This window comes from Tripterygium wilfordii, chromosome 23 (genome assembly GCF_013401445.1).
Source record: "Tripterygium wilfordii isolate XIE 37 chromosome 23, ASM1340144v1, whole genome shotgun sequence".
Taxonomy (NCBI): Eukaryota; Viridiplantae; Streptophyta; class Magnoliopsida; order Celastrales; family Celastraceae; genus Tripterygium; species Tripterygium wilfordii.
This window is the reverse complement of record NC_052254.1, coordinates 9,937,048-9,999,406: the sequence shown is the minus strand read 5'-3', so window position 1 is coordinate 9,999,406 and position 62,359 is coordinate 9,937,048. Positions and strand designations below refer to the sequence as shown.

At 36.4% G+C, this 62,359-nt stretch overlaps 5 protein-coding genes across 10 annotated transcripts; 3 read left to right on the top strand and 2 right to left on the bottom strand.

Annotated features, from left to right (window-relative positions):
* The first annotated feature begins 3,881 nt into the window (after positions 1–3,881).
* On the top strand, positions 3,882–4,989 carry LOC119992783. Its single transcript, XM_038839575.1, has 3 exons — positions 3,882–3,951; positions 4,154–4,196; positions 4,362–4,989. Exons 1-3 carry the CDS (start codon positions 3,882–3,884, stop codon positions 4,987–4,989), a joined length of 741 nt encoding a protein of 246 aa, XP_038695503.1.
* Positions 4,990–12,397: 7,408 nt separating this feature from the next.
* LOC119992781 (pectinesterase inhibitor-like) lies at positions 12,398–12,955 on the top strand. Its single transcript, XM_038839574.1, has one exon. The coding sequence runs from the start codon at positions 12,398–12,400 to the stop codon at positions 12,953–12,955; it is 558 nt and encodes a 185-aa protein (XP_038695502.1).
* A 17,661-nt stretch (positions 12,956–30,616) lies between these two features.
* Positions 30,617–35,454, bottom strand: LOC119993550 (replication protein A 70 kDa DNA-binding subunit-like). 4 transcript variants are annotated; one of them, XM_038840724.1, is made up of 13 exons: positions 35,203–35,452; positions 34,967–35,044; positions 33,849–33,997; positions 33,472–33,745; positions 33,292–33,388; positions 33,077–33,207; positions 32,905–32,986; positions 32,674–32,803; positions 32,429–32,586; positions 31,703–32,077; positions 31,478–31,563; positions 31,056–31,164; positions 30,617–30,952 (listed from the first exon to the last, which is right to left on the bottom strand). In XM_038840724.1, exons 3-13 carry the CDS (start codon positions 33,990–33,992, stop codon positions 30,862–30,864), a joined length of 1,677 nt encoding a protein of 558 aa, XP_038696652.1. In that variant the 5' UTR covers positions 33,993–33,997; positions 34,967–35,044; positions 35,203–35,452; the 3' UTR covers positions 30,617–30,861. The 4 variants fall into 4 exon arrangements, with proteins under 4 accessions (XP_038696652.1, XP_038696654.1, XP_038696651.1 ...); XM_038840726.1 differs by lacking the exon at positions 34,967–35,044 and having other exon boundaries at positions 31,056–31,131; positions 35,203–35,454; XM_038840723.1 differs by lacking the exon at positions 34,967–35,044.
* A 7,430-nt stretch (positions 35,455–42,884) lies between these two features.
* LOC119993565 (protein SENSITIVITY TO RED LIGHT REDUCED 1) lies at positions 42,885–46,085 on the top strand. Of its 3 annotated transcripts, none has more exons than XM_038840750.1 (3): positions 42,885–43,398; positions 43,759–43,832; positions 44,892–46,085. In XM_038840750.1, the coding sequence occupies exon 3, from the start codon at positions 45,006–45,008 to the stop codon at positions 45,834–45,836; it is 831 nt and encodes a 276-aa protein (XP_038696678.1). In that variant the 5' UTR covers positions 42,885–43,398; positions 43,759–43,832; positions 44,892–45,005; the 3' UTR covers positions 45,837–46,085. The 3 variants fall into 3 exon arrangements, with proteins under 3 accessions (XP_038696678.1, XP_038696676.1, XP_038696677.1); XM_038840748.1 differs by having other exon boundaries at positions 42,886–43,398; positions 43,759–43,936; XM_038840749.1 differs by lacking the exon at positions 43,759–43,832 and having other exon boundaries at positions 42,886–43,398.
* Positions 46,086–60,515: 14,430 nt separating this feature from the next.
* Positions 60,516–61,639, bottom strand: LOC119993680 (ethylene-responsive transcription factor TINY-like). Its single transcript, XM_038840887.1, has one exon. The coding sequence runs from the start codon at positions 61,380–61,382 to the stop codon at positions 60,606–60,608; it is 777 nt and encodes a 258-aa protein (XP_038696815.1). The 5' UTR covers positions 61,383–61,639; the 3' UTR covers positions 60,516–60,605.
* Positions 61,640–62,359: the final 720 nt, after the last annotated feature.

Sequence of the window (62,359 nt, the reverse complement as noted above, 5' to 3'; positions counted from 1 at the left end):
TCCAAGTCAAATCTCAAATTCAAGTCCAGCAAATCAAGTCCCAAATTCAAGTCCAGCAATCAAATCCCAAATTCAAGTCCAGTAAATAAATCCAACTGGAGTTTATTACAAATTCGTAGAATTTGTTTGAAGCACTCAACTAAAAATCAGAGGATTCCGTATTCGTGTGGAATACGTCAAAAGAAGAGATCAAGTCCACTTTGATTTAAATATTTGTAATTTGTACCAAGTTCTAAGTGTATTTCAATTTACACTGAGAAATTTGTTGTGTACAAATTTCTGGCACACCCGCTAGGACCCTCTTCTCCTCTCATCTTTCAGTTGAATTTATTAAATTCAGTCTAAATCAAAACTATGGAATCCATGATTCCTTCGAAGGAGATTGATGTCACTGATGACGTCTCTCACCCAACTCGTACTCGAGTTAAAGCTGGAGAATCACAATTGATTTCTCCTCTTAAGAAATTCTCAAAAAAGGGTCAAAAGAAGTCCCATGTGAGTAAATCCAAATCCAAATCCCATAAATCAAAAGAGGCGGAATATGTACATTCTAGCTTCTCGGGTGATGAATCCGAGTCTAAATCCCTTCAAATCAAAGATGAAACAAAACAGGCGGAATATGTATATTCCAGCTCCTCGGGTGATGAATCCGAGTCCAAATCTCATTCCGTGAAGTTGGCATCACGGAAGTGGGGTGATTACACCTCTCCTTCGGAGTCTGAATCCGAATCCGAATCCAAATCTTCCAAGTCAAAAGGAATGGAATATGTACATTCCAACCCCTCATATGAGGAATCCACATCACGGAAGTGGGATAATTACATTCCAACGTCAGAATCAGATATTCCTGTACTGGTTATGATGACCGAGGCAACAAGTTCCGAAGATCAGGTGAAACAAATGAATGTCACCATTGATCAATTGACAAAGTCCTTAGAAGAGAAGGACAAACAAATTGCTGCACCCATAAATCGATTGGATTCCCTAGGACCAATCACGAAACTGAGCCATGAAACCTTTATTTCACGAGAAGGTAAAACTCCAGAAGTTCAAATTCTCTTAAAGCTCAACAAAAGCAAGAAGAGCAAGATCGCTTGACAGCACAAAATGCTTTCCGCGATTCCACCAACTTATCTGTTACTTCACTCTCTGTTAATCAACTCCAAAACATGATTGCTGACACCATCCGAGCTCAGTATGGTGGAGCCCCACAATAATCTCTAGTGTACGCAAAACCATATAGTCGTCAAATTGATGAAATCCGCATGCCATGGGGTTATCAACCCCCTAAGTTTCAACAATTTGATGGGAAGGGCAACCCAAAGCAACATGTTGCTCATTTCATTGAAACTTGCCATAATGCAAGTACATTTGGTGATTCCATGGTGAAACAATTCGTGTGCTCTCTAAAAGGAGCCGCATTTGAATGGTATACTGACCTTCCTGCTGGCTTCATTGAAAGTTGGGATCAACTCGAGCGCGAGTTTCTAACTCGCTTTTATAGCACCCGACGAACAATTAGCCTCCTGGAACTCGCAAGAATGAGGCAGAATAAAGAAGAAGCTGTGGTCGAGTATATTGAACGCTGGAGGAACCTTGTCCTAAATTGCAAGGAACGTATAAGTGAAAGTTCCTCCATCGATATGTGTGTTCAAGGAATGCATTGGGGGTTACTATACAATCTTCAAGCTAATATGCCTCATTCCTTCGGGGAACTTGCAACCCAAGCTCATGACTTGGAAATCCAAATAGCAAGGCATGGAAGCCATTTGCCAAGTGACCCTCATGAAAAAAGAGAATTAAAAAAGAGGTGAAAAAGGATTCAAAGCCTTCACGGACTAAAGAATCCATGGCTGTTACTACCGACCTAGTTAAGATTTCTACACAGAAATCTAAATCTAAATTCGAGTCCGAGACTCGTAAGGATCAAACTCAAATCAAGGAGCGACCAACCTTGAAACAAATGCAAGAGAAGGAATACCCATTTGCGGATTCCGAAGTGTCTGGAATTCTAGACCAATTACTTGAACAGAAGCTCATAGAGCTTTCTACTTCGAAGCTGCCGAAAGAAATTGATCAAAATGATAATCCTAAGTACTGCAAGTATCATCGGATTATTAGTCATCTGATTGAGAAATGTTTTGTCTTGAAGGACATAATCATGCGGTTGAATAGAGAAAACAAGATCGATCTCGATCTTACTGACAATGTTGAAGTTAATTGCGGAATGGTGGCTTTTGGGTCATTTGATCCCATTCCAATATCAATGGAAGCTCAAACGATGCTCTCGTCCCTAACTAACGAGGAATCATCAAATATAGAATTGACTGCTGAGCTTCCTGAAGGAGCTATAAGAGTCCAGTTCATTGTAGATGGAGAAGCCACCACTGTCTATGCATATCCCGAATGCCGAGACCACAAGCTCCAAATAGGTCAACGTTATATGAAATCATGACGGATGATCTAGATGTATGGGATTTGTCACCAGAAATGTATGATTCATCCTCTGAAAGTGCAAATGAAGATTGGATAGAGGTGAAAAGTAAAAGACAATACCCATCACCAATCCGGTCTTTTCCAAGTCCAATACCTATTCCGAATAAAGAGTTCGGAAGGAGACAAAATAAGAAATCTCAGCCTAAGAATCGATTAAGAAGAAATCAAAGAAAGACAAATGTTGATGTTGAGAATGAAAGCACTCATTCAACGCCCCGAAAAGAAGTAACTCTTAAGGAATACTTTCTGAAGGAATACTTTCTAGATGAACATATGACATCATATGTCATCAGTGCAATAGACTATAAAGAGTCACATGAAGAAAGAGATGGTTCTAACAGGGAAGCCTCAAACATTGAGAAGAAAGGAGTTGTTACTTTACTCGGAGCAATTCCCTCTGACATGAACATCTCAGAAGTCCTTGAACTCCCAAAAGATACTCGTTTGGCGCTAGTTCAAACACTGCTTAATCCGGAAGAATACAAAGGGAAAAACAAGGTGATTGTTTTTGTCAATCACGTCACAATTAAGGAAGTGACTGAAAAAGAATTCAATTTTGAATCATCTTCTGATGAAGAACCCATATCGGCACCATCTACCTTTAAAGATGGGGGGCAAGCTACGATTGATGATCTCAAGGAGATCAATCTAGGAACTGAAGCTTATCCAAAGCCGACATTTGTAAGTGCACTTCTAAGTTCAGAAGAAGAAACAAAATACATCCAGATTTTGCAAGAATATATGGAGGTGTTTGCATGGACTTACAAAGAAATGCTAGGACTAGATCCAAAGATTGTTGTCCATCACTTATCTATCAAACATGGAGTACGTCCCATAAAACAAGCTCAAAGACGATTCCGATCGGAATTAGTCCCGAAAATTGAGAATGAAGTCAATAAACTTATTGAAGCTGGATTCATTCGAGAAGTTAAATACCCGACATGGATTGCCAATATTATCCCAGTGATGAAGAAAAATGGGCAACTACGGGTTTGTGTTGACTTCCGAGATTTAAATAAAGCATGTCCAAAGAATGATTTTCCATTGCCCATCACAGAGCTAATGGTGGATGCAACTACTAGACACGAAGTGTTATCCTTCATGGATGGCTCGTCTGGATACAACCAAATTCGGATGAACCCAAAGGATGAGGAATTCACTGCATTTCGTACTCCAAAAGGAATATATTGTTACAAAGTTATTCCTTTTGGATTGAAGAATGTCGGAGCCACATATCAACGTGCCATACAGAAGATCTTTGATGATATGTTGCATAAAAAGGTGGAATGTTATGTGGACACTTAGTCGTAAAGACCAAAAATCGAAAAGATCATTTAGATGATTTACGGGTTATCTTTGAAAGACTTCGTCGATTTCAATTAAAGATGAATCCTCTCAAGTGCGCCTTTGGTGTCACTTCTGAAAAATTTCTTGGCTTCATCGTAAGGCATCGAGGTATTGAAATTGATCGAACAAAAATTGACGCCATTTTAAAAATGCCAGAATCGACTAACTTACACGAGCTAAAAAGCTCGCGTACATTAGAAGGTTTATTTCAAACCTTGTTGGACGATGTCACCCATTCAATAAGTTGATGAAAAAAGAGACTTTTTTTAAATGGGATGATACTTGTCGGAATGCCTTTAATAATATCAAGGAGTACCTCCTACATCCGCTTGTACTAAAGGCACCAATTCCAGGTAAGCCATTAATCTTATACATTGCTACCCAATAGTGATCATTAGGAGCACTTCTTAGACAAGTGGATGACGAGCGGAAAAAATGCGCATCATACTACGTGAGTTGTACGTTGGTAGGTGCGAAGCTAAATTATTCACCAATTGAAAAAGTGTGCCTTGCATTAGTCTTCGCAACAAAGAGCTAAGACATTATATGCTTGCACATGTTATTCATTTGATCTCAAGGGCGTATCAACTTAAATTCATCATGTCAAGACTAGTCTTATCCGGAAGATTAGCAAAGTGGGCGCTTCTGCTATCAGAGTTTGATATTACTTTTGTACCTCAAAAGGCTATAAAAGGACAAGCTTTAGCGGATTTCCTAGCGGACTATCCGATTCCAGCAGAGTGGGAGCTTCCAGAAGAATTTTCGGATGAAGAAGTCTTTTTCACTGATGTAATACCATCATGGAAATTATTCTTTGATGGTGCTGCACGAAAATATGGTGCAGGAGCTGGGGTAGTTTTCGTTACCCCTCAAAATGAAGTCATGCCTTTCTCCTTTACATTGATGGAGATGTGTTCCAACAATGTGGCGGAATATCAAGCCTTGATAATTGGCTTGGAAATGGCTTTAGAGATGCTGCTCGGACAACTTGAAGTTTTTGGAGATTCTAAGTTGGTTATTAATAAACTTTTATCAAAATATGAAGTCCGGAAGAGCAATTTAATTCCTTACCAAAAACATGCGGCAAAGCTCTTGGAAAAATTTGACATGGTTAATATTATTCATGTCCCAAGGAATGAAAATTGACAAGCAGATGCATTAGCTAACTTAGCTATTGTATTGGCTAACTCCGCTATTGTATTGGCTAACTTCGATAAAGATATCGCGATTATGTCCATTTCTAAAAAATGGGTAATTCCATCATGGACACTTGAAGATGAAACAGAAGTTAATAGTATCTCAGTTGATACAACTGAAAATGAGGATTGGAGGTAACCAGTATTGACTTTCTTAAATATGGAAAGTTACCAAATGATCACCGCTATAAAACTGAAATTCGACGACGTGCCTCTAGATTCATCTACTACAAAGATACGCTTTATTGGCGTTCTTTTGATGGCGTGCTTCTTTGATGCCTAAGTAAAGAAGAAGCGAATCAAGTATTGAAAGAAGCTCATTCTGGGATATGTGGTGCTCATCAGTCCGGACCAAAACTTCACTTTCTGATAAAAAGGATGGGATATTATTGGTCAACCATGGTGAAAGATTCCATGGAATATGCTTAAAGATGTGAAGCTTGTCAAGTTCATACGAACTTTATACACCACCACTGGAACCCTTACATCCGACTGTTGCTTTATGGCCTTTTGATGCCTAGGGTTTGGATGTTGTAGGACCCATAACTCCAAAATCGTCTGCTGGCCATTTGTATATCTTAGCAGCTACAGATTATTTCTCAAGATGGGCGGAAACACTTCCATTAAAAGAAGTTAAAAAAGAGACCATTGTCAATTTCATCCAAGGTCAAATCATTTATAGATATGGAGTTCCTCGATATATCATTACTGATAATGGGAAACCATTCTATAACAGTTTAATGGACAAAATTTGTCAAAAGTTTCATTTTGTCCAACACAATTCCTCCATGTACAATGCAGCAGCAAATGGACTTGCAGAAGCCTTTAACAAAACTCTCTGCACTTTGCTAAAGAAAGTTGTCTCCAAGTCCAAGAGGGATTGGCATGAAAGGGTAGGAGAAGCTTTGTGGGCCTACCGAATAACTTATCGAACACCAACACAAGCCACACCATATTCTTTGGTTTATGGCGTTGAAGCAGTAGTACCATTGGAATGTCAAATTTCGTCTCTCAGGATTGCTATCGAAGAAGGCCTTACAACAGAACAAAATGCTCAATTAAGGTTGGAAGAACTTGAGTCCTTAGACGAAAGAAGGTTGGAAGCTCAAAAGCGACTGGAATGTTATCAAGCTTGTATGTCCAGAGCTTTTAATAAAAAGGTACGTCCTCGATCATTTCAAATAGGAGACTTGGTCTTAGCTATAAGAAGACCGATTGTGATCACTTGACGGACTAGGGGCAAGTTCCTACGCAAATGGGATGGACCATATGTAGTCACGGAAGTCTACACAAATGGTGCTTATAAAATTATGGACAAGGACGGTCTACGGATCGGACCTATCAATGGAAAATTCTTGAAACGTTTTTACGCTTAGAATTAAATTGTGATACTCTTGCCCATATGAGTATAAACTATGAATGGTATTTAAAAAAAAAAACTCGCTAAATTGAAAACCCGAAAGGGCGGTCTAGGGAAAAATAATAGTTAAAAAAAAAATTCTTGCACGGAACTACGTTTGACTTGATCTACTCAAAAGGAGTATGTAGGCAGCTTGGGAATTTCCAAGTTCAGTCAAATCCAAATAAAAAAAAAATACTTTGTCTTTTTATTTCCAAATTCAGTTAAATCCAAATAAAAAAAAGACTGTCTTTTATTTCCAAGTGCAGTTAAATCCAAATAAGAAAAAAGACTTAGTCTTTTATTTCCAAATTCAGTCAATCCAAATAAAAAAAAAGACTTTGTCTTTTTATTTCCAAGTTTAGTTAAATCCAAATAAAAAAAAGACTTTTTCTTTTTTATTTCCAAGTTCAGTCAAATCCAAATAAAAAAGGAAGACTTTGTCTTTTATTTTCAAGTTCAGTCAAATTTAATGAAAAGAAAAAAAAATTCTTTGTATTATCATTTCGAAAGGACAAAATCGAAGCATGTAAAATATACATTCATGTTATGATTTAAGGTTCCTTTCTTTAATGAGAATACCTTTGTTTGATGCTTATATATGCGTACTTGATGGTGCGCCAAGTTATAACATAAAAAAAAAAGAAAAGAGCAAATGAATTCATTGATATGAATGTTCATTACATAAAAAGAAAAGCTAATCGAAATGACAAAGAATGACAAAGAATAAATAAATAAAGAAGTCTAATTCTTCTTGATCCAATTCGCTAGCCCACGGAATCCATCTTCCAAAGTTGCCTTCCGTCTAGCAATCGACTCAGCTGTAGTGGCATCCTTAACTTGGAGCTTCTCTTGCTTTGAATATGATTCCTTCAATTGATTAAGGTCATCACTTTCTTTCTTCATTTTCTCATCAATGGAGTCAAGTTGGGAAGACAAAACATTATCTCGCTTCTCTAGACGAGAAATCTCAAGTCTAACTTCCTTTTGTTCTACTTCTATCTTGCGACGTTCTTTGGTCAAGTCTGGAACAATAAGCATACGAGTAGAAATAAGATCTTCCAAAGAAGCCAATTGCTTTTGTTTTTCTTCTAAAGATGGAAAACGCATGGTGTCATTCTCCTCATGAAGGAAGTCATCAATGTCATTCAAGTATTCAACAACCTTTGCCATTAAAGGAGAAATATCAATGTGAAAAATTGACTACAGAAGTCTTTATAGCAGGATGACTTTCGAGTCCACCATCCTCTCAAGTCAGATAGGCCTCCATGCAATGCCTTGTCAAATTCCTTCTCAAGATATGCCGTCATTTCTTCACGGAGCATCTCTTCATGCTCATTTAAAAGATTTGGTGACTTATCTTTAGGATTCACTAATGCAGATAAAACAACAGTCAATTGCTGGGATTTGGTGCTAGAAAATTTCTGACCCAATGTCCTTGAAGTAGGCCCATCATCTGTCAAGTTTAAACTTCTATTCTCTAAAGAATGTGTGGATGGAATAATACCTTCTCCAATACTATCAGGAAGTTCACCTAATAGACAATCATTTGGGCTACCTTTATCAGCAAAGCCCTCAAGGGCACCAATCATCTCACTTATAGGAATTTTATCGAAAGCTATGAAAAAAAGAAGTTTATTTTCAAACAATAAATGGGCAAATAATAGATAACAAGACAAAGAAAATAAAGGAATACCTTTATTCCAAGAACATGGAGAGAGATTCATATCACTCTTTGCTTTTGCAGGAATGTCCTTGGTATTAGTTTTGAGATCAATTTGTTTTCCGGAACGTAAACGAGTAGATCTCCTAACTAGTGGTATATCATTAGAGTCAAAGACAGACTCAAAGTCAGTATGTGCTCCTTCAGGTGCAACTGCAACAATTGCAGACTTTACATTTGGCACTATTTCATCAACTGAAGTTTTCTTTGTGTTGGCCTTTGAAGGTCCAGCTTTAGATTTCTTTAAAGCACGTTCCTCTGGAACGTCTAAATCCACAATGGGAGGTTTCTCTTTCGGTGGCAATGGGATGGAGTCACCCTCTCCAGCTTTTCTTTTCCTCCAAGAAAGTGTAGATGCAATATTCTCAACAAGTTTAAAATCAGCACGTTCACTACTCTCCAAAACAGTAGTAGAAACATTAAGCAATATGGGAGCCACTGTGGTGTCCCACCAATTCTCATACTTTCGATCAATTTGATCGCACATATTAGTACAAGGCCCCGGAATATGAAATTTTGCCTTACTCCCTACTCTTGTCAGAGATAACCAACAACTGTAAAGAGTACTCGGATTCAATTCAAAAGAATGTATAGTCGGAGACCCAAGATTGATTTGTTTGAATCCATGCTGTCTCGAAAACCGGTGTGGACTATACGCTTCCAATGTGTATGACGACCCACGACGACATGGTAAATAACCAGGTCGAATACTCATCATAAATTCTTGAATCTCTTCGGACAAGTCTCCAACATCTGTTTGGTCACCAACTTGTTTCAGAGGATGACTCACGACCCACTTAAAGTTTTTTGAGTCCATGCCTCCACGAAGAAGTTTCCGGCAGTCTTTCATATTAGGCTCCCAAAACTGATAGACATTTAAAACTCCAGAATATCTCCTAAGTGTAGGATGCCCAAAAGATGTGTCAATGATATCAAATATACCGCGAGGGAAATGCAATGCTACCCAGCCATAAAGAAAGTGCCTTGGAAATGATTGAGTAATTCTTCCAAGATCTTTTCTATCAGAAGAAAAAGTCTGTGTAAGATCTTTATAAGTACTTGCTAAAATAGGTGGAACCAAACTATATCTTACACCTGTAGCCATCCAGGAAGCAACTTTAAAAGTTGCAGGTCTTAAGTGGTCATCGCCTGATGGGAGAACAAATCGACAAAGCCAAATAGAGAGATATGCATCTATCTCCAACTCATCAATCTTGGTGGTAGATAATTCAAGATCTAACTCCTGTAAACATTTTAGATCTCTGATGTCTTTAGAAGACACACTTTGGTTCGGAATGACTATGGGCCTCCACACTTTTGTTGTTGTTCCATTTTTTAGAAATTCATACTTTCCCAATTTTGATAATTTCTTATATTTTGAGTCTCCTCGAGGATTGGGTTTCCGAGAAACCCCATTAAGCCAGAAATTGATCCAATCTGCATGCTTGATTCAATCAATATCCTTTTCGCCAGCTATATGCTGAAAAGCCTTAAAGAGATGAAGACAAGAATCCGGAAGAGATTTTCCATCAGTGAGTTCCCTAAAACTCGGAATGACCTCTTCGTAATAATCACCAAGTATAGACAATCCGGAAATATCTCGCATTTCCCAAAGAGAAATGCCAATTTCTCCATGCCTCGTCACAAAGGTATTGGTTTCAGGGCACCATACCTCACATAAAGCCCGATATGCTGAAGGGGGACGATGATATTCCATCGTTGCTGCTTCGACTGCTAAAGATAAATCCTCCAAGCCTCTATCCTTAAAGAGTCCAACAACCCGTTTGGACTACTCCCAAAATCCATTAAGATACGAAATCTCTCCTCTGGGGTTCAAAGATGTCCCCCATCTAATAAATTTGTTCCCAATATTCTCGACAATCGAAGGTCGTGGGATGAAGTCATCCTTATTATGATGTGGTGCAATACACAAGTAAGGTAGGCCAGGACGACGGGCATCCGTGATTGGATCTGCTAATCAAAGACATATCCAAACCTTGAAATTGATTAACGCCGGGGATAGCAAAACAGCCAGTCATTGCACTGTTGACGTGAAATTTAAGATGACCCTGCATGCCTGTAGAAGAGTGAAGTTCAACAAAAGTCATCAGAAAACGAATTGTTTTCCCTTTAAGTTTGGGATTACTAGATTCTGTAATCCATTGTGGATTAGAGTTTGAGCTACTCTCAGAATCCGTCTTCGGGGCTGAACACGGTTTGCGGGAAGCCATATCTAAATTGAAAAAAAAAATCGGCAAAAGAAAAAAAAAATTTGAGCTGCCGAAGAAAGAATATATATATATATATATATATATTTACACACACATGTATATATATATATATATGTATATGTATAGCTATGGTGCTGGTTGCTTTAAAAACAAAACATATATATATATGAGATGAAAATTTCTTAAAACAATAAAGCAATAGAGAAAGCACGGTATGGGGGATGATTTAAAAAAAAAACTAAAGATATCTCACCTTTTATGCGTGATGTTGAAAGAATGAGTATACAAACTCTATGGCATACGTTGGCTTTATATAAGTCTAAATCTCCTATATCAATAGGATTAGTTACAAGTTACCAAATACAAGTTAAATTGTGATTAGATAAAACAAATTTTATTAGATAATTCAAGACTTAAATTATCTAGTATTTGATAACTTAAGTCTTGAGGGGGCATTTGTAGACATAAAAAATTATAGCCCAATTAAATAAAATAATGGGCTTTAAATGAGCTCTAAATTAAAATAATTTATGAAACCCAAACCAAATTAAATTAGTTAAATGGATAAAATCTAAGATAAATTCAAATCAAATCAAACTCAAATAAAATAAAAATAAAATCAAAGAGATAATCTTTGATTAAGTGATTTCTCTACAATACTCTTAATGTCAAGGGTTAAGGCTAAGGGTACATCATGTAAATTCCACTTCTCCCTTTACCTATAAATACCAAGCTCATTTGGAAAAAGAGAAAGGAGGAGGAAGGAAAAAGGGAAAGGAGGAGGAAGGAAAAAAAGAAGAGATAAACTATCTCAGGACTCTCCCAAATTTTCTTCAAGTTCAAGTTGTCTAAATCCAGAATTCTTAGAATTCCTTCAAGTCTCAAGTCCAAGTCAAGTCCCGGAAGTGAAAAGTTCAAGTTCTCTAAATCCGGAATTCTTAGAATTCCTTCAAGTCTCAAGTCCAAGTCAAATCTCAAATTCAAGTCCAGCAAATCAAGTCCCAAATTCAAGTCCAGCAATCAAATCCGAAATTTAAGTCCAGTAATCAAATCCAACTGGAGTTTATTACAAATTCATAGAATTTGTTTGAAACACTCAATTAAAAATTAGAGGATTCCGTATTCGTGTGGAATACGTCAAAAGAAGAGATCAAGTCCACTTTGATTTAAATATTTGTAATTTGTACCAAGTTCTAAGTGTATTTCAATTTATACTTAGAAATTTGTTGTGTACAGAAGCCTCACAGAAAAAAAACATTGCGAGTGTTTTATGCATATGCCTTTTGTTATGGGTATTGGGGTCTCCCCTCACTTCATCTTACATTTTCCTGCAATTTATAATCGTCAAATAAATAGGTATTATTCTTGGACATTCAAAGGAATTATTTGTGTTTTTTTTCCCTGCAGTGAAGAAGTGAACTGCCAAAGGTTGTGAAATAAGTGCCTCCAAGAACAAATAACCAGCTATGATGGGTCACCTCCGGTCGGTTGATTTGATCATGTGGATACTAAAAATTAAAAAATGCAATTACATACCGAGTGAGCCGTGAATATGCCCCCTATTCTATTACATGATCAAAATTGTAGCATCTTACGATAACTCAACAATATAATGTCTTCTTAATGTTGTACAAATTGTTACCTCAACCATTCAGTATTTATTTATATACGACACTATTGTTACCTCAAACAAATAGTATTGATGTATGACGCACGTAGCACGGGTGCGCACCTAGTTATATAAAATTTATTACCCAATCAGGCATTTCAACTACCCCCAGGATGCTCAATAAGTCTCTTTCCATTCTAACAAATATTGAAAGATGATATACATGAATCTATCCCAATTCTGCAAGTTAATAAATTACTAATTAGTCATTTCAATCACATTCCAACTGTACATATATACATATATAAGGCCATCCTTGAAAGTGAAAGTACTGCATCAGGAATCTTAAGAGTATAATAGTGCATACTTGCAATATTGAAAAAAAAAAAAGAAGGAATGGCTATGGCTATGGCTTCTCTTTCTTCCTTCCTGGCTTCCATCTTGCTAGTTTTTCTCTTTATTACTCCATCATTTTCTAGGCTGAGTAATACTGTCAATGAAACAGCAGACGATAAAAGTAGTATTGTCAATAAAGTTTGTTCAAAAGCTAAGAACCCTTCCATGTGTTTACAGATTCTACCACATGATGGAACCCTTCAAGTATTAGCCAAGAGTGCCGTCAGTTCAGGGTATGAGTATGCTCAGGACACAATTGTGAACGTCATGGATGCAGCCAATGATTCTACTGATCCCAAATTAAAGAAAAAGTACTCTTCCTGTCTTACAAACATGAATACTGCATCTGCAACTGTTACAAAGGCTAAAAAGCAAGTGCGTTCAGGTGTTTTCTCTGGTTTGAGTAGTGCATCAGAAACTGCAAAGGCTGAAGCGGACAAATGTATATATCTCTTCAAAGGACAGCCAGCAGATCCATTTTACATCTTACCAGAGATAAAGAACTTTGACGATATATATGTTGATGTAATCAGGATCATCTCCACCATGTTGAAGTGAATTGATTGATTATTAGCTTGTTTCAAGGCTTGGTTGTTGAGATTATTGTCACTTGACAAGAAAAATGTCCCCAATGAAAAAGGAGTATCTTGAGAAATAAAAATAGTTTCATTCAAATATGGTATTGAAATTGATGGAGAATTTCGACAATGTAGAATGTTTGAGAATTTTCGGCAATTTAGATTTTGCTTCAAGGTACGGATTAACGCTTTCCTTAAAGTGTTATTTGCCTCCACCAATTGGTGTACACAGGATAGCAACAAATACACTTTCCTTAACGTTTGATGTTCGGCCTTTGCACAAAGGAAGAACACTCAAGAATCACCAAGAAAAACAGAACTTTAACAAGTGCTTGTAATTCTATTTTGCAAGGATAGAATCCAAGTTTGAGAATTTTTGAGATGATTTTTAGATTGTAATTGAATGTCTTGGAATGATGTATTTATAAAGAATAACACACCTTTTGGTGAAAGGTTGTGTCCAAAAAGAAACACACCTTTTTGGGGAAGAGTTGTGTCTAAAATGAAAGACATCTCTTGTCAAAAGAAACACACATTTTGTGAAAGGTTGTGTTCAAGAGAAGTTGTAAGAGAAGAGTTGTGTCCATTGGTATGAAACTATCAATGTAAAAATTTCTTTATTATTTTGAAAATATTTCAACAGAAATGATATTACCATTCCAACAATTTGAACTTTGAAATCTGCTAAGTAGCATTGCAGTCCTAACATATATGTATCACAACTCATCAATCCTCATCGATATTCAGAATAAAATTAAATAAAATTACTGTACTGAGAGTTACTACATAAACTAACTAGTTTAAATTGGCTAAAGAAACACTAAGAATGGACTTCTTTCTGTGTCTTTCTATGTGCTCTTGTTGCTAGCACAGCTGGTCCTCTCACTTTTGTTTAGGATCACAACCAGGTGGAACCTAGTACATCCTATCATTAGATGACAGGGTGGTTCAAGCACAATCGCACAGACGCATCATACATCAAATACATGGCAGAGTCCCAGAACTAGACCACTGGGGCTGAAAATATAAATTGAAGATATATTGAGTTCATGTTTTCTGCTTCAAATCTCAGCTTTAAGACTTTCAGTTGAAGATACATAATCAAATTCTGCTCAAATCCAACACAGTTTTTTGTTGTCATCAGCTTCCACAACCACAACTTTCAATTGAAGTTTCATAAGACAAAGTGTTCCTACTCCAAAAGCTCAGCGTGTTATCCAGCATACATGGCCCATACATAATTGAAATTCTGCTCCAACCCAGCTCAGTTTTTAGTTGTCATCCTACATCCACAACCGCATTTTTCAGTTGAAGATTCATAAGTCAAAGTGTTCCTACTCCAAAAGCTTAGTGTTTTGTCCAACATACATAACCCCTGCAATGGCGAAAATAACTGCATTTTAGATGCCCTAATCTTGGTCATCTCCTATGCATCTCCAAGAAGTCTCAGATTTTGCACTTAATCATGGTCATCTCCCATCATTTACAACTTGAAGCTCTCCTCCCTTAAAATGTTTATGGACTTCAAGTGGATGCTTAACTATTTTGTAATTTTTTGAATTGGTTCTTGCATATTCTCAGATCATCTTTTTTCGATGCCCTGTTTAGTTTCTTATATTGTTTTCGTTGTTTGAATATATTGCTGCTTATAAAAAAAAAAAACACTAAGAATGGAATTTATAAATGGACCAAATTCAAGTCTTTCAATAGCATGCATGGACTCAGATGAACACGATCATTTCAACTGATTCACTGGTGAAGAAGCCAAAAACAAAATGAGAAACTCAAACTGCGTCGAGAAAAAACCGGAATGCGAAATCAATGGCAAATCTGCGAACATAAACTATCATGGAAAATGCTCTGCGTCAGGGTTCCTCCTGCCTCTCTCGAGTTTGAATGAGTGCGTATTAGAGATTCGAAGCGGCGGGACCGAGTGCTTGATAAAATGGAGGAGATATTTCGCCGAAGCCCATCATTTTCATCGAAAGAAAACTTTCACAAGCCCGTAAATCAACTTCGACTTAGCCGAGGCCCATATTTTTTCCTTCAACAATCAAAGCCCAAACTATGCAAGGCAAGCCCACAAATCACTTCAACAGAGCCGAGGCCCATAATTGTGCTTCTATAAAATTACAAACGTTTAATTCCATATAATCTGCCACAGGATATGCAATATCTCCTCCATAATTGTGTTTCTATTTCAACAATTATTGAAAAAGATCATATACATCATATACATCGATCTAATAAATTAATTCCCCACTTATATAGGAAACCCACCTACGCCTACACCTACACCTACACCTACACCTACACATAAGATGTAATAAGGGGATCCTTTCCTTGCAAGGAGTTTTATAACAAAGAATATGGCTATGGCTTCTCTTTCTTGCATGACTTCTGTCCTGATAGTTTTTCTGTTGATTACTCCCTTATTTTCTAGGCTGAGTAGTATTAGTGTCAATTACTCTGAAATAGGAGTTGAGGACAGCAGTCTGGTCAACAGAATTTGCACAAGACTGGCGTGATTAGAATTCTTTTTTTTTTGTGGGGTCTACTCAGTTAACTGGGCCCCCACCAAACATACGTCAAAGCCCGAAGAAAAATAGAAAACATGCACACCTAGGAGCAAATGATTGAATTTGTCCGACACAGATTAAATTAATTTTGAACATAAGTTATATTTTTGAAATTCGGATCCAAACACAAAAATTGTCTTCTTTAAAACTGGATCTGCGTCCAAACATAGTAATCTTGTTCGGACCCTTACTCGAATTAGGGTATTGTCTGGTTTACTTGTCTGAATTTAAACAAATATGAGTTTAATCAATTAAGTACGTCTGAAATCCAATATAAGTTAAATTCCAGACATCTAAATATTTACTTAACACGTAAAATTGTCCGACCTATAACCAATTTTTTTCCGCCCCTACCCTACTTATTCCGTGGAATTTGATCCAAAAACCTTGAGGCAGGATTTGAATTTTATAATTCAAATATGATCTAATAATTTTATGGTGAATTTTAATGACTTCTTCTTTTATATTGGTGAGTGGTTGGGAATTTATCCAAATATGAACTAAAAACTAAGTATTTTTATTTCCAATCACCCATGCATAATTGTTATCATCATAAATTGGCATCACCATATCCGTCTTGGTACACGAGATGTGTATCAAAACCTTTAAATACTCTTAATTTTTTTGTAGGCTTTCATGTGGAAGTCACTGCGGTGGTCCTGCAGTTTCAATCAGAAAGTTTGATTGTGTATATCTTTGTGTGACACAGTATATTTTTATACTTTAATAAATAGATTGGACGACAATGATTTAAATTGTAGAAAATTGCATGCTATTTTATTATAGGTACCCCCATTTGTGATTTGGTGCCTTGAAGATGTTAACTTGATTTGGTGTCGTGGAAGTCCACCATTCCACGGACTTGATTTGAGAGGTTGATGGATATTTTCTACATATTTGATTTGAGAGGCCGCAGAGATTTCTTTTTTGTTTGATTTGAGAGGCTGTAACGATTTCTTGTAGATTTGATTTGGAAATGAAAGAAACTTACTCAAAAATATTTTCTTCCTTCTATACTCCCTTTGGTGCTTCTACTTGACATCAGCTTGGAAGTAGCTCTTACTCGGTGGTGGCTCCAAAAACTTTATAGAAGTTATTTGTCCTTCTCCACTCAAGGATTAAAGCAAGTTTTTAAAGAGCTCCATCTTCTTCTCCATGTTGTTTGTATTCATTTTGACTTCTTTTATCTTATTCTTCAACCCCCTTCAAAAATGAGTTAGAGAGTCTTGGTATTTATAGGGGTAGGAGCCTTGACCCCAACCCACAAGTGAGTTGAGAGATTGTTGAGAAAAAATCTCAAAAGTAAAGAAAAGTGTAGGTAGTTGCATAAAATAAAGAAACGCATTAAAACTATAAGATCAGATAATGGCCTTGAGTTTAACATGACATAATTCTTCATCAATGAAGGAATTCAACATCAAACAAGTTGTCCCTACACTCCACAACAAAATGGAGTTGTGGAGAGGAAACATCAACACATACTTAACACTGCCAGAACATTGAAATTGCACAGTAGTCTACCAGACAATCTTTGGTCTTTTTGCATTCACACAGCTTTTTATCTTATAAATAGATTGCCTAGTAGAGTTCTAGACAAAAAAATCCCCATATGAAATTCTCTACAATAAACCTGTTGATTACCAGGATCTTAGAGTGTTTCGATGCTATTGTCTAGCTAAAGACAATAAGCCTTCAAATTCAAAATTTCAACCTAAGGCAAAAGCTTGTATCTTCTTAGGTTATCCTTTAGGAACTAAGGGATACAAACTGTTTCAATCTACAGAGTCAGGACATCTTTGTGTCAAGAGATGTGAAATTCTTTGAAAATGAATTTCCTTTCCTATGTGAAACTCAGAACACTGGCACCCACAAAATTTCATCTCTAAATCAAATTACAGAAGAAATCTCCCCAAACATTCCCTCCCATACACACACTCCAAAATCTACTAGAGTTAGAAAAACTCCTGCACATTTAGCAGATTATGAATGCAATGCCATAGCATTACATCCTAACATTACACATAATCATTTCATTGCATACATTTCCATGCATACTGAACCCAAAACCTATAATGAAGCTATTAAACATAAAGAATGGTCTGATGCTATGAAATTGGAACTCGAAGCTTTAAAAGCTAACAAAACATGGGAATTATTCCCTCTTCCTCCTGGTAGAAAAGCTATAGGCTCAAAATGGATTTTTAAAATCAAATATAATTCTGATGGGAGTTTAGAAAGGTACAAAGCAAGGCTGGCTACCCAAGGGTTCAACCAGCATGAAGGTTTTGACTACAAGGAGACATTTGCTCCTGTAGTAAAAATCACAACAGTTAGAATTTTCTTAGCTCTTGCAAGTATGCATAATTGGTTCACTCGACATCTAGATGTATATAATGCCTTTCTAAATGGTGATTTAGAGGAGGATGTCTACATGAAAATACCTAAGGGCTACTAGCCAAATAAGAACTAAGGGCTACCAGCCAAATAAGACTAATATGGTTTGTAAGCTACATAAGTCTATATATGGCCTTAAACAGGCTTCTAGACAATGGAATACTAAATGTAGAGATGCACTCTTAAAATTTGGTTTCAAACAAAGTAAAGCAGACTATTCTATGTTTTTTTACTATCAAGGCACTGAGATTTAGTCATCTTACTTCTCTATGTAGATGATATGGCTTTAGGTAGTAATGATTTAAATCTCATAGAAAAAGTTAAGAACTACCTAGGCAGCTATTTCAAAATCAAAGACTTAGGTCCCCTTAAATATTTTCTTGGCCTTGAAATAGATCATACTCAATCTGGTTTAATCCTAAGTTTGAAGAAATACACTACAGATCTAATTAATTAAGGACACAGGATTTCTTAGTGCTAAAACTCATAATACCCCCACTGATACTAATACGAAATTGTCCCAAGATAAAGGAACACCTTTAGAGGATCCTTTACAATACAGAAGATTATTAGGCAGACTAATGTACCTCACCTTAACTAGGTCTGACACAAGTTATGCTGTTAATTCTCTTAGTCAATTAATGAAAACACCAACAGACCATCATTTACATGCAGCATATAGAGTTCTAAAATATTTGAAAGGCTCCATTGATAAGGGGCTTTTCTATCCTAGTACTAACCCCTTGCAGATAAAAGCATACTGTGATGCTGACTGGGCTTCTTGCATGGACTCAAGAAGATCAGTGACTGGTTTCTATGTAAAGATGGGTGATTCTTTGATATCTTGGAAGTCCAAGAAACAAGTGACTGTCTCAAGATCTTCAGCAGAAGCTGAGTACAGGGCTATTGCCTCTGCAATCAGTGAATTAACCTGGATTTCAAATCTACTCAAAGAAATCAAGATTGTTCACAAATACCCTATGATTCTGCATTGCGACAACCAAGCAGCAATCTACATAGCAACTAATCTAGTTTTTCACAAACGTACAAAACACATTGAAATCGATCTTCATTTCATTCGAGAGAAGGTTGATCAAGGAAAAATCAAATTGACTCACCTCAGAACTGAGGATCAACCAGGCGATCTTCTGACAAAGGCTTTGTCTGCAAATCGTCTTCAATATCTCATCTCCAAGTTGAATCTACCTTACCAGCACCTTCAACTTATGGGGGGTGAAAGGATCTTCTGATTGTGCAGGTTTTCATGGCAGTTTAATCTCTGTGCCCCAAACCTCGAGTCTTCTCCTTGAAGACATCTTTTCATTATGGGCTCACATTGGGCTTTTGTTCTTGGTCTCTACATAAGCTTGGTTGCTACTTCTTAGCCCAAGCCTTATTAAGGTCCAATTGTGTTATACATTTGAATCAATTGTATATTATATTATTTTATGTTTACATCAATATAGCCGTTTGTCTATTCTTGTTTTCTCTACTTAACAGAGTAAAACATTTGTAAGACTTTACCTTTTACATGAATGAGATATACATTTCTTCTGAACTGCTTCTTCTCCTCTCATCTTCTTCTTCTTCCTTCCCTTCTTTGATCTAACATACTTCCGCAATACGCGAAATATAATAGGATATGCTATATAAAACCATTGGATGCCCCCAGGAGAGGTCATATCCTTGAACAATTATTTATATTATGTATGTGGAGGATGTGCATGTAGTAACATTTGACTGGAATTTGCTACGTATCATTGAAGGGTTAGTTAAAAAACAGGGCAAGTTGGTGAGCGCCGTGAGCAGTTATGTCATTTCAGGACAGGAAACAATTACCCACAGAGGAAAATGGACATAAAAGTAGTTGTCGAGGATGATCGAGGGGGAACAAACATCATGGCACCAACGGAGCAGTTGCTGTGACAAACCTGATCTTATAATTAAATTCTCCATTCCTTCTCTGTTGTAATGTTTTCTTGCTTTATTGCAATTCATGGAACTACACATTCAAGCTACGCAAACTACTTTGAGAGGCTGACCAAAGTACAGAACTTCTTTTGCTGGTATTATTGCCAATCTGTTTAGGTTGTCATCTAATTATTTTTTATATACATGTTTTTTATGTCATAGATGGGATGACATAAAAACAGATGTTAGGCTCATTATACACAAAAGAACACTACGTAAAAGCACGAATATACATGCATTCATTGAATGATGTATGGCATAGGGCCAGCTATATGTACAGTAGATTTGCAAAATTTTGGAGCACTTTGAAGTCTCTTATAAATGGCCAGCCAACTTATTTAGGTTAATGGGGCATGGCTAAGACGTAAAGGTCCCCAACAAAAGGCCAAAAACATAAGCTTTGACCAAGTAACCTAGCACATTAGGATTAAATTAGGTCCATATTAACCTGATCGAGAAAAGGGAGATTTGGCTTGTTAATTCAATAGATAAAGTTATTGTAGGATATTCTCCACCATTCCATCATCCCTTTTTCTCTCAATTAAGTAAACAATTTATGAATTCCACAATGTCAAGAGAGAACTGATTTCAAGATTGCTAACAATCGTGTTAACCCACTCAACAAACAACTCAGAAGATGCAGTAGTGAAGAGAGGTATAATAGAGCCAATGGTGACTTACGTACAATGAGGTGCCATAACTGTTTCAGAACTTTAGCGATACTTCTCTAAACTCAAGAAGAACAAAATTAATTAATACCAACAAATGATGAGAAAATCAGAAGAAGTTCCCATAAGAGAACTATAAAATCTAGAACGAAAGATCAATGACGTTAGAGGATTCAGCTCCAAAACTAATGAGTTCCATGGGAAGAGAGTATGCCAGCCTAATTGGTCCACCTGCCATATTAGTCAGTTTAAGACATTTCTCATAATAAAAGCAAAATAACAAAGGATACCTGGATTCATAGTCAGTACGATATCCGTCCGCACAACTATAATATGGACCATAGGCAATAACTGAGTATGAGGACAACTTACTAATAAGAAACAAGCCTCTCAAATCAAACAGGCCCAAGAATAATGGCCCTTGTTAGAAAATCCTCATAGTCTGGTATATCCAAGCCAATGTAAATCAGGTCCAAAACCCAGTAGTATGAATTATGTCCGTTGCCTCAACGGTCTCCTTATCTGTGTCAGTAGTCTGGCTTGTCAGCCTTTGGCTTCTAACCGTTAAGCTTCTCTTTATATTGTAGTCTCTGTTTATTATTGAGGTTAATGAAAATACTGAGTTCAAATCCTTTTATGGTATCGGAGCCCTCAAACTTAGACGAGTTGAACTCCAATCCTTCCATGGCAACTCCTCCAACCACTACTCTGGACAACCTACTTCTATCCAAGTTCATGCAATCTCTGCCATTCATACCAAGCTTTTGTCCACAAATTTTCAATCTTGGCGCTTACAGTTTTTATCACTTCTACGAGCCTACAATCTCGTTGGGTATGTCGATGGCACAAATGTTTGTCCCCCTGAACCCACTTCCACCACTGCTGATGCAGCTAACATTAAACTCTATCACACTTGGCGCAGTCAAGATCAATTCATTTTGCACGCCATTATAGCCTCCATAGATGGTACTGTGATGCCACTGGTTGAGGATGTCAACACAAGTGCAAAAGCATGGGACAAAGTACACAAGTTATTTGCCAACTCATCACGCTCAAGAGTCAACTCAAGTCCCAACTATCCCGTTGTCAAAAAGGGACCAAATCCATAGATGGTACTGTGATGCCACTGGATGAGGATGTCAACACAAGTGCAAAAGCATAGGACAAAGTACACAAGTTATTTGCCAACTCATCACGCTCAAGAGTGATTCAACTCAAGTCCCAACTATCCCGTTGTCAAAAAGGGACCAAATCTATGGCTAAATACCTACAGGAAGTGAAGAACCTTGCCGATGAACTTGCTCTTGTCTCTTATCCCATTCCTGCTGATGACCTTATTATTTACATTCTTGATGGACTAAATGAAGAATATGTTGGCATTGTTTGGATCTATCCTAACTCGAGAAACTCCTTTTGGTTTTGAAGAACTAAAAGACATTCTTGTGGCCCAAGAATCTTTTCTTACCAGATTAAATACTTCTCAAACTGGCCACATCACCTCTGCAAATTATCACCACCGACAGTCAAATTCTCACCAGCATTCAAATCCAGGCAAGGGAAATAGGAATACTTGGCAAGGTCATGGAAATCGCAATAACTCTAACTAGTCCAACATTCGTCCTTCTCAACCTACTGGTGGTCGAGGCCGTGGTAGATTCAGACCTGTATGTCAGCTCCTTGAAAAACTTGGCCATACCACAAATCAATGCCGTAGACTCAAGTTCTATGCCAACAATGTAGCACCATCTAGTCACTATGCCGCCTCCTCTGCTTCACCCAGCAGCACCACTCACCATACTCAGAATTGGTTGCTAGACTCTGGCAACCCATTATGAATATGATGGTCCAGATGAAGTTACCATCAAAAATGGCACAGGTTTGCCTATTTCACACATCGACACCATTCAATTTCACATATAATCACGACCACTCACAAATAAAAATGTTTTATGTATTCCACTTCTTCACAAAAATCTTATTTCAGTTCATGATTTTACAAAACAGAATAATTTATATATCGAGTTTTTCCCTTTTCACTGTGTTGTGAAGGACCAAGCTACAAGCAAAAACGTTGGCTCTGGGCCGCTGCACTAATGGATTATATCACCTTGAACGAAAATCTGCTCATTGTCTCACATCTTCACTTCCTTATCCAGGCATCAAAACTTCTCAACATGGTTGGCACCAGCGTTTGGGCCACCCTACATCATCTATTTTGTCCAACATCTTAACTTCCGCTCAACTACCATGTACTCCTACTAAAGCATCTACTACTACTACTTGTACCTCATGTACCGTTAATACAAATCACAGGCTGCCTTTTGGCACCTCCTCTCTTACTAGCAATGCACCTCTTCAAATTATTTTTAGTGATGTCTAGAGGCCAACACCCATGACTTCCATTGATGGTTACCGCTACTATATTTTTTTTGTGGACCATTTTACGCGATACACTTGGCTCTATCCTCTCTATCAAAAATATAATGTTTCCTCCACCTTTACTCATTTTCGAACACTTGTTGAAAAACAATTTCAATCCACTATCCGCACCTTATATACGGATAATGGTGGGGAATATGTTAAACTAAAACCATACCTCCTTAAAGAAGGAATTAGTTGGCCCACCTCCCCAACTCATACACCTCAACACGTAGCCATAGCCAAACGTAAACACTGGCACCTTACTGAACTTGCACGTACTCTTCTCCACTCTGCTAAACTTCTTTTCACCTTTCGGTCGTTTGTTTTTCAAACGGAGGCCTATCTTATAAATAGTCAAACTCTGTCCTCCATTTTTCCAGATTCTCCCTACTTTATTTTGTTTAAACAATCTCCGAATTACCTTAAACTCAGGGTGTTTGGTCGTGCCTGTTTCCATGGCTTAAACCATACACTACCCATAAATTAGAACCTCGCTCAAAGTTGTGTATATTTGTCAGGTATTCCCCAAACTAACGTGCTTACAAATGTTTTGAACCTGAATCCAAATGAGTATATCTCTCTAGACATATTAACTTTCATAAAGATCAATTTCCATCCTACACCGAACCAACAATTCCATCACCCAACCTTACCACCACCACCTCCACCTCCGCCCTTACGTCCTTGGTTGTTCTTCAAACAGCCTAGATATACCACCCACTCCCCACCTATTCATGACTCTCCTCCTGAACCTATAGTCATCCCTACCAACACCCATCCTACCACTTCTGGCTCACCGCACCATGAGAAAAATTCACCACCTTTCTGCACACATGCAATGACCACCCGTTCTCGAAACAACATATTTAAACCCAAACAACTTCATCTCACCACGACTCACGCTATACCACCTCCCCAAGAACCTAAAACTGTTAAAACAATCCTTGCCCATCCTAAATGGAAATCTGCCATGCACGACAAATATCAGGCTCTTGTCCAACACAACACCTGGACTCTTGTACCTCCTCATCCATCCATTAAACCTATTGGCTCTAAGTGGCTTTTCCGTCTTAAATATAATCCAGATGGTACTATAGCTCGCTACAAGGCCCGTCTCATTGCACAAGGCTTTGCTCAATAAGCTGGTATTGACTATCACAATACGTTTAGCCCTGTCATCAAATCTGCCACCATCAGGATTGTCTTAACAATTGCTGTATCTCATAACTGGCCTATCCATCACCTTGACATTAATATTGTGTTTCTCAATGGCAACCTCACTGAGACAATTTATATGAAACAGCCAAGGGGTTTTGAAGACCCCAACCTTCCAACACATCTCTATAAGCTGAACAAGTCCATCTATGGACTCAAACAGGCCCCGCGGGATTGGTACACGGCTCTAAGCAACTGCCTCTTAAAATTAGGATTCATTAACTCCTGTGTTAATACCTCTTTGTTTATCCTCAGGGATCACCATCATATCATGTATATATTAGTATATGTTGATGATTTGATACTAACAAGCTCGAATAGAAATCTTTTGCACAGGGTGACTACAGTGTTGGCCAAGATTTTCTGGGTATTGAGGTTGCTGTCACTCCCACTGGCCTATTTCTGTCTCAACAAAAAACCTTCCGCGATCTTCTTGAAAAGACTCAAATGGAAGGTGCAAAACCTGTGGCAACACCTTTGCCTGCACACTTTACCACCAGCAATACCGATGGCATACTCCTGTCAGATCCTACTATGTATCGAAGAATTGTTGGCAGTTTACAGTACTTGAATCTTACTAGACCGGATATCACTTTTGTCATCAATCGCCTGGCTCAATTCATGAACAAACCTACTGATACTCACTGGTCTCTGGTCAAACGCACACTCATATATCTCAAAGGCACTGTATCCTCAGGTATAACCATCAACAAATCGTCACGGCTCCAGCTCATTGCCTATTCCGATTCTGACTGGGCAGGTCACCTTGATGATCATTCGTCAACAACTGCCTACATAGTATTCGTTGGCTCCAACCCAGTTTCATGGAAATCTCAAAAACAGAGAGCTATTGCAAAATCTTCAACGGAGGCTGAGTATCGTGCCTTAGCTGCAACAACCTCTGAGGTCATATGGCTTCAACACCTTCTCCAAGAGCTACACTGGCCAATACCTCACGCTCCAACGTTATACTGTGACAACCAAGGTGTGCAAATCTAAGTGTCAACCCCGTCTTACATTCACGGATGAAACACATCGCAATAGATCTTCACTACGTCCGTAGCCTAGTAAATCGCGGCTTAATTCGAGTTCACAAGATTCACGCCGATCATCAGCTAGCTGACCTCCTCACCAAGTCACTCCTCAAAAAGCGATACATCTGGCTCTGCTCCAAGATCGGTGTTACTCACCCAACACCTCACTTGCAGGAGGGTAATAAGAAACAAATCTCTCAAATCAAACAGGCCCAAGAATAATGGCCCTTGTTAGAAAATCCTCGTAGTCTGGTATATCCAAGCCCATGTAAATCAGGCCCAAAACCCAGTAGTTTGAATTATGTTTGGAACCGCCGTGAAGGGAAAAAAGCATAACATTCATCCGTCAATAAGAACAGACCTATGAAAACTAAACCGATTAGCAAAAAACCAATTGTTAGCACTGCCTAAGAAGCTTTCGTGCGAATACCTTATTCAGCCTCGTCGCTTGCAGAGGGTGATTCCCTTGTGGATCACATGCAACACTCAAAGCGACCTTCATCTTCACCAGGAAGGAAAAACCAAAACCCAAAATCAGCCCTAAAATAATGGATATTTATAAATCCAAAATCAAACTTTAAAAATGAACCGTCGAAATTCTCGGATAATGATAAATTTGATGTACATACATCAAGGCAGAAGCTGTAGAGACAGATGAATGAGAATTAAAGCTTGCGTGAACAGTTTGGATAGATGAGCCATGAATGAGAATCCTTCAGTTTTTCTTAACTTTCTTAAATTTAATTCCATTTAATTTAAATAAACATACATGTGGCAGTCATGTAAAACAATAAAAATCTGATGTGACATTGCATTGCTAAATGTAAGCCTTATATCCTCTGCAAATCCGCTTGGTAAGTTATACCAATTGTTATCCAGCTACGACTTCCATGTGCCCAAGTCCATTGGATGCTTAATAATAGTGAAATCGTCATGTAACTCCAGAGACTTGCACATCCATAGGCGTGTTAAGCAACCAACTATGCTTATGCTTCATCAATCTCTCAAGCAAAGCACTACAACTCTTAAAAACCTTACTACTAGGCCTAAAAGAAAAATACCTGCAAAAACAATTTAATTGTAATACTTACCAAAAGGAAAATAATTTAATTGTTTAGATGGAATAACAAAGGAGTTGACAGAACTCTAATCATGAGATTGCAAACAAAAGCCTATTTCACTCAAAGATAACAACAACAGAACCTACCCATATTTGGAGAACATTAGAAATACTAACTAAACAAATGAGCAACTAATTAAATTGCTTAATTATCCTCAATGGCACTTTGAATTTCAATTGGAACGAAAATAATCCCGACTTCCCCATATCAAATTAATCACGAGATTACAAACGAAAGCCTTGTTCACTCAAAGATAACAACAGTACAACCTTTTGGATAATGCGATCGACAAAAGAAAATATAAGTGAAAATACCATCATGATGAAATGATAAATAAAATGGCAACAATCCAAAAAAACTTAGAACCCGAAACTCCAAAGACAATAATGACAAAACCCACAAACAACATAACTAACAGAGGGGTCTTCTTTAATGATATGAAGGGGTTTACCTTTTACAGTGGTACGATGTGTTGAGCCATACTCCACTGATGCAACTTGTATACTCACTTCAACTTGCTGAGGTAGTGCAGCCAACTAATATGAAAAATAAAGTAAAATGTTAGGCTTTAATTCTATTGACTTCCTCAATTATTAAAAACATATGATGTATATGATGTATATAATGTTACAAGTAATATCAAGGTATGAAACTCAAATTAGAAACGAAGAATAAGTAAAGATTGTATTAGGTTATATCATCAATCTAGTGTCACGTTATTGCCATTCCATGTTAAAGAATGACCACCAACTATATCATGAAAGAAACTATGCTTGTAGTCTATCTCCTGGATGAAACCATGCTTGTAATCATCAATGCTTGAATCTGCAAGTATTCAAAATTGATGTAATCCCATGAAGAGCCAAAAACAAAGAACATAAACACACATAAATCAAGTACAAAAAATAAAGCAAAGTTGATACTCCAACACCTCATACACATAGGTATACATAAAAATATTGATAAAAATTGAGCCTTCAAATTAAGAGACAATCAACCATAATTAAGAAGAACTTAAACTACACAACAGAAGATAACCAGGAAAAAGGACATGTATCAAAAAAATAGAAGCATAACAACATATGGTTGACCTCGCCATAGCAACCAAATCAAAACAACTCGCACATGACAAACAAAAAGTAGGTGAAGAATGAGAGAGACTCAAACCCAACACGAGAAAGAAGTACCCAATTTATAAAGGTGAGTTTGAACTTTCAAGTGACAATTATGAGCACCGAGAAGTAAAACCTACCTTATTAGCATCCTTGTCAAGGACTTTCATATTGGTTTTGAGATTTATCTCCATCAAGTCTCCACCGTGGAACTCATCCCCTTTTGTTACAGCATCCTCCATCATCATCATCATCGACCTGAAACCCTAATATTTGGATCCAAACCAATTAGATCCAAAGACTTCGATAAGCTTTACATGAACCTAGCACAAAGAAATCTAATTTACACAAAGCTTGAAAATTAAGAAATCAAAGAGAGAGAAGAAACCTCAAAAAGGGACTAAATCAACGGTGCATTTCCATGGTTTGCGGGAGAATCGACGGAGAATCGATATACTCCTGAGTTGGAATCGATTTTGTATGCACCCATGTATGTAATGGGTGACCAAAAACAACCACGAAAATGCACCAGATGAGACAGATTTGTGATCTGGTAATTCTAGTGAAGCGATGCTGTCTCGAATTCGCAAAGTAAAAGCAGGTACATGCACTAAGATTTGTAGTGCTGTGTAATTTTGTTTTTCTCTTTTTCTTTTCTTTTTGTGTTGATGACATTATGACAATGGCCAAGCGCGATAGTAGGTTCATGCATCACAAATTGAACGGCCATGATCAAAGATCAGTAGAAGTAATCAGACGATCCAATTTCGAAAGCATATATCTTTGAACGAAGACAACACGCGAGAGTAGGAGAAAAGACGGAGACTCGCCACAGAAAAGCTGGAAAAGCACCAACTTTAGAGTAATACTAGGTCAATGCCCGCGCCTTGCGGCGGGACTGATCATGAGAGGTTACAAAAATTATCCTTGTTGGCGTAGTTGGGTATAAGTACTGCTGAAGCGTATGAACGGTCATAAGGGTGAAAACTTAAAACAGTCTGCAAAAACTAAGGATTAGAGTTCATCTCCTCTCGATTGCAAAACCTATAAACAGAAGAGTTACAAATTTTTCCTGTTCAAAATTCATATAACAATGGGGGAGGGAGAACATGCTCTCGAATAATAATCTAAAGCAATGGTTGATGAATGGATGTACGTTATGTTTCTTTGTGATGGAGCTTCATTATAATGGAAACACATATCAATGTCACTGCTCCTTTCTTCAGTCTTAATATTCACTGGATGATCAGTCACTGTATGGTGTGGAGGACTAATTCTATGCTTTAAATTCAAGTCATGACATCTTTCCACAACAGGGTTGGCTCTTATTTGCAAGAAATTAAGCCACCATTCGTTTTCCTCTTTTGATATATTTTTTCTTGTTTAGCAGCAGCAACATAACTTCTTGTTGACAGGATCAAAAGTTGTAAGAAATTGACAGAAACTATCAACCATCAAGCAAAATTAGTATTTTGCTTCATCAAAATTAGTATAAGTTACTCTGTCTGATCATTATTTTTCACTGACTCCACCCTAAGGCACATGAACCATTACTCGAAAGTGAGTGGTACATAAGCAACCTTGGGATTAAATACTACTAAATAACTTAGGTACTAAAAACCCATATATGCATCATTAAAAATGTAAAATATTTTTTGATATCACTTGTCAGTCTATCAATAAAGCACTGAAACATGAAAAAAAGACTTCTCGGATTTACAAAGGGGCAATGAGTAGTAATTTTAGCGAGCGATAAGTATAAATCCATTCTAGAGTGCTCACGATGTCAGCTTATAATCAAAGTAGAGGTGAGAAATAAAAAATGAGGAAAAACACAGCTTCTATGTTCTCATCAGCCAATCTATAAAATGTCATAATAAGTGATACCAATTGAAAGCCCCACCATCAAAGCAAGTGTGTGAAATCCAACATTGGTTACTAAGAGCATGTTTTATTAGCCCAGTTCAAAATCAAAACCAATACACTGCATACAGACAAACACATAGGGGCATATAACCATATCAATTATATTTCATCCCCAAGGGAAAGTATGGATTTTCATATTTGAATTGGCTACAATAGGTTATAGAGAAAATTGAAATAAAATAAAACAATGTACCAGCAAAAATTCCCAAACCAAATTAAGTGCACTCCCATTTGTGGAGTTGAAAAGGCTAGAATCACAGGCCCCACAAAATTCAAGATTTATTTGCTGCAAAGAAATACTTACCTTTTGTGGAACAGAGTCATCCATGCTAACAAAGTACTGCCTATAAAAAAATTAAAAAAGATAGAAAAGAAACACATGAACATGATCACCAAACTTTAACGACCAACTTAATTCGAAGATTTGATGCATACAAAGAACAAAAAGAAAGACAAAGAACACTAATAACTAACTCATGATTGTAAGAGTTGGATGGATTTTTTTTGGCACAATAAATGGATAAACACATTAGTTTATTGTATTCATTGTGATTGGTTTTTTAATCTCATTATCATTGGTTTTTTTAAATACATAAATCAATATGTATTCATTGTGATTGCCTCAAACCTGTATGCAGAGATGATATTAAGAGTATGGACACATGATAGCAGGAAGAGTGGGTATTTTGGAGTATTTTTCTTGTTTTGTACTACTTTACTTTGCTGATAATAAAAGAATCCATGACAGTTGGTATTAGGGCGTGCACTGCAACAATGTGCATTAGCGAGAGTGGTTTTTTAAGCATTTGCATTTAGTAAGCGGAATAAAACTGGAAAAGACAATGAAGTGTAGATGACAATGAAGTGTAGATGTAAGGGCTAGGTGATTTTTAATTTCTGATATGTTTTCAAATATTTCAATAGATTTTCAATTTGTGATATGTTTTCAAATATTTCAATAGTAATAAATAAATGAACTAAAGGCATCAACTAATGGCAGCAGATAAGGGAGGGGGTAAAATATTTCATTCTGTAGGCCAAATCTTAATCTATACAGATTGAAAGATAGCGCATGCATTGTGAGGGCTCGTGGTCACCATGTTGGAACGTAGTCAATCGAGTGATAAATGTCGTGCATATGCCATGATTGAGGTGGTTCTCCCAGCTGTTAGATTGTTCAAACCTCATATGATACTTTTATACACATGATAACATAGTTGCATGGTTTATTTATACACAGTGAACAAAAGGTTACATAGTTTCACACATTGTTAGAAACATGTGGATGACTCATTTTTGCAGGGTATTCTTAGCTATTCACAAAGCTTTTGAACTAAACTTTTTCCACCTGCATAACTTTTTGTACACCCAGAAGGCAAAAGTAGTTGTAGTTGTTCAAAATACATATGCACACAACAAAATCTCATAACTTCCCTATGTGTACTTTAACATCCGCTTGACTTTCCTTTTTTGGCAGCACTTGCTTTTTCATGCTTCATTGTAACAGATACATTGTCCTCTTTTGTTTCCAACTCCCTGTTCATGCAGAGGTAATGATGGTCAACCACCATAACTAAGGTATTTATTTTTTTGTCATCTGCAAATATTTAAAAACATATGGTAAAGAGTTGTGTTGCACCTGTTTTTCGTTGCTTTTGGGAACCCATAAATGTTGTCAGCAATTTGTGGACTTGATATTCCATGAAGACTGCAAGCTGTGTTTTGTTCTTTGAAAATTAGAATGCTTTCTGTTTGAGGGAAAAAGCTAGATATCACCCAGTGTTTTAATCTGTGTTAAAAACGTAGATACATTCGCAAATACCAAAACACAAATAAAGACAACTTCACAGCTGCACATATATTTATATATTTATAAACATGTACTTGAGTAATTTCTTCAGGGCTTTCCTACTTGCATGACAGAGATTTTTAACTAATTTTTTTCACCTGTTTGGAGTTATGCATATTCAGAAACCGAAAGTATTTTATAGTTGTTGAAAACATATATACATAAGAAAATAGCAATAATGTTATAAATTATTTGCTTAAAGTAAAGTGAACCTTGTTCGATGCTTGGGTTTTTAGCAACATCTCCTTTCCCAAGATTGATTGTTACAGTTGCATTATGCTCTAAGTCTTTCAAGTCCCTGTCAAATCCAAAAATATGAATAGCTGAATTAGAATAGGTAAATCAAGATTAATGAGAACAATAATTAAGAAGATTCATTTTTTCCCTTCTTGTCTGTAGACTTTTAAATACATCAAGATAAAGGGAATGTTCTGTACCTTTTGTTGGTTGAATTGGAATTTGCAGAAATATCCTCAGTAAATTGTTCGTCTGATGAAGTACGAAGACTGTAAGTTGTATCTTGTTGTTTCAATATTTGAAGGCCTTCTGTTTTTATGGGTTGCTCATCAATTACCTTTGCAACTTTGAAAGTCAAATTTTCTGAATTGTCTAACTTTTCACTAATTGACACTGTAAACATCAACTTCTTTCCCAGGAGTTGTTCCATTATCACTGGAACTGTAGTTCTACTTGAGTTGGGAATTTGGGACAATTGGTAGGCTGATATTTTGAGTAATCTTTCAACATGTTTTCCAAACATGATAAACTTTGCCTCTCCAGTGTCGTCTTTGACATGTACAGGGACCATGTACCTATTAATACATGTTTACATTATAAGATTGTATTCTAGAAGTGGACTTCATTATATTGAAATTCAAAGTCGTTGAGGTAGTTAAAACTATGATATGATAAAAGCAACACTAATTAACAATAGGAGATAGAAACTATTATATGATAAAAGGAATCTGTGGTTCGTATTTTCAATAAAGTAGCTGCAGCAAAATCTGGATATGAGGATGTACACTATCATACTATGCGTATAGTTGGTCATTATTATCTCTGTAAAGAAATATGTAAATAATATGGGGTTATCAATCTTCACTTATATTTTGAAAAATAATTGTCAATCATTAGAAGCAAAGTTTTATGAATGAATAGATTACCATGGAATGGGCAAATTAGCAATTGGACCGCATTTTCTGCATGTAAGTAACCCATTGTAGTTGCTTATCCCAGCTTTGCATTTAGCACATGCATTGTACCACCAACCCCTAGATGCATCCACCTTTGTTATTGTGGCCTCGCACGAAAATTGCTTGCTCTGCAAAAATTCTTTAATTAAATACATGAAATATAGAAGTTAAGGTGATTTTTAACGAAATATATATTTGGGTTGAGCACCACTTACTTTATCTGATATGGTATTGAGGGATAGAAGTGCTGAAATAGTTTTATTTTCCATCATAGAATCTTCTGCTGAACCAATTCCATGCCTCACACTGGTTTCCAAGAATGTTACCTCGTTTGGATATGAAAGGCTTGATGGAAAATATAGTTAATAAATTACGACGAAAATCTGTGTATATATATTATACCAAAAAATATATTTTTTATAGTATATAAGTAATACATAGATTACCTTTGACGAAATTTTTGGACCTCTTCAATTTCAAGATTGATGTAGATCTTGGTTGCTGATGTGCTTGACAGAGTTGTTTGAGCTGCAGTTTTAAAAACGAATGTATGAATTATAGCGAATCATCTTCTATTGCGAGATGAAGAAATTAAATAAAATGCAAAATCCACGTTACCTCTAAATGCTCTTACTGTCATTCCTGTAAGTACAACAATCAATGGCTCTTTTTTCGGAAGTTTTAACACAGAACACTCATCGAAACCTTCTGCGATAGTCCCCCACAATGTAACTGATATGTGGGTGATCCTACGTAAAATTAAGTGGGTGTATCAATACATATTTTTATCTTCACAGTTTTAAACCAATTAAAGCAAAATACAGGATTCTCACGTCAGTGTTTGAATGACCATATTTTTCTTGGAAATGTATCTGCCATTTGAGAAGACTTTGGTAAGTGTCCCAACTGAAATGAGATGACCTATAATGTCTGCACATCATTTCTCCATAAACCCATTAACCATTGTTGTAAAAAGGAAGAGAATAAGCATAAAAACAAAATTTACCTGTTACCTGTCAGTAGAATGTCATTCTGAATTCTATTTTCCATTTCTTTTTCATCAATGAAGTGAAATTTATTAAGAGTAAATTCCGAATCAGTGTCAAAGCACTCCTTCATGACTGTCCATGTTCCAACCCGTAACATATTGTCGTTTGGGCATGCTCGAAATGATTTTCGTGGTGGAACGACCATAAAGTTTGCAAGAATATAAGTCTTTCCCTCCATAAGCAGCTCCGTAATTGTAGGGGCATCCTCCTTTCGCATTGTTCCTTGTATTGATGTGCCCTTCAAAATGTAAGTTTTTAAGAATTAAAGAATATTTTTTATATGGACATGCATTTGATATTAATCACTGTCTGAATTTGAAGATGTTTCTAAGATGATGAACCTGTGTATCCACCAAGATAAAATCCACGCTCATCAACTGGTCTTGCATCGTAGGATTTATGGATTTCCACATCCTTGCAACATGACACTTGATTTTACAACCACGCTGCCCAATCTGCAAATCTGAAATAGATGTGTATTCCATATCGCCTGATACTCACAGATGTTTGGACAAATGATTATTAGAAAGCAGCTGATTTGATAGACGACATTCCAGTTTGAACATAAGGAGGAATGGATAATGCAAAAGAGAAAGAGCAACAGGTTATGACACCACATATATAGCGATAGTAACGTCACCACATATACAGCATAAGCAGATTGATAATGCCTTTTTCTATCTCTTGGAGCTTTTTCTAGTGACAGAAATCTCCTGTAAATTTTTCTCTCAAAACAAAGGGTGAAGCAATTATAGTTTATGATTATTTGCACTTTCATATGGAATTCGAATACATAATTTCATTTTTGGAAGAAGTAAAAAATAGTATAGCTTCTAAATATTGCTCTTAGCTACAATTTTAATGAGGGAGAAATGATAAAAATTTTCAATCATCACAATCTAAATGTCCATAAATGACAGATTGATTAATGAACACATAGATAATATTGTGGTACGTTATGCGCATAAGAACACCAAGGAAATTAATAACAACGAAAAACGGCCAGCGTAATTCGAAGATGTGATGCGGCATGCAAAGAAACAATAGAAAGACAAAGAAGAGCAATAAACGAACCCAGACATACAATAAACAGGAAGAATAGCAAAACACAGTGACCGCAAACTCAGAGATTGAATCGTAAGATGGAACAGTAAACTAAAAGCCGATAAATAGAAACAGAAAAGTACAGTGACCCAAAACCCAGAAATTGAAGCGCAAGACAGAGTAGCAATGCTAAATCCACGAAGAGATGAAAACAACAGACGTACACAACGGGTGAGAAACCCCAATCACCCGTGGGAAAAACACCTTCGAACAACACAAACAACTGTCAAATAGAATGGAATTTGGGAGTGATGGGAGTTTAGAGAGAAGAGAAGAGACACTATGAAATAAGCACAGGTGTGGAGAAAAGAGATCATCAATCTACTCTAAACACCCATGGGATGTAGAAACTTACTTGTAAGAAGAAATACGCGAGACGACGCTTGCTTGGAAAGATTGAGAGATCATTTTGGTGACTGTAAACGTATTTATACTGCAGGTTTTATAGTATAATCATACATACAACCACTGACAGATAAACATCTACCCATTTAACTTTTTACTTTTTTAGGCTATTAGGTGCATGCATCATGTACAGAGATGCAAGATAGATTGTTGAGAGATCTCAGGAAATAAAGACAGCGTAAATACCTGGAATAATGGAGGTCGACTGAACGCTGCAGTTACAGATTCACGCACCGAAGGAGAGAGATGAAATGACAAAGAGATGCATGCACTGAAAAGTTCTAAAGTCCTCTGCAGCGGCGGGGATGAATTGTCGTAGACGACGAAGATAAGAACGATAGTTTTGTCGTTCATGACGGAGCAAATGGCACATAACCGCACGATAGGGAAATGCTATCTAAGATCGGACGACCGAAAATACACAATAAAGATCAACAGTAGTTGAGGACTTGAAGTAGAAGAAGCGTGGTTGATATTAACAGCAGTACACTGACACACGCAAGTGCACTTGTACTACCGTTTCTAGTCTTGTACTACGATTTCTCTAGTGAGAGTAGGGACAAAAAAGGCTCAATAAGGCTTCTTTCGTGGGGAGAAAAAAAGCCCACTAAGAGTAGGGACAAAAAAGGCCCAATCAGGCTTCTTTTTTGGGGAGAAAAAAACCCCACTAACTCTTGTTTTTTGTGAGGTGATGAGGTCATGGTGATGGTCATGCTTTATGACACTGTAACAATTGCGAGAGTATGGATACAAAAAGGGACTCGCCCGGACAGGACCCCAAAAAACTGAAGAATAGAATAAAGTAATGATGATATATATAGTATTAGATTTCTTTCCGCTCAAATAAACAGTAAAATGCAAAAACATAAATTAAATTTTATGATATTACATAAGTTGATCATTACGTAATATTCTTGGTTTATTTTTATATTTTTTGTATTTTTACTACTGCTTATTTTTGAATAAAGTCTGAGCCTTGCAATATGTTCAAACTAGGTGCGTGCCCGCGCTTCACATAGCATGTAATTATATGTTTATTATTTATATTGTATAGTTGTCACTCTCAAACCACGCACTCAGAAATCTCGATTACTGCATTATATTTTTTAAATTAACAAATAGTTTGGATATCCTAAGTTGTGTCTAACATTCAGATCATTGCACACTTAGTTTTAATAATGAAACCAAGCCTAATCTCTATATGTTGTCGCAAAAGCATGATGAATATAAGAACAATGTAGACACAAAGGTTCAGATCTAATAATGACTAAACAAATATAACTGTGAAATAAAGTCAAAATGTGAAAACTCTATTATTATTGTATAATTAAAATAAATAGTCATCAATAAAAAGTGTTAGAGAATCTCATTATGGACAATCAGTACAGGGGAAGAGATTTGAGGATGGAAGTGGCCATTTTGGTGCAGGATGAGGAATCGCATCCTAAAAATTGCAGCACCAACCATTTGCAATTAAATCGGGGTTCATTTACAATTAAATCGTGATTAGATTAAAAGCAGAAAAATTTTACATTGTCTGATATAATATAATCAGACATGTTGCTTTTCAGGTCAAAAGTAAAAGGGGGACATTGATATGGATTTAATTGCAAGCGCACAAATCGCACAAGTAATAAAGAGATGAGTAAATTATCGTTTCCACTAGGGATATGATGGCAATAGAAATCAATGTCAAACAAGAAACAATTATACAAATTGGGTAAAAAGGATTCGAGATTGGTTTTGTTTTTAAACTAAACTAAAGTAAAAGAACAAAGACAAATCAAACACAAGTATGTAATCAAAGATGGAAAGCACTAGGGTACTTAACGTCACCTCACCTATCCAATTCAATTCTCTTGGTCCCTTAATCCCTAATTCCTCTCTCTATAATGACAATCGATTTGCCAACCTATTCAATGTTCCATTCCTAGATACATCAAACGTATTTTCAATATAAATCCCTGTTAGTCCTAACAACCGGATTAATATATCAAAACCCCATTAAGAACTATGAAAATCATTTAACTATTGCATAAGTCACAAACCTATATTCCTATGGTTCATGCACCCTATGTCACCTATGGCTTGAGGCAAACCCTAGATATCTCCTTCTGGTCTCAATCTAGGCAACAAATCAATTGAATGATGGCCAAACATTCAAAAGCATTAATCACACCCATAGACAATCAAGAGAGAGAGAGAAATCAAGAAATAAGGAAACCAAGTTTATTGAATCTTCAAGGTTTGGTTACATTAAGACCCTAGTAAGAAATCGAGTCACTCATGGAAGCAAAATACATCATTAAACAAAGGAAATCAACCATAGCAACTAGAATAGAAAAGGAGAGAGAAAACCCCCTTGTAAACCCTATTCTTCTCCAAGCTTCAATGGTGGCTCCAAGCTCTCCAATGGTGGTAGAATGAAACCCATCTCCAAAAACTTCCCCAAAACCCTATTTTATGCCCTTTTATACTTCCCCAAACTCTTATGTCGTTTTCAAAACAAGTTGGGGTCGTTTTGGCTCAAAAACATGTGAATTCAGAACTTTTTTGCGAAACTGCGCGTGCTGTGAATAGTAACTCCGGTCGATAGGATACTATTTCGACCGATCGAAAATGCAATCTGTCTCCATGAATTTTTGGGTGTTTTGGCAGGTCCGATTAATCGGGAATGACTCCGATCGATCAGAAATCAGTTCTGGAGTCCAAATCTTCATTTTGCACTTTTTTCCTCCCTTTTTTGCCTTGGCACCTATAATATGCAAATATAGTTTTCCTAGGCAATATCAACTCTTAATCAACTCAAAATGGGATGAACTTATGTGTAAAGGATGCACAAATGTATGTATATATTCGGCACATCAAACACCCCCACACTTAACCTTTGCTCGTCCTCGAGCAAATTGAGAATGAATAAAGAAGGGAAAGAGTATTTTCCGTTAAGCTCAAATGAAAAATAAAACAACTAAGACCTACTCTAAATAAGCAACTAATCTATGCCACTTTCGTAAGGCTCACGATGACACTTAGCATGTGTCACAAGCCTTTAAACCCCGAGGTGCCCCTAGTAGGAGGAGTTGTGTCTCCTGAGGGTTTATCAGAATGATACCCACAAACATTAAACAACTTCAATGCCAAAATTCATGTCATCAACAAGAGTATAAAATGGATTCTCAATTGCAACCCTATCCACACTAACAAACCAAACATTAGGGCATTCAAACCAATAAAAGCATTCATTCAAGAATCTTATCTCATCTACTTTGCTTATAAATTCAAGAATTAATACACATAATGGATTTCACTTGATATTTGGCTTCAAAGTGACATAAACAATGGCCATATAGTCTTCCAAGAACAATAAGAATCAAAGAGCAAATACAATGAGCATTTATTCAAACTTCATTCTTATTCACATTTTTTTTCCTTTTTCTTCTCAAAGGTGACTTGTGCAATGCTCAACCTCCTTAAGCTTTCTAAATGACCCATGTAATGAGCTTTTGACCAATGACTCCCAATCCAATTGGCTTAGGGCACTAGGTGTTAAGACACCCCAATGGATCTAATTACCAGAGTCAAAAAGGCTACGAGGTTAAACTAGTCACCAAGGTACTCTAACATTCATTTCCTACCTTTTTACGCGAAACTCATTGCTTGCTAGGCAAGAGGCTCGGTTACTCAGCAGAAAACTTATGAAAGAAACTATTTATTCATAAACACAATTTTTTTTCTCTTTTCTAGTCTTTTCTTTTCTATATATATATTTTTTCTTTTTTCATTGCTCAAGTAGTGCTACTTAGAATCAAATTGATCTCAAACAACCACAAATGCCAAAGTCAAGTCATATTTCATACCCCAGAATCAAGTGTTCCATATCACAAAAACACAATGGACAAAACAATTTTCAAGATAGGAAAACTCAATTGGAAAGAATGTCCACAGCAAGATCCATCCATGCTTCAAAGATCACAAAATTCATCCAAATACACTCAAGAATGACATGGCATAAGGCATTTGAAGTCAAAAAATTTTATTTCAAGCAAAAACTAGAAAAAAACTAAATTCCCACTCCCACACTTAAAATATGCAATGTCCTCAATGCATGAAATAGGTGAAAATAGAAATAAATAGATAGAGATAGAACAATAAAACCTGGGTTGCCTCCCAAAAGCGCTTGGTTTAAAGTCTTCAGCCCGACTTCCCTTGTGAATTCAATCGGGATCCTTGAGGGTTTTGCTGTAGACTCCCCTTGATGACTTCTTAGGATTAACATTGGATTGTTTAGGTGTCATGCAAGGAGCACAAGCCTTCATCACCACCTCTTCCTTAGGATAGGCATTTTTCTTCATTTTTTAGTCTTCCTCTTCTTCTTTTTCTTGCTCTTCTTTTTCTTCTCATTGGGATCTTCAACTTGAGACTTTTGAACTTCAATTTCAGCTTGGGAGGCTGCCTTGGGAACTTTATATTCAACTTTTGAATCTTGACATAGGAAAACTTCCATCGGAATATATGGAGCTTCTTTCTCAAGAGTGTCGGGGATGACCATGTCAATATGCTCCACTTGGAGACATTGTTGAGAAACCTCCTTTTGCCTTTTATTGCCAAATACTTTAAAAGTGATTTGGTCACCACCCGCACCTCTTAAAGTAAGCTTCGCTTTTTCAACATCAATCAACGCTCTTCCGGTGCTCAAGATTGGCCTTCCCAAGATTATGGGAGTAGTAAGATTGGCCTCCATATCCAAGATAAGAAAATCCACCGGGAGCATAAGATCACCCACCTTCACTAAGACATCCTCCACAATGTCAAACGGGTATTTGATTGATCTATCCGCCATTTGCAAAGACACCGTGGTTGGACTAATCTCTTTCACTCCAATTTGTGTCACAACCGATAATGGCATCAAATTGATACTAGCTCCAAGATCACACAAGGATCTCTCAATCAAGGTGTTACCTATAGTGCACGGGATTGTGAAACTTCCAGGATCATCTTGCTTAATTGGGAGTTTCCTTTGCACAATGGCACTACACTCTTCGGTTAATTGTATCTTTTCATGCTCCTTCAATCTCCGCTTCTTGGATAAGATCTCCTTCATGAATTTGGCATAGCAAGGAATTTGCTCTAAAGCTTCGGCAAAGGGGATGTTCACTTGAAGCTTTTTGAAAACCTCCAAAAATTTAGAGAATTTATCATCATTCTTCTTTGTGCCCTTCAACCTTTGAGGAAATGGAATAGGTGGCACATACGCTTTGACTGGAGGTGCAGGAAGAGAGCTATCAGGCCAATCGGGCTCAATTGCATATTGTGGCTGCGCCTCTTTCACTTTCACAGGAACTGGAATATGCCGATCGATCGATTGGGGCTCCGATCGATCGGAAATAGCTATTTGCCCCATTTGTACCTCAAGATTCCAGATGGAAATTCCATAGTTTTACACCAAAGTTGCTTGAGCTTGTAGAGTGGCATCGGTTTTGCTCATGTATTGCTCCGTCCTTGTCATAAATTGGGAGGTATGAGTTGTAAGTGTATCTAGGCCTCCGGCTAGCTTTGAGAACATCTCATCAATATCTCTCTTCTTCTCTTGGGGCTGCACTAGATGTTGAGGATTTTGCACATTTTGAGTATTTCTCCAAGAGAAGTTGGGGTATTCCTAAATCCCGAATTATAGAAGATAGTTTCCCATGATCTATCACGACAGAATGCGCCAAGGAAATAGGAGATGAAGACCACCATGACAATTAAGAAGACTATAAGAAGAAGAATAAGAGAGATTCACACTCATCCCGCGTCAAATGTAGACTCCACGACTCTAAACTTTATCATTTATTTTACCATTAGTATGACTCCGGTTAACTAGGTTTTATCCTAGTCATTTACTTTTTCAAACCTTCGTGGCTATCATGTTGATTTAGCTTGTAAAACACGCTGTTCATACATTTCAAGATGTATTCCCAATGAAAATCCAAATGCATTCCAGTGATGTGTTGTTTTTCATTTTGTTAATAAAAAAGCTCTCATTCCGATGTGAGTCTTTTATCTCTTACCTTTCTTTCTTGACACTAAGTAAATTTTAAGTCCTTTTCAATAAAGCAACGTTAAACCAGCAGTTTTGTGCTCTCAAACTGCACACAACACATTTGGTGGCAGGTCAGATTTGGCGCAATCTCGTTCAAAAATCGTTGGACTGATAGCAAATCTTGGTACACCTGAACACACATCATCATTATATCAAACACTCCTATTCCCATAATCTAGGATCGACAAATCTCCTGTCCAATGCAAAAGATCTCCAACATATTTTTGTCACGCTCACGCTCGCCAGAACTCTGAGTATTAGAAGTAGTTGATCTCCTACCCAGAACAAAAGAAGCAAACAGGTTCAAAAAGGACAAGTAGGGCTCGGCATCGGGCCGGATCCGCCCGAAAATATGAGGCTCGGACCCTACTTTGAGAATCGAGCTTCGGGCTTGGCTCTCGAAATGAGGCCTAGGCCCTGCCCGAGCCTGAATTTTTGACTATATAATATTTATATATGTATTATTTGAGGAAAATGTATTATATATATGCATATGTGTAATATATATGTATTATGTATATATATACACACATACATTGCAATAATATATATATATATATATATATGTATATGTATATGTAAATGCAATACACATACATATATATATATATATGTATACACATACACATATGTATATGTATGTATATGTATATGTAAATGCAATACACATACATATATATATATGTATATGTATGTATACACATACACATATGTATATGTATATATATGTATACATACATACATACATATATATGTACATATATATATGTATATGTATATGTAATACACATACATATATATATATGTAAACACACACACATATGTATATGTATATATATGTATACATACATACATATATATATACATATATATACATATACATATGTGTATGTGTATACATATATAGATGTATATATATGTATATGTATATATATATGTATATGCATATATATGTATATGTATGTGTATTACATTTACATACATATATATGCATATATATATATATACATAATACGTACATACATACGTACATACATATATATATGTGTATGTGTATACATGAAAATTCTCAAGTGAGGGATCCCTCACTTTATTTAAAATGAGGGATCCATCTAACACCATTCATTATGTGTAAGTGTGGCCCCCACATGTGATGGGACCCGCGAGTGAATGGTGTTAGATGGATCCCGCACTTTATTTAAAGTGTGGGATCCCTCACCTGAGAAGCCCTCTGTGTATACATATATATATATATATGTATGTGTATTACATTTACATATACATATACATATATACATAGATTATTGCAATGTATGTGTATATACATATATACATAATACATATATATATATTTATACACATAATACATATATGCATATACATATACATATATAAATATATATGTGTATATATATGTATGTATATATATAATGTATGTAAATATATACATATTATATATATATATATAAATAAATAATGTCGGGCTTGGGTCGGGGCTCGGGCGGGACAAAATTAGCCCTAGGTGTCGGGTTTCGGGTCGGGCTTTGGCCCGTGGGCCCGGACCGGGCTTAGGCCCACGGGCCAAATAGTGACCCCTGAGGACGAGCATTGGGCTAAAATCGGATTAAAAATCAAAAGGGAATATTAAATTAAATGTCTAAGGGAACGGGTATAATCGTAAATATGCCACCGTTGGTGGCAGTGTTGTAATTTGATTGCTGGCAGAATTGTAAATTCTTAAGATTTAAAGACATAATGGTCTTTTGATTAAGAAGAAAAAAATGGAAAAGGAAAATAAATAACATTGAAACACACAGCTCACTCTCTCTTTTCTTTCTCCAACCAACGCGAACACCGCAACTCCAAAAAGCGACCACCGTTAGCGACGTGGTTGGTAACGGTACGGAAACAAGGAACAAAACCTGACCAACCCAGCCCTGATTCGTCGACCGTAGCCACCGGACTCGTGATAGGAAGCGCGCTGCCACCGAGAGGAAAAAGTTTCCGATCCGGTCAACTCCGGCGCCTCCGCCGTGGGCCACCACCACCATTCAACTCCCCGACGTGAGACGCACCTATTCCACCCAGTTTCCGGCCAGAAAGATCACCGGAAGAGTAGACCTGTAACGGGTCATTTTGACCCGACTCGATTCTGAGTTTTTCGGCGCTTCCGAAGGTTGATTCTGACTTGGTTCGTGTCCTCGAACGTGATTCCGACGCTTTTGACAACTAACGGGCAATTTAAGAGTACACCGGAAAAAATACAGCCCATACGCATATACGGGACCATATACGTACAGGTATAAAAATACGAAACCGTAGCATAATTTCTCTTAGATAATGTTATGGAGTATGGAATTTTGTAAATTGGTAGACCCTGACATGGACCTGCATATATTGGTGCCCCACGAGGGTGGTATTTGGATTGTGTTGTACAGAAACTGATTAACTGAAGAAGAACACTAGAAATTGCATTAAATGGGATGGACGTGGTTAAGTTATATCTATATGAAGTGTTTGAATTTTCTGAGCTGAATTGGATTTTATAAATTTTGGGGTTTGGAGTCTGGCGCCATTATGTTGCCGGATTTTCGTAAAATGTCTTAGCAAGATAATTGGGACGCTTTATAAATATCTATGTGTGTGCCTGTACGTTTTAGGTGACTTGTTGTCTCATCGGTTTCACGATTACGCGAGGGAAGTGGGAGTAGGTCGCGTGATAGCTGCATTACCAGTTGAGTGAATAGAGGACTTATCCAATACATTGTACACTCACCTATGTCCCTGCATATAATCTCTGATTCGCTATCATCTCGTCATTGTCACGATCCTTGTTTCGTAAGTTTTCTGGGACAAGTTCTGAGTTGTCTGCTTATTGCTGATATGACTTGTTCCGATTTCGTATTCGATTAGTAGGTTATCTCATTCCATTTACGGTCTATATTTTAGTTTGATTCTATTTCTGATATATATGCCATCTGATTATGATTCTGGATTATCTGTATCTGTATCTGTATCGGATTCTGATTATGGGTTATATGCCCTCTGATTATGATTCTGGATTGTATTCCATCTGACACTGATTTCATATTTTATTCTATCTTGATTCTGTTTACTTATCTGTCTACATACGCATGAATTTTCAATTTAAAGAACCTGAGACCCATACCCGACGGTCGTACCTGAGTCCAGGTATCATAGGCATGGATACTCCTTTATAAAGCCGGTTGGACACTCCTCTGTAGAGTCGGTATTCTCCCAATACGTCATACACGATACCCTTTCAGGGATAAAATTGTTAGACCCAATGGTTCAAAATGGATAGTGGTTGCCTGATGCATAAGTCATGCGAAAATACTGGTAGAAAAATAGGATTGCTTACTGCAAGTAGGTGACATTGTCTACGAATCTATCTTCAGAATGATTTCAGTTTCTTTTGAGATCAATGGGTGATATGGAGTCATTTGTACCGACTAAGGATTATCGTGCTTCATTTTGTGTGATAACTGATAAGTTTTCTATGATTGCAATCATCGTATTTCGTAAGTAAATGTCCTATGTGTTTTGAGGTCCTTGTTTTCTTCGCCCCTTCGTAGACTGCATTAGATCTTATGCAGAAGACTGTCTCTTTTTTTGTCGTAGTGCAATTTCTGCAGAATATTAATGCCTTTTTAAAGTGTCATTAATTAGATGGCGTTGTTTGCACCTAGAACCTCAGATGCTTTTTAAACATCTCCTTCATTTGTTTAATGCTGCTATTTATCTCCAACTTGTTTCATTCCAACGATATTAGGTGCTGAGTACCAGTTCTTACAATTGGAAATTGATTGCTTCAAAGAAAGGCTTGGTGCTTGATTCCTTAAACTCAAAGTAGCATTTACTTGGAAAAGAGAAGACTATCTTGCCAATGGCTGCTTCTGCAAAAGTTTTCACCCTCGATAGTCGCACCTGTAATGGGGATTGGACTGTTGTTTTACCTCGCCGAGGAAGACACAGAAGAAATTACCCCAAAATTAGAACTCCAGAAGAACAGCAGCAACCATGGTTTCCTTCTGATCTTAAAAGAGATACAGTTGTGGAATCAAGATTGTTACAAAAGTTGCAGACATGTATGAAGAAGATTGAGAGCTCTCAGTTTTACAAGACTTTAATGGATCAAATTCAATCTCCAGAGATAATGGATCACATTTGTAGGGTTTTGGGCTCTGAGATGAATATGGAAATGGTTGTATATGGTATAGGCAGCATTGAGGCATATGAAGCTCCTCGATTTCAGCTGAGCCTTGCCCTATTGATGAAAAGAAAGTTTAGTTGGATTGGGGACATAGAGGTGTTTGATCCTATTCTATCAGCAACAGAAATGAGGGTTATGGAAGCCCTTGGTTGTTCTGTTCTATCTGTAAATGAGCAAGGCCGCCGACATGCTGTGAAGCCAACCCTTTTCTACATGCCACACTGTGAGGCAAATTTGTATGACAATCTCTTGCAGGTGAATTGGGGAATGGAGCAGTTGAATCGTATCGTATTGTTCGGTAACAGCTTTGAGACATATCAGCAATATGTGTCAGAGTTCACTAGCTCTTTGGTCGCTGATTCGGCAAGGCATATTTTGGCTGCACAAAAATTTACAGATGAGTTTGCTGTCAAGACAGTTTCTGATGATTATTTTGCTGCTTTTCATGATTCAAGTCTGCATTTTTTAAGCCCTGTTATTGAAACAGAGCTACAGTTAATCTAGAGATGGGTGGGTGCTTTTAATCGCTGCCCGGAAAATGAATTATCATCAATTCGTAGTAATTATTGTGTTTATCTCAATGTTTGATTTATTTGAATTGGTGACTGAGCCCCATATATTTTGGATGTTGTTTGCTGATATTTTTTGCTGCTGCTGGACTGGGGTTTCCTCAAATGACTATGGGTAATACCCTGAACTTCAGTTTCTAAGTATTTATTACAGCTTGAAATTCCCAAATTTTTGTTGTTGTAAGTATATATTTCTTGATGATGGTTTTGATTCTTGCATGTTTAGCTATAAAAGGATTCTGCACAATTAACTAAATTTATTATTCAAACAAAATGAGATAAGAGGATGGAATGAGCCCCTCTTGAATGGTACAGTAAGTAGACCCAAGTTTTCTAATGTAACTATCAGTCATCAGATTATTCATCTTTGAACATGTTCCTCACTCAGGATTAGGGTTGGGGTTGGGGTTGGGGTTTGGGTTGAGCCCAATTTCATAAAAATTGGACATATTCTCCAAGAGAACCTCCAAAGTATTTGAAACAGCAATGGACTCTTTAATCCAAATTTGACTATCAAGTAAGATATTGCCTGTTTTTTCAAGCCCAAGTCTACGCCTAACCAATCACAAGACTTTTAGGGTTTTTTAAGACCTTCTAGGTAGGGGTGATAAAACTTTGTCCTGTTCGAATGATTGAATTTATTCGAACTGGATAAAACTAAGTTTGGACATAAGTTATATGTCCGAATTTCGGGTCGAAACCCAAAATTTTTGTCCGATTTAAAACCGGGTCCTGGTCCTGGTCCTGGTCCAAACATAGAAATCTTGTTCGATTTACTTGTCCGAACCCTAACCCAGATTAGGTTATTGTTCAATTTACTTGTCTGGATTTAAACCAATATGAGTTTTATCAATTAAATACGTCCGAAATTCAATTCGGTGGATTAGGGCCCGAACATGTAACTATTTACATGTTGACCAATCCGAAATCGATTTTTTATCACCCCTATTTACATGGCTTTTCAAGACTCAAGACTCTAAAATGCGTGTTACTAAATTAAGAAAATCATGCACTTATAACATGTCGGTTATATCTTTATTTTAACGATTTTTTCTCTAACATAAAGCCCCTGCAGGATTGGACTACACTGTTTGTTCTGTCAACCTTTGAGTGGCTGCCACATATGTAGAGACTTTTCAGCATCTCACCATCAAATTATCAATTAACATTAAATATTTTACTTGATCATGACACAAGTTTTGGCTTCACATTAAGTCGGCAGAGCCCAATAATAATAGGTGCGTCTGTGTATACCTATCAACCGTTCCTTTCCATGGCATCTGACTTAATAATCTAAGCTTTTTTATTTTATTTTTTATAATAGAAATTATTCTGTTGAGAATTTGAAGTCTTGACAATTATTTCAAAGATATTTTGCGGGCCTCTCCTCTTTCAATTACAATCTTAAAATCAATCAATCGTACATTCAAAAATAAAGGAAGAACATCAACCTCTGAAGAGAGAAAATGTGCATGTGCTGGTCGAAAAGTGTTTTTTTTGAAATATCGTTCAGAAATATGCTTTTCATTAGAATCGAACCTTGGACACATGTCTAATCCAATCGATTGCTATCCAAATAAACAGGGGGCTTTTCATTTGTTTTTCTTCGTTAAATACTGCAATGAGTACATATATTATTTATATATATACAGTCGACAATGCACTCATCACTGTCCACTTAAGTATAGCGTTTGTCAATCAATGAGAGGTGGCTCGGTTGATAATTAGTTAAATTAAGTATATGTGGGTTCAAAATTGGATTCCAATTCCAAACATATTCTTCAGTGGTATGTCAAAAAAAAAAGTAAAGTGTTTGTAAAAGAGCAAACAACATAATCTTTATGTTGTGCACTTGTCTTTTACATAAAGCACTTGAGATGATATGTCTGGATTTAGTTGGTGATACCAGCTCCACTTATGCTTTTAAGGGTTCTAATCAATTCTTTTAGCTTCTGCACGACTGGTTAAGGACGAATAACTTCTTCTTTTTTTCTTTTGTATATAAAGCCGCAGGAGGCAACTTATATTCATACCTCACTCCACCTTTAAAGAAAAATCCATACCCCAAACCCTATGTGCAGGGCGGATCTACAAAATAATTGGAGGGGCTGGTTAGTGATAGAGTCATGAAATTATAAGTGAGAGGCAAAAAATTGATGGGGTTTGGGGGCGCCCCAAAAATTTTTTAGAGTTAATTATTGATATAACATCAAAAAGTAATCAAAAAAATCCACATATTTAAAAAGATAAAATTAAAAATATACAATACCCTGCATATGAGCTTATCTTACCCTCTTAATTATTTAAAAGGATAAAATGTTCAACAAACTCAAATCAATATGCGTTTTTAACTGAAATTCCTTTACAAATGAGAACCTGATGAGTTCTGAATATTTAAGAATTATCTCAAGAAACATACAAACAGCAAACTCAATAAATATATTTACATCTTTTACCATAAACAAACCAAACCATTCAAACTCCTTGAGATCCCAAATAAAAGAAAAACCTAAAATCACACAAACAAATGAAACAATCATATATTTCGTATGAGGTTTATCGATTTGGGAGAGAGAGTTGGGTCACTTATCAAAAAAAAAGAAAGAGTTGGGCCAATTAAACATTATGTTGTATTAAAAATAAATGGGTTTATCTTTAGATATGTGTATTTTATGGTATACTACTTAAAAAAAATTCAAATTTGAGGGTGGGCTCTGGGCTAACACTGCATCCACCCCTGCTATGTGAGATTCGAACTCAGAACCTTGGAGATGTAGGGTGGATTACCCTTCAATCCCAAGGACTTAAGAGCTACTTGTGTGTACTCATGGGAGTTAAAAAAACTGTTTATTTTTCTAAAACTCTCTTTGATTGTTTTAGAGCCAAATACAATAATGAAATTTACTTGATGATGAAGTTCAATTTGATCCTCATATAATTAACACAGAGTATATTAGAATTTTCATTCCATATACACATCAATAATATTGTTTGATTTGCGTTGTTCGGTTCTCGTGGATGTAACGGGTCCGCTCGGCTTTGTCTTCCCAATAGTGTTCTCGCATAAACACGCTTAACTGCGGAGTTAGTACGAGATGTTTTCCTCCAAAAGAATGCATTGTTAATAGTTAAGAACTAAAATTATCTATATATGTTAACAATACATACGCAAAATCAACACGCAAACGTATAGCCAGTCAATCTCCGGATATGACTGGAGTGGTACCGAAGGTTTCAGTCATAGGCGTCTTTGGGGTGGAATGACATTTACGGACACCTAGGGCCTCATATTTTAGTACTATAATAGTCCCAAACCCATTTGAGTCATATTTAGGAAAAAAATTGGCCAAATTACTCCTACCTCATTTCACCTTAAAAACCAATAAATAAAAAAGAAATAGTCAAAAAAATTTTAAAGAACGTCTATTTTTTTAAGTTCGTCCAAGACTCCCGAAGACTCTAAAAACAATGTGGGAGGAGCCGCAGATTCTGAAAACTGAAAAGTACACAAAGGCTTAAAGATAAAAACAAAAAAGTGGGACCCAACAAGCTCTTCGTTTACAATCTATCGATAATTAAGAAAGCTTTGAATTTTGAAAGATTGGGGTTTTGGCACATGCAAGGTTTGACCTGATCATGCATGTCGACAATCGCTGTCATTCGTCACAAACCACCCGCTGCTCTGCTGGATCCACCGCCTACAATGCCACGGCCTGGATCGTCGGGAGGCATGTGGCCTCCTCACGTGCTTTTCTCTCTTGGATCCTATTAGTTCTTTCTTTCATTTTTGACTTCTTGGAGATCTATTTCAAGGAATATGTGGATGGCATTAATGAAATATTAATTCGGGTTAGCTCAAGAGTAAGAAAGAAACTGACCTTGGTCAATGTTAGTAGAGTGGCAAGAGAGCAAGTACATGGCATGTTTGGGCAGATTTCAGGATGTTTGACTGTTCATATTTGCTGAAATCTGCTCACGTGATGAAGTTGAAATAAATATAAATTTTGGATGATTGAATTGAAACAATTTGAAATTGGGTGATTGAGTTGGAACAAATGGCATTTTTTAATGATGAAAAGTTCAATTAACTCTTGTACATTCAGTCGGGAGTTAGTTAGGATAAATTGTTGTCATAATAAAATCTTACTACGATTTGTCATCTTGACATCTATCAAGTTAATTTTTTGGCGTTTGAGGAGAGTGATTCCATCACCAATTTTTTTTTTTTTTTTTTTTGAGATACAACTAAAGTAGATATAATGCTATACTACAACACACTACCCAGAGTATTACATCCAGGCAAAAAAGTGTGTTGTAGTGGAAACTTATATACTACTTCAGAGGAACTAATCTAACCGATGTGGGAGTACACAGGAGGTAGACAACAGTACTTCAACCACTATCGCACCTAACACACACACTCCACTCACATTCTCACGTGAGCTACATTTGTTTTTTTGAGATACAACTAAAGTAGATATAACGCTATACTACAACACACTACCCAGAGTATTACATCCAGGCAAAAAAGTGTGTTGTAGTGGAAACTTATATACTACTTCAGAGGAACTAATCTAACCGATGTGGGAGTACACAGGAGGTAGACAACAGTACTTCAACCACTATCGCACCTAACACACACACTCCACTCACATTCTCACGTGAGCTACATTTGTTTTTTTGAGATACAACTAAAGTAGATATAATGCTATACTACAACACACTACCCAGAGTATTACATCCAGGCAAAAAAGTGTACATATACTTTTTCTATTATATATAATAATTACATATTTTATTAAATATGAATGATTGTTAATACTTTTCATTTATATTTTTTTCACAATTTGATGAGTTGGACCAACAGAAAACTTTTACATGCATCTAAAAGTAATATCCACTGAACATTATCGTCGCAAAATGAAACCTTTTGTGGCGCAGTTTTTGTCGCCACAATATATTGTGTATTTTTTACTGGCAAGAATATTGTCGCCGCTAAATCTCGACTCATTTTGTGGCGATATTTTGTCGTCATTAAGTTCCACAAGTCATTACAGGCAAACAGAATGGAATAAAAAAATAAGCTGAACTATTCTCAAATGAACTGCATGGGTGTGCTGGTATAGGAGCATCATTTTCTAAATTTTCCATTTCGTAAAATTATAAATCTTTGTCAATCTCACCTCTCACAGGAAAATCCTCTTCTAAGAACACAACATCACGGGACTCAATTTCGATCACATTCCCATCAGCTTCTTCACCAATAAATACGAATCTTTTAGAGTGAGAAGAGTATCGAATGAAGATACACTTTTTTCCTCTAGGACCAAGTTTCCCATGGTGATGGGAATTATTGTGAACATAAACTGCACACCCCCAAGGATGCAAATTTTCTAAATTAGGTTTTTCACAATTTCATAACTCATATGGGGTGGAGGGGACAAATTTAGAGGGCACACAGTTAAGAATGTAGGCAGCAATCATTATTGCATCTTCCCAAAAGGAAATTGGTAAATTGGCTTGCGCCATCATTGACCTAACCATGTCTAATAAGGTCATATTCCTTCTTTCTGCTATGCCATTTTGTTGCGGAGTATAAAGAATAGTTAGCTATCGAGCTATACCCTTTTCATCACAAAACTTTTTGAATTGGTCAGACAGATATTCACGACCTCGATCGTCATTAAAGGTTTGATCTTTGTGTTTAATTGATTCTCCACCAAATTGGTGTATTGTTTGAAGCAGTCTAATGCTTCAGACTTGTGTGAAATCATATAAACATGACCAAAACGTGTGAAATCATCTATGAAAGTGATTAACTATACGACACCGTGCCTAGCCCTTACATTCATTGATCCACATATGTCAGAATGAATAAGTTGTAATGGACTATTGGCTCTCTTGGCTTTGCCAATTGGTAATCTAGTTACTTTTTCAGCTAGGCAATGCTCACAAGTGGGCAATTCTACTTTGGCGAGAGATCCTAAGATACCTGCTCGAGCCAATCTATTTAATTGGTCTTGCCCAATGCGTCCTAATATAGCATGCCATAATACACTATCAGTATTGGAAGTAGAACTGGAATTTCCAACAACAAAGATATATGCATTGTCATTAACAAGGGCGGATTTAGGGGGGACTACACTAGGTTGTAGTCCCCCCAAATGTTTGGTAATTATATATATATACTTACATATATATACACATATATACATGCACATATATACACATATATATGGATACATGCATGCATACATACATATACATATACATATATACTAATATAATTATACATAAATAAATAAAAATATAATTATATACAGGTTCATACCTAAATATACACTTAGCCACCTAAAAAAAACACACTCCGTACCTACTCTCCTTCGTTGGTGCAAGTGTGTAACCGTATTGCTTCGTAAGTTCGTCTCAAGACTCTCAACTAACAATAAGCCTAAATGTCTAATCAACTAATTTCAGTAACTTGTACTATCAATTAAATAGATGTAATGTAAATAGCCTAAAAAAAATTTCCGGGGGCGCTGCCCCCGGACCCCCACCAACTTTTAACAGTCCCCCCTAACATGAATTCCTGGTTCCGCCCTTGGTCATTAAGTACAATATTAACGGTGTCTAACACCATAAAACCATCCAACACATAGCCAGAACCATAATATACGTTGTCCAGAAAATATTTTCACACAACCTTTATTAAAAACAAGATGAAAACCTAGTTCTAGCAACACAATAACAGAAAAACTAGATTTCGTCGAACTTCTGGAGCATAGAGCACATCATGGAGATAGAGTGCGCGACCTCCCCGTAGCTCTAGCTTACATGTACCGATCCTAAGCACATTAGTGGAAGCATTGTTCCACATGTATATACATCTACTTGCCTTCAAAATCCGACAAAAATCTACAAAAGCTATTCGGTCCCTTGCTGTGTGGTCGGATGCTGTTGAGTCTACAATCCAATAAGACACAGATTCAGCAAGCATTAAGCAACTACTAACATACAAGTTAGAGGGACTAAAGTGGTCAAACATTTCCTTTGGCTCAGTACAATCATGAGCAAAGTGGCCTGGTTTACCACAATTGAAGCAGTTGTTGTTTCTGCCTTTCTTGCCACCGCTTTTCTCACATTTGCGCTTGTGTCCACTAAAACTAGTTTCATTTCCCCTTTTGCCTTTATTGGGACCTTTACCTTTTCCCTTTTTATGACCAGAGTTTGATGTTCTTCGCGAATTAGCCATAAAAACCTCTTTAGCAGGTTTTTCAACGAGAAGACAATCTTCTTCAAGCTCAACATCGTGAGTGACCTCATCAAATGTCGTGATGTTGTTGTTGTGGGTAAGTTTAACACGCATGTGTTCCCAAGTACTCGGTAAAGAGCGAATAACAGCTTGAACTTGTTGCTCGTCAATCATTTCATGCCCAGCAACCTTCAATTCGCTGATCATGTTGGACATGACCGTTAGATGCTGCCTCATCGTGTGATTCTGGATCTTCTTATAACCATCAAATTTGAGGGTTAATTGACGAAGTCTAGTAGTCGAGGTTCCCCCATATTGAAGCTTCACAGCATCCCAAACTACTTGAGTTGAATGGTACTTTTCAAAGCACAACATTATGTCATTCTTTATGCTGCTCAACTTCAATATGCGAGCCACACGATCTTTGTGCTTATAGGCTTAATATGCTTCCATATCACGCCTATGTCGAGCAATGTTCCCATGCTCAAGTTCAGCCATTGATTGAGTGATTATTTCCAGCATGTCTCGCTCTTCTAGGAGATAATGAATCTTATGATGCAAAACATCATAGTTCTTTTCATTCAGTTTGTCTCCTTGGTTCAAGTCAGCGACAATGCTTTTTGTTGTAGCCATTTCAACTATACAGACAAAATTGCTTAGTATAATTTAAATTTTCAAATAATTTTGCCACTTCGTTTCAAATCAATAATATTAATCTAACATATGTCACAGAAACGAATAATAATGTAAACATTCAATCAATTCCCATTAGCATAGTCCAATTAGTATTTTTGATTCTAACAAGTGCAAAATATTCTAGTTATTAGATGAACTAATAACTCTCACTATTTAATGACATTTATATTCATGCACATTTATTGTAATTAAACAAAGAAATTACATAAAATAAACATGTCATTAATGAAAATATCCAATATGTACATCAAATACATAAATATATATATACATAAGAAAGATGTACAGATAAAATAAATACAACATAAATCACGTGCTAAGAACATAATCAGGATCCTTTTTCATGCCTTCTTCATCTTCTTTGTTATGTTCACCAAGTTCGTACACCTCATACCATGGAACAAATCGAGCAGCAAAATCCAAATGATTTGCGTTACGACCAGTGCGTCGTATACCCATATTAGCATAAAGACGTTCCCTCTCTAGCAGCAGCTCATCCGCGAGAGTTTTGAAATTCAACGTGCTCAACCTTTGCTTCAATAAGTCTCGAACCATGTTCCACTCTTCCGGTAAAGAATCAAGAACAATCTGAATTTGTTGCTCAATGTAGAACTCATGAACATCTCGAATCCACAAATTTTTCATCCAATTATACATATGATATATGTGTAGATGCATGGTGTGACTAGGACTTTTCTATATCCCAATGAGTGTATTATTTGTGCTCTTGTAGCCACTACAAATACAAATAATTAAATCACATTAACAATTAAACTATTAACTATTTAAATATCATATGTAATGATTTTTTGGTTACCAAAAAAATTCCAGAAAAATAGAAATTATTATTTTAATTAATCTGGAAAGAAACAGAATGAAAATAGGACGTCACACGTGCCCTCACACGCCACTGCAAGATGAACGGCCTGATGAGAGGCGTTGATTTACAAGCGCCATTGATGCGCATGGGACTACAGTGGTTATTGTTACGGACTGTGGGTCAATCTGATCCATAACCCGTCCGTCTGACCCGATACTTGACTCGGTCAGTTGACTAGGCAGAGTCAACCTCCGCGTGAGCGCTCCGTCAGGAGCGTGATCGACACGCGCTGCCTTAGGCAAAGTTTTTGGCCAAAATTTATTTTCGATCTGGACAAATAGGGTGTTCCGATTTTCATTTCTGGTCTTATATTACCATTACAATATTCTAAATTAGTGTTTGACGTTCAAACTTTCAACTCGCGACTGTAATTCGTCAATGAAAACATAAAACCAGAAAATTCAAACCAGTTTCGATTCTAATCTTTGAAAAATCATATCAATTCACATAGTTCTCCAACAATTTCGAAAAAATATCTGTTAGAAAGCTTGTTTCAAGAGCTTTCCAACCATACCAAACTTGTTCATAGCAAAATTATATATGATACTCGATTTTGAACTCAAAATTTTGGTTTTATTCATGAATTTTGAAGAACATAAACCTGATTTACACAATTTTCAGCCATGTATATATGTTCTAATCATGCAAATCAGATTCAACATTATAGAAACAACTTGTCTTCAATACCAATGTAGTGTTTCTAAGGAGAAATCGAAAACTTACTGATTTCCTGATCGGTACGAGTTTACGAGGATCGATTTCCGACTTGATTACTAGAACCAAGAATGATTTCACAGTACGAACACTTTTTGTTTTTGCTTGTAAACTTGAATTCTCCAAATCAAATATTGGAATCAACATACAACCCTTTCTCTGTATTGTGTTATCTCTTTTTAAGAGAGAAGAACGTCAGTTACTATTTTGTAATTGATGTAAGGAGTTACCAAGACAACTGCTTAATAACCCACTTATGTGTTGGGTTGGCTCAAGCCCTCATGGGCGGTCCATATCTAAGATCCAATTTCGAACACATGCTAAAGAATATTCTCTCCTAACTCATTTAATTGATATGGTTCCTTAGACTCAGTGACATCTCCTTTAGAATCATCACCAACATTCTTATCAAGTATATCATAGATGTTCTTGGTTTTGCTGTCACAACAACTTGCCAATTTTTATTCCAATTGTCTTTGATATGATCATAAACTGCACTTGAGATGCTAAGATAAAAGGCTCATTAGAATAGTTTAAACGGGTGAAATTGAGGCTTATGAAACCAAATTCATCCTTTTTATACCCCTAGTTTGATTCCTTCCACGTTCAAACTAGTTGCATTCAAAGATAACAATTGACAAAGACAAAGAATGAAGGAGAAGGAGAAGGAGAAGGAGATATAAGCAATTTTTGAAATTTTTTGAGAACTTAATTTCTCTCCTCAAAAGACGACCTTTTAAAAGAAACGGAATTAAAACAAATTTAATATTTAATAAAACCAAATCATATCAATTCATATTTTGTAACTGATATTAATGCCATAATTTTTACACCTTGTAACAATAGAATTTATAACTAAATTAAATTACAATTTTGAATTTGAACAAACATGGACTAAAAGGTAAGCAAGCTTATATCCTAGCCGACAACCCCCGGCCAACCCAGCCCACGCAGGTGTAGATATGGTGCACGCGTGTGTTATTTTGGCCCAACCTAAACCAAAGCACATATATGAATTTCTCCCACAAAACCTTGGGTGCCCTTCGATGCAAGTTAATACCACCAAGATGATGTCTTATAAACTCAACTTTGAGCTCACAAAATTTCAATGTAGGATTTTGAGTTTCACACCTTTATCCTTCCAACTTCATGTGGTCACTTTGAAGATCAATTTCTCATTTACATAATATTAGTTTTTGCAATGTAAATATATTACGTCATCTACGTTTAGAGATGCACGTACTCAAACCTGGACCCATCCTAAAGGACATATGGGTCTCACATATTCATTATTCATCTTAATGTTCTTATTTCTAAATTGATAACTTATACTTTGTGTCTAGGTTTAGCTTTCACCAAAGACCTAAATAATTTATTTTAGAATATATACTCTAACATAAATCAACAATATATACTCTACCTTAGTGGCTTAGTATACGTATGAGTTCTTCGGTCATAACATATATCATGAAAATTATTTATTGATCCTCTCATTTATTTACTTTTTGGGGGTAAATTTTGTTGATCAATGAACATTGATTAATTAAAAAGTAGAGCTTAAATAAAACATGAACTACGGCTATCAAAGTTGGTGTAGTATGTGTAATACTATTGATTATTGAAAATTAATGCGGTTGATTGATTTGACTAGGGATATGATAGGTTATTGACTCAGTTGATGTATCGATAATTAATTAACTAACTACTTTAATTTATACCATATAATAGGGATATTTTATCAAAATAACACCTCATATTTTGAAATACCACAATAACACTGCTTCACAATTTTTTTACAATGGTGCCACTAACATTATATACTTACACTGTTCAACACAAAAAGATAAAGTCATGCTATGTTTATGAGTGTAAACAAGGTACAAAGATCGATTATGTTGTGAGATGAGCAGTCACCATTTCAAGTACTTAAATCATTTCTCTCTCTCCAAATATTTCGAGTCTTGACAAGTTTCGGAGTGTAAATGTAGAGTTGAGCATGAGTCTCTTAGCTAAAACTTAAAAGTTTTCCTTTTTACCCTATGCTCAAAACAATAAAAAAAATTTTAATTTTATTTATGACATGGTTAACCCGCAACAAATATCCTTTGGATGTGCATTGGGTAACCCTATGGATCCGTACAATAGTATGCAAAACATGCGTTTCAAGTAAATACGTGGTAGTTCCATGTATGGCTCAGTAGAAATTGAACCCACGACATCGAAAGACTGGAAGACTCTCTCTCGTAACCAATTAGACTACTAGTTGATTCCTAATTTTAAAAAAAAATTTAGTGACTCATCAACAATCTTAGAAGACCAAAAATAACTTCTGCATTTTAGATTTTGCTTGGAAAACTCTACCTCGATCAGTTTGACCTACTACTCATAGACATAAAACAAAGTGTAACATTCGAGTGAAACACATCAAAATAGTTGTTTTTTTTCTGAAACGGAGAGAGAAGATTCGAACCGTGGTCACCAGAGTGATACATATCATATTTACCATTCCAATATTTTTTAGTATATAAAGAAGGAATATCAATTAGGGTGACTGACTAATGCTATATGTATTAAGGTGTGTTTCTCGATTAATTCCATTTTGATTCCAAGATCAACTCAACAATTTTGGGTCCACAACCATAATTTCTTTCATGCAAGATTTGGAGATAAAACTAAATAAATAAATATATATATATATAGAGAGAGAGAGAGCTAGGGGATATAGTTTTTTGTGGCTCTCGCACTTTTGGGTCGTGCCCATTGTTTTGTTTTTTGTTTTTTGATGGCACAAAGGGCCCATTGTAATGTTGATCCATACGTGATGTGCTAGACTTGAATATATATATTTATTTTTTATTTTTTAAATGAAGAGATCTTCATTAGATTTTTTTCAACAGAATCATTGACAAGTGAATTCGTTATAATATTATTTATCGGATAATTAGTTTGATTGAACAATAAATAATCACAAGATTAATTAGTGTATAAACTTAGGGTTAAATTACATTGAATATTTGAATTGCTAAGCTGTGAGGAGTTTGACTTTATTTTCAACCTAAACACAAACAAAGACATAAGAAACTGAGATATGAAATCTTAACTACCAAATTAGGTACAAAATAAAATGAAACCCTAACCACCCTAGCTATTAAACCCTAGAGTCATATATACATATATAAATATGCATTGATCTTAAAATACAATATTATTAGGACGTCATGGTTTTAGAATTCAAAAATGTAAGGGATGTCAGTAAATGAGATCCCAGTTATTCCAGTGGTAGATTTTGTCCCTCGATTGATGTAAGTGTAGGGACCTACATAATCTAATGATTGAACCAAAGAGTGACATATCCACTACTAGGATGACTGGGATCAGATCCCTATCACTATTATTTAGAATTTTGTATTAAAGAATACACTTCATTATGAAAATATTAATAGACAAATGTAAGTAAGGACAAAATCATGGTAGCTACGAGAATCACTAATAGCTCAGATGACACTCATATGTATGGTATCTCATAAAAATATTGAATTCGAGCTTCCCCATCCCTTTACCCTATAATGAAAAAAAAAAACACAAAACAAAAACCATGGCATCAACAAATCTGGTTGTTGAAATGCAACTGTCCATCTAACGAAATAATGGAAGATTCGCAGAATCAACAAGATATTAATAAACAAACCTAACAAACTAATGGGAGATTCGCACAATCCAACACCAAATACGAAAAGAAGGCTTTGCTTTCTCATGAAATTGAGAACCTACCTACCCCATAACCCATTAATTAGGACAAATCACAACTTTTCAATTCTCATTACCTCTCACGCTAATTTGTTTTCCGGCGTGGTTAATTGAGTTGGTCAAGAATGAAACCTTCCAATCAATAGGAAAACCCGATTGAACTCGTCACATTAATACTTTGCAACTTACCTAATTTTGATAATAAATGGCCTATGCAATACCTGATTAGAGAAAATTTTAGTATATATCTACCAAGAAAAAGATTCATTGTCATCAATATGGTTTAGAATAAGTTTTTTAGGACAGTAATGTGAAGAAAGAGACAAAGCAAAATAGAAAGATTATGTTGTGTTTGGTATCACTTCCAAAAATTTTGAAAACAAAAACATAAAACATAAAACATAAAATGAAAACATAAAATTGAAACTTGTTTGGTTGAACACTTAAAACTGAAAACAAAAACTGAAAGCATAAAACTAAAAAAAAAAAGAGCGTGTTTATGTTTTTATTTTCATAATAATGGAATATATCCACACCATTATATTTTTCAGAACTGTAGCCTCTGTCGTGTCTATTACAACGTAATTTACCATTGAAAACATCAACAGAAAAAAAAAAGATAAGAAATAAAATAATAACTCAAAGTATATTTGATCATTGCCTTCATATCTCTATGCAATTTGCGATCTGAAATCTTAAAGAAAGTGCAATCTATAATAAGTGTAACTAGTTCTGTTTCCAAAACTTTTAAAAACTTTTTTTTCTTTGTTTTCAAAAATTTTGAAAACCAGTTTTTGGTTTTCATAAAAACCAAAAACAAAAAATACAAACAAACAATATTTTTTGTTTTTATTTTCTATTTTTTGAAAACTAAAATAAAAAATAAAAATGATACCAAACATACCCTTAGTTTGTCGACCTTTTTTTTTTTTTCCTTGTGAGATAACAAAAACATATATTGTAACGAAAATAATAAAGATTTCAGTAGTTGTAACTGTATAGTGGGGAAAGGAATGCTACCCAAGTCAAATTACTATATTACCCTAATGAAATTACCTTTATACCCATTTGTGAAAACACATATATATATATAAAATAGAGATGGGATTTATTAATCAAACATTGGACGTACAAGATTCATCAAATAAATTCGTGAATTCTACATGTCACATATGATGCACATGAAATTCTGTGCGTATAATTAAACAACTGTTATAAATGAAATACCAACTTTTGAGATCGCTATTATTAGTGATAGGGTAAAGAAAAACACAAAAGCAAAGGCTGTGCTATTGTCAGTCTATTTGAGTATTTTGCTATTGACGAGCGAGTAAGGTATGAGAATTCATAAAAAGAAGTGCTTACACTAAAATTTAAATATTCAATAAAAAATAAAGAAAAAAAAAATTAATGGCCTAATGTTCCCACGATAAGGCCTCAAATGTACCATCACCTGTAACAAAATTCTCTGTAAATGAAATCTGATCACTAAAATAATCATAATGCCACGGCGTATTATAGAGCCAACCATCTAACACCGATTCACTAAACACGAACTCGTCGCTCAACTCCGGCGATTCATAACTCGTTCCCAGACTCGGTAACTCCACTATCTCGCTTAGCTCTTCTGGTGTTGACACTTCATCCGTTGACGTCACCCCTGCAGTCGACGGCGACGATTGAGTTACCGTTGATGATGAGGAAGAGGAGGAGGAGGAAGATGATGATGTGGCATTGTGTGCGGTGATCTCCATTGAAGCGGCTTTAGCAGCGGCAGCTTGTACGTCTCGGGGAGAGCGGGAGGCGGGTCGGGGCAATGAACCGGCGATTTCAGGGAAGTTGAGGATCGCCGAACTACCTTTGATACTTAACGCAGCAACATCGTGTGCACGTGCCGCCATTTCAGGGGTCGAGAAGGTGCCCAACCAGATCCGGTTCTTCTTCCTGGGCTCTCGGATCTCAGATACCCATTTCCCCCACGTCCGCATTCGGACCCCCCTGTAAACCGGGTGCTTACTGCTGTCCCTCGCCCGCTTATTAGGCCTCCCCATCTCACTCAGGCCACCTGAATCCAACTTTTCGGTTACCAGGTCTTTACCCGACCCAGTAAGCAAAGACGAAGACGGCGAAGAGGGAGATAGGGAGGAGTAATTGACGCTTGACTCGGCTTCAGAGATAGCCGGGTCAGTCATTGCTGTAATCGCGAGTTCGGGTTTTAATGGAGTACTACGACAGGTAAGTGTTTGTGAAAATGCCTCAACGAAGATGCACACACTTAGCGAAGCGGGTTATTGGAGGTATATATAGAGCAAGAGAAGAGCAGAGGGTGTATTGTGCATGTGTAAGATTGGAGAGGATGATGAAATCACAAGAAACGTGAGTTTATATAACAAGTTAAGGATGAATAGAGAATGAGAGGTAGCTTGGTTGGTCAGATTATTTGTCCAGAATAATGAGATTTAGGGTTCCATTCTCATTAGGAGATTAAGATTTGGATAATTTTCATTCGTTATGATGATCTTTATACACTTTAAATATGACTTAACATGTGTATCAGCTATAGAACTTTAAAAAAAAAAAAAGTTGAACGACAGATACGGCCGACCTTGCGTTTTTAACCCCATCTTCATTTAATGACCGCGGCACACATATAATAATAATCCATCTTCTCCGTAAACAATAAATATAGAGATTTTTACTATTATCACTATTAATAATAATAAGTAGTGTGTGTGCATTTATTGAAGGCAATATGAAGAAAGAGAGAAAATGTATCATTGGGGGTGAAAAAAAAATCGATTCCGACAACAACACGTGTTTATGAAATATTTATATGTTCAGATCCTAATCCGGATTGGATTTGAAAATTATTTAAGTAACCAAACTTAAATTGGTTTAAATTCGAACCAATAAATCGGACAAGATATTTGTGTTCGGACCCGTACCCAATTTTAAAATGGACAAACATTTTGTGTTTAGATTCACATTGCGAACATATAACTTATGTCCAATTTGATTTAATTCGAGTCAGACAAATTCGATCATTCAGATTGAACAAAGTTTTGTCATCCCTCAGAGTCGTCCTAAGAGAGGATATCACTAGTTCACACAGCTGGCACAGCCGTCCATTGTGTATCCTCTCTCTCTCTGTTTCTTAGTCTGTAAACCC

What these genes read in the sequence shown, in the direction of transcription:
- LOC119992783 (XM_038839575.1), top strand. Translation starts at nt 3,882, where the DNA reads ATGAATCCTCTCAAGTGCGCCTTTGGTGTCACTTCTGAAAAATTTCTT. An exon ending in CTTCATCGTAAGGCATCGAG is followed by an intron (nt 3,952 to 4,153) that starts GTATTGAAATTG and finishes AATAATATCAAG; the next exon opens with GAGTACCTCCTACATCCGCT. An exon ending in ACTAAAGGCACCAATTCCAG is followed by an intron (nt 4,197 to 4,361) that starts GTAAGCCATTAA and finishes GCCTTGCATTAG; the next exon opens with TCTTCGCAACAAAGAGCTAA.
- LOC119992781 (XM_038839574.1), top strand. Translation starts at nt 12,398, where the DNA reads ATGGCTATGGCTATGGCTTCTCTTTCTTCCTTCCTGGCTTCCATCTTG.
- LOC119993550 (XM_038840724.1), bottom strand. Translation starts at nt 33,992, where the DNA reads ATGGAATACACATCTATTTCAGATTTGCAGATTGGGCAGCGTGGTTGT. An exon ending in GCTAATTTGCCCATTCCATG is followed by an intron (nt 32,078 to 32,428) that starts GTAATCTATTCA and finishes ATGTATTAATAG; the next exon opens with GTACATGGTCCCTGTACATG. An exon ending in AAACCCAAGCATCGAACAAG is followed by an intron (nt 31,165 to 31,477) that starts GTTCACTTTACT and finishes TCCCTCAAACAG; the next exon opens with AAAGCATTCTAATTTTCAAA.
- LOC119993565 (XM_038840750.1), top strand. Translation starts at nt 45,006, where the DNA reads ATGGCTGCTTCTGCAAAAGTTTTCACCCTCGATAGTCGCACCTGTAAT.
- LOC119993680 (XM_038840887.1), bottom strand. Translation starts at nt 61,382, where the DNA reads ATGACTGACCCGGCTATCTCTGAAGCCGAGTCAAGCGTCAATTACTCC.